This window comes from Pithys albifrons, chromosome 1 (genome assembly GCF_047495875.1).
Source record: "Pithys albifrons albifrons isolate INPA30051 chromosome 1, PitAlb_v1, whole genome shotgun sequence".
Taxonomy (NCBI): Eukaryota; Metazoa; Chordata; class Aves; order Passeriformes; family Thamnophilidae; genus Pithys; species Pithys albifrons.
Genome location: NC_092458.1, coordinates 27,803,482 through 27,875,570, shown reverse-complemented (window position 1 = coordinate 27,875,570; position 72,089 = coordinate 27,803,482). Strand labels below are relative to the sequence as shown.

At 39.8% G+C, this 72,089-nt stretch overlaps 1 protein-coding gene across 4 annotated transcripts; it reads left to right on the top strand.

Moving 5' to 3' along the window:
• Positions 1–30,610: 30,610 nt before the first annotated feature.
• On the top strand, positions 30,611–62,921 carry P2RY8 (P2Y receptor family member 8). 4 transcript variants are annotated; one of them, XM_071548205.1, is made up of 5 exons: positions 30,611–30,777; positions 31,796–31,835; positions 34,080–34,165; positions 57,995–58,115; positions 58,698–62,921. In XM_071548205.1, exon 5 carries the CDS (start codon positions 58,766–58,768, stop codon positions 59,837–59,839), a length of 1,074 nt encoding a protein of 357 aa, XP_071404306.1. In that variant the 5' UTR covers positions 30,611–30,777; positions 31,796–31,835; positions 34,080–34,165; positions 57,995–58,115; positions 58,698–58,765; the 3' UTR covers positions 59,840–62,921. The 4 variants fall into 4 exon arrangements, with proteins under 4 accessions (XP_071404306.1, XP_071404324.1, XP_071404297.1 ...); XM_071548223.1 differs by lacking the exon at positions 57,995–58,115 and adding an exon at positions 32,460–32,589; XM_071548196.1 differs by lacking the exon at positions 57,995–58,115.
• The last annotated feature ends 9,168 nt before the right edge of the window (positions 62,922–72,089 follow it).

Genomic DNA, 72,089 nt, shown 5'->3' with positions numbered 1-72,089 from the left:
GAAGCTCTTCCTGCAATTGGCAGAGAGACCCACAGGTTTGTGTAGGAAAAGTCATCAGGTGGTCTGTTGATTCTATGCTTAGAAAATGACGAGTTACCCCGGGATTAATTTGTAAGTACTCTCCTCCCTTCTCTCCCCAGATATATCAGTAGGTAAAGAGACAATTTGGATATGAAAAAAGCCTTGGTAGTCAGAATGGAATTGTAAAGTCATGTAGGTACCACATATAGCTAATATTGGACAGGAACCAGCTTCTAGCCAGAGACTGAAAGCTTCCAAAAAGATCAGGTTGTTGAATTTGCCACAAATGAGCACATCTTCAGGTCCTGTTGCCTGATGTGTTATCAGGAAGTGGCAGAAAATGTAAAAGTAGGAGAAAAAAGGCTAATAACTCTGGTTTAGTAACATCAGCTTCAGGTATAGTGTAGTTTATCTAGAGCTACACCACAGGAAAGTTGAACACATCATCTGTGTAGGATTTACTTATTCTGTGACTGTCTAGACACTCTCATAAATCCTGTGAGTTTTCAGTATTCTGGCAGCAAGATCCACAACATCACTGCAGGTGAGCTATTTTTCCTAACCCTTCAATGACTGGATGGAATAAAATTGTTTTCATTATTTTTCTATTTAATCTGCACTTCCCTATTCTATTTGAAGTAATATTATTGGCATGATGGGAAGAGAAGACAGAAGGAGAAGGAAGGCTGCCATATATTTCATATCTTTGGGCAGGAATTTAATATAATGACAGTCCTATCTCAAGGATAAAATGGATTTTTTTTTCTGCAAGTTGGGATAGAATACAATGATTCTTGTTAAGTAATTTTAATTATAAAGATAATTAATTCTAACTTAACGGTGTATTTTCAACTACTTACACTACAGTTTAATTGTTGTCTTGTTTCTAATTTTGTATGAAATAACCACATGAAGCAAGCTTTGCACCAAAGGGAGAGCAAAGTTATTTAGGTTAGTGCAAAGGATCTAATTGTGAGTCATAGAGTATGATTTAGAAAGGCAAAATATCATGACTGCAGGATCCTTTGACCTACATAAAGGGGAAGGCATCATAACAGACAGAGTGTTTTGTTTGAAAGTCTTTGTGGGAAACAAATTTGAGCAAAGCTGCAAAGCTGAAAACCTTTTTGTCTTTAGCTTCAATTGCCCACTTTGCCCGTAAACATAGGTGGTATAATAAATGGGTATGTTACTAGATTTCAGTATATTTCTCTGGCTTCACAAGCTTACGGGTATTCCAGAGCATTTGTTAGCTATTTTAGAAAGCCTTTGCTTATTGAGCAAAATGATGCCAGTTTTTAATGCTCCTTTCCTTCTGGCCTTGCACCTGGGTCAGGGCAATTCCAAGCACAAATACAGGCTGTGCAGAGAATTGACTGAGAGCAGTTCAGAGGAGATAGACTTGAGGGTGGTGGTGTATGAAAAGCTGGACCTGACCCAGAAATGTGCTCCTGCAGCCCAGAAAGCCATTTGTATCCTGGGCTGCATCAAAAGCAGTGTGGCCTGCAGGTCAAGGGAGGAGATTCTAATCCTCTACTCCGCTCTCATGAGACCCCATCCAGAGGGCTGCATCCAGCTCTGGAGCTCTCAGCACAGTAAAGACCTGGACCTATTGGAATGGGTCCAAAGGTGGGTCATGGAGATAATCAGAGGGCTGAGGCACCCCTCCTATGAAGTCAGGCTGAAAGAGTTTGGGCTGTTCAGCCTGGAGAAGCGAAGGTTCTGGGGAGACCTTACAGCACTTTCCAGTACATAAAGCAGGTACAAGAAAGCTGGAGAGGGACTTTTTACAAGAGTGTGTAGTGATAGGACAAGGGGAAATGGCTTTAAACTGAAAGAGGGGAGGTTTAGATTAGATATAAGGAAGAAATTCTTCACTGTAAGAGTAGTGAGGCACTGGAACATATTGCCCAGAGAAGCTGTGGATGCCCCATCCTTGGGAATGTTCAAGGCCAGGCTGGATGGGGCTTTGAACAACCTGGTCTAGTGGAAGGTATTCCTGTCTGTGGCAGCAGTTGGGAACTAGATGGTCTTTAAAGTCCCTTCCAACCCAAACTATTCTGTGATTCTCTGTTTAAATATTTTACATATATATGGCACAATGGCCACAATATTGTATATTGTGGATTATGGTATTATAAGAAGACAATTTAAATTCTATAACAGTGATTATCTACAACTTTATCGTGCTTCCCTACAGAACTGGGCTACTCCAATTTTCTTTACAAAGATGGATGTTTTTCTTGTGATCTCAACCAGTTTATCAGGGACCATGACTTTTTAGCAAGATCTTCTGATCATGAGGTTGCAGGGAAGTATAGTTTTAGGAAAATGTTTGCAGTTGCCCTGACTCCAATCTCAGTACTCTTTCACTGACAGTCTGGCCTGTTCTTACTAAAATAGTGAGTTTAGTGAGATGGCACACCAGTTTGAAAGCTAAGTAGCATCTTTTTAAGGATAAACTCTGGCCAAGTCTAAGTTTGTGGCAACTGATAGTAACACTACACAATATGCAGAAGAAAGAAAGCAAGTTGACCTGCTTGTTCAATAGACTGGTCTAATTTCCTTTTCCTGTTAAAACTTCTATGAAAAGACTTTCCAGCTAAAAGAATTATGCACAGTCATGCTTAAATTTTAAGTGGGTAGCTATTGCTATTGCATATGGGCATACCTGTACACGGTGCACGAAGGGAGTCAGAAAGCTTAGGTGAGGTTCTAAAAAGCCAATTGGGAGGAGCCTAAACTACTCAAGACTGAAGTCATGTATGGATTTGAGGTCTTCATCTCAACTCTCTCCAGGAGACAGGTGCTGAATTCCTGAATCTTTCCCAAGGATCAAATCAAAGTTGATTTTTTTTTCCTTAGAATCCTTTCAGTGGGAGGATTTTAGGACCTTCATGATTCATAGGCTTCTTCAGGTTAGGTGGGAAGCCTAAGCTTATTTCCCATCTCAGCCCAGAGGAAAACAAGCCCACAACCAAAATTGTTAGGGCAGATTATTACAACATAGTCAAAACAGAATATTCTTAACACACATGCAACTGTTCATTGTTATGAACCTGAAATGTTTGGTTTCCAGCAAGCTCTACCTCTCAGCCCAGATTCTAGGCAACAGAAATGTGGTAGCGTTTATTAACTGGTGAGTTTAAAAGATAAAGAAAATTTGGTTTAGCACCTAAATTGCTTGGTATGCAAAATTTGTCCTGATGCCTTTCTCAAAAGTCTTTTTTTCAGCCACCAGTTACTGACCTCAGGGCATGAATCAGTGGGTGATATTCTACATGCTGAGGTCAAAACCCACGTGATGTTACTTGTCAGAAGTACTTGGGGAGATTTTCATTTGCATGTGCAGTGTTTTGCAATTGTTTTTACATTGGCTTAAACTCTTTTACAGGTATTTTATTTTAGATTGAGTTGTGGCATCCTCTGCTGACCTCCTATGCTGCTCAATGACGTCTGCATCTACTCTGTCAGTGAAACACTTCCTAGGAGCTCTTTCCCACGCAGAAGACAAATGCCAGTCAGCCAACTCCAGCAGAGCTGACCTAATTGATTTTATCTCTGGTAATGAGGAGTCTTGTCCTCTGCCTTCTCCTTCCCCCAGCCAGAGTCAGGCAGAAGTTACTGCCTCAGGTTAAAATGTTATCAGCTGCAGTGATCTGTTTGGCCTCTCTGGTGGAGTTTAAATATCACAAGCAGAGTCAGGAAAATCAGCATTTGTTTACACCTCTGCAGCCCTCATGCACAGCCCAACTTCTTTAACTATGCAGGAGCTGGGGCACATGCCACATTTAATCTACTGCAGCCAATGGTGGTAACTCTTGACCCAAAAAGTGCACTGGAGTATATATTGAGCAATTGAGGTCAATGCTTCTGTATGTGACTTTGCACTGCTGCTAGATTCAAAATCTGATTAATTAAAGTAGATCTGAGAAACAGCAGAAAGACAAAACTTACATGGCTCTTTCTCCATCTCCCTCTCACCACTTCTCTACCAGCAAACTGGATGCAAACTTTGATGCTTCACCAAAGCAAAGAAAATGTCTTGTCTAGAGCACTGCTTTTTAGGAAGGCTTCTGTACACAAAGTATGTTGCTCTCTTTGTTGACCTCTATCTGTAATCTAAAACCCACAAGAAGTCAAGCATTATGCTCCAGAGTAACTAGGCTCTCTCAGCAACAGGTGCAAAGAGCTGTATTTGACTTAAGATAAAACAAGAATCAAGGAATCATAGAATACCCTGAGTTGGAAGGGACCCACAAGGATCATCAAAGTCCAGCTCCTTCGCAGGCCGCAGGAATCACATGTGCCTGAGAGCATTGTCCAAAGGCTTAATGAACTCTGGCAGGCTTGGTGCTGTGACCACTTCCCTGGGGAATGCGATCCTCTTCCAGTGCCCCACTGAAGAGTAATGGACTACAGGCAGTACACAAAGAATTCATAGATAACTATAGTATGAAATTTAGCTTATATATATAATGGCTAAGCAAGAAGACAAATATTAGTATTCAAAACTGAAGTTTCACCTTGAAGATCACTAACAGGAAAACGGCCTAATAGGGGAAAAATTGAATGTAACTTCAACTAAGTGACTAAACCTCAGAGGGGTGAGGAGTGCTAGGCATGAGTACTGTAGCATAGACTATAGCCCAATGAAAAAGAGGGACATATCTACAAGCAAAACACTTTTTTCAGAACTGTGTTAGTTAGAGCAAATTACTATTATTACCAGAACTATTTTTACCAACTATTTCTAAATATTATCAATAGTATTATACCTAAAACTGGCATTGAGGTCTTGATTCTATATTAAGAACTCTGAATATCTACTGATTTTAATCACCAGGTTTTCTGACTGCTGCTTCTTGGAAACCCCCAGCTTACTTCTCACTTCTGAATCTTTTCACCTCTGATGCTTTCTGATTATTGTATTTCTTACTAGCATGAACAAAGCCAAGCTGGACATGTGTTGATTTTTTTTCATTTTTAATTGTGATATGAAAGTTGCTATGTATATTACCACTCCAGTCGATTTTGCTGCTATCTTCTATTGCTTAATATGTGATGTTTCCTTAGAGGATCCCATGATAAATGGCCAATCTGCTAAAGAGGAAAAGCTAGACTTTGACAGTTACAACAGTCAGGAAGGATTTTTACCTGATCTGATTATCATGGGGCATTACTACTAGTGCAGACAAGTTCTCTGGCTTCATGAAAGACGAAAAAAAATGCAGAACCTATCATTGAGGAAGAAGCCTTCACATAGAATTGGGGTAACAGAGATCTACTAAGACCTCTGAGGTAACAGAGGGGTAACAGAGGTCTACTAAGAATCCTGTAGCCATTGTTGCCATTACCCAATATGATGTCTCTATCAGTTATCTCCAAAACAGGGTGTTTGTACCCCAAGGTGTGTAAGAAAACTCACTGGAGTACAGGAAAAATACATTTTTGTACCATTAAGAAATAAAATAAAAATAAGAGTTTTTAAAATAGCATTTATCTTTATCTCATCCTTTTTATTTTCTTTTTTTTTTTTAGGTTTTAAAATATACATAACATATTAGTACAATAGTATACTTGTATAACTTTTATAAATAAGTATACATGTACTGAGGTGTTGTGCTCAAAGATTTTTTACTTCGAGTGCCTGATCAAAGAAGTTTGGAGACCTGTGTCATACCAGAGCCATCTTGCACTGGGCATTTGTCTGACCAGCTGCAGACCACGAGTCTTGGTACAGTTTAGGACTCCTCATGTGGCTAACCTCAAGTAGCACTATTAAAACAGGTTACTTGTTTTTTCCACTATGGAAAATTAATCTTATGGGTGAATGACAGTGACAGATCAGGCTGCAAATACGAGGACAACATATTGCTTCCCTCATACTTATCTTCATCTTCTACTGGGATAGCACTTAATATTTTAAGAAATTCATTACAGCTTCCGTTTCTGTAAAGAGAAGGTGGATATACGTGGGAATTTCAGTGTTGCAAGCCATATGTCAGTTCTGGAAAATACTCCTGGTGGTAACTCCAACATTTATGATGTAAGGTGAGTGAAACAGCTGTACAGTGCTCCATGAGTAATGGGTTCATCATGCAAAAATAGGTTTCTGAATTGAGGAAAAAATATGTATCCTTTTAGGAAATATTCTAAAATAGCTTTGTCAGGGATTAAAAGAAATGAAAAGAGGAAGTGGGTGCAACAGTTTGTTTGTATTGGCATCCTACAGTGGAAGTGCAATCAGTGAGAAAAAACTGAAGGAATTCAAATGTGTGTTAAAAATTCAGGTAAGAAAATGATTTATTTAGTATTTATAAAGTCCATAGGAACAGAAGTAATTATTCCATAGTCTCTTTGACTGACAGGAGTGTTTGATTTCTGGTAGTATTTGTTCAGTCTTTGTAGTTTGAAAATATTGAGTTTATTTAGCCTGAGAGAAGGCTTGGAGGAGCTCATTCTCTGTGTTCAGGGTGGGTAAGACAGGAGTCCTATATTATAGTCCTGTTTATAGCTGGAACTTGAACAAATGCCCCAAAAAATTATACTCCCCATCATTCTTTCTAAGATGATGTTAGATAGCATTTAATGTTAGAAATTTAACTGATTCTGCCACAGGGAAGAGATATGACCAAATAAACCCATCTAGCCTTATATGCTTTGTGAAACTGTGGCTGCTATTTCTTATATTGTTTTTTGAGATATAAAAGGCTAAATCTGGGGTTTGGTTTACCTTTACTCTGTCTGTCAGTGAGACAAATTTCAGAAGACTAAACCTCTCAGGCAAATATTTGTTTTATAAATTGTCCAAAGTCCCTTGGATTGTAAGTGGTGTGCTTTTATTTTGCTAAATTGACTGTATAATAATGTAAAACTATGCTGAACTGAGTACTGTAAGAAGCCACATTTTCTTGAAAATGTCTGTATGGAACTCAGGCTTGACTATGGTTAAATAAAGGTGTGAAATATTTCCCTGTTTAAGGCAACAGCTCTTCTAAAAACAGGGTTTCAGTGTTATAACTACTGATCTAGTTTATTTATCTATGCATTTATCTCTTGCTCAGTTGTCTAATTAATTCCACTTGTGTTTTATGATGCCAAATACTTTACATACAGATATCCATCTCAGGAAAAGGCTGAAATGTTCAGATCTGCTTTTGTAATTTAAGAGCCCAAGTCAAATTTTTCTTTCTGAAGTCGCTTAGGCTTCATAAAGAAACATTTTCCTCAGCATCTCTTTCCAAAAATCTGCTATTGTAAAACTTGACCAAGGTGCCCACAACAGTAGAATTGAGTAGGATGAGGACTGTGTGACAAGAAAAAGCAAAAATCGGATACCTGTACAGTTTATTTTGCTTGTGCTTTGTGGGTTTGCTGCAGGGAGAGGGGCCTGTTCTTGTCCATCCACATGCACATGCATTCAAGGAGCTGCCAAGAGAGGAAGTGAAACTGGAGTGGTGACAGCAGGGGAAGGTGGTCAGATATGGATGCTGCAGGGACAGCGGAGTAGAGGTGGGGGACCTCTACTGGTTTTGACACACCATGGCCAGCTGGTTAATGTGGGGAGAAAATGGACTTCTCTGCGAAAAGCTTTGACTGTTCTGGACACACATCTGTGACTTTAGACATTGTAAAGAAGTGTCTGCACATTCGTGGAAAGCTGGTGAAGGCATTATTGAATTCATACTCACTACATCCAGAGCTTGTGAATATTTGGATTAAGAATACAGGTTTTTTCAAATATTTCAGATAAAGAAATCAATTATAATTAGGCAAAAGGTTCTTTCCACAGAGAAAGTCTAGTAAAGAAGTGACTTTTTGGTAACTGTTTTTCTTGTGGAAGAGTTAGTGTGGAAAAGTCTGGTTTCCGTCTTCACTGTTTTCCTCACAGGGAAATTATTTGACATAAGTAATTAGAGATATTTTATGTAAGTAATAAGATTAGGATAAACCTCAGGGAGGCACTGAAAAAGTCCAATGGCTTTTACTGGTTTTTATATGACTTTTTTGAGAAGGATAACATGTTATATAAGAAAATTGATACCATCTGAAAAAACACCCATTAAAGCAGAGCCTGAAGTTTTATAGTTTCCTCTCCACTTCTGTTTGGTATGATGCCATAGACAGGGAGTTCACATCATAGCCTGATACTTGTACCTCTCTTCTGAAATGATAAGTCCTAATGAGAAATGTCCAAAATGCTTCCTTTTCTGTTCAGCTGTGTTCTTTGGATCAAGCACTTCTATCTTCATACACAGAGTAGCTGTATTCCAACTTTTTTTTTCCTCAGCTTTGTGCCTTAACTTTTATTTAGGAAATTACTGGAACCTCTAAAACCAGGTATGTACACAGATGTCAGTAGCTGAGAAGTGAGCAAGAGAGTGTTCTTTCTGCTGTAAGGATGTCATGGGGGCTGTGAGGGTGCACTGCCCCACAGAAGCAATCCAGGAGCCAAGAGTGGCCATGAGGTTGGTGGGGCTATGCTTTCCCCTGCCACAGCCAATGCATCAGCACCTAGCAAGGGAGCAGGGAAAAGACAGGGATAGTGATCATGGCTGGCCCAGAGCCCTTACAACCATCTGGCAAAGCCACAGTGATGGGGCAGGTGCAAAGTCCAATGGATTCAGTAGGTGATGGTCAGCTGGTACAGACTGGGCACAGACTGTAGTGTAGCTCAGGCAAGGGCCCCGTTTGAGGAGCTGGTCATAGATGCTGTTCCCAAGTAAAAAGGTGATGTAAAGCTACGCCAGTGATACTCCTGGCTCTTTCTGCCTTGACTCTTTCCCAGTGGAAAGAACCCAGCAAGACTGCAGAGCCCGGAGCAGCACTTGGGGCCTGGAAGAATGGGGTTCTCAGCAGCTGAGCTGGACTGATGATTATCATTGTATTACTGAGAAATGCAGTTGTTTTACCTTAAGAGTTTTCTTGGAAGCCTATTGCATTATCAACAAACTCTCTGGGTTCCAAATGGGGTTCTTGGGGTCCTGGAGCATGGGGCCAGTAGTGTGAAAAGGGTTTAGAGTCCAGCAGGGGCCAGCGTTCCTCTGTGCAGCAGTCAATGAACATACTCAATAAGTGCCTTGAGGGTTTGCCAAAGCAAATAAAAATGAAACTTTTAGAAACATCAACCTCCTGGAGCAAGAGCAGTACCCAAGGTGTGTTTTGTCTGCAGAAACTTCATAATTTCTTGAAATCTTTGGTTTGTGACAAAGGAAGGAAAAAAAATGTGTGTATATGGTTTTGTTCTTACTCAGACCAGACCCAAATTTTAAAAGCACCTGAACTTCCCAGAAAACTCAGAACTCTTTCTGATCATCTCTGGAAGGAGGCTCACTCTGCCACTCACCTTTTTGTTCCTTAGAACAAAAAAATGTTGATTTCTAGACAAGTCCTTTTTAGGAAGCACATTGTTCTTTTGTGGCTGTGGCTGAACTTTTCAGAACAAAATGTTAAAAAAAGACTTTCACGGTAGAGAAGAGTGAGGAGTCTAAAGCTGTAATGAGGTAGCAAAAATGGGAGCAGATAAAAGCCTTGCATGTTAAGAACATCCCCCTTATTTGCATTTACTTCTTAGAGCCACAAAGATAACGACTTTTTGTATTGTGGTATGGACTTACTGCTCTCAGGAGAGGATAAAGGCAGACAGTTTTAAAATATCTCTCTCTCCATACAGTGGTTAGAGCAAGAGGAGGGGCATACACTGATCTCTTCTATGTGGTAACTAGTGATAGGACCAGAAGGAGTGGACTGAAGTTGTGTAAAGGGAGGAGGTTTAGGTTGGGTATTAGGAAAACGTTCTTTACCCAGAGGGTGGTTAGGTGCTGGAAGTGGTCACAGCACTAAGCCCATCTGAGTTCAAGAAGCATTTGGACAATGCTCTCAGGCATTTCTCATGTGCGCAGATGGTCCTGTGCAGGATTAAGTTGTTGGTCCTTTCTAACTCAGCATATTTTGTGATTCTGTGATAGCAGAAATGTTAGTTGATAACAATGGGACTTATTTATATTTCAATACAAAGTTTAAATTTGCTACTTGATTCTTCAGCGCACAAAAATATTGCTGACATGAGCATGCAAATGAGTTTCATATCACTTCTTGTAGATATCAAAGTCTCTTTCCAGGCAGTGATGTAGCTCTAAGTACACACAGGTAAAAGATCTAATATGAATTATGTACAGGTTTTCAATTTCTCATCAGGGAAGCTTTTTTATTTTTTATTTATCACTACCTCACCATACATAGATAAGTGGAGGGATGTGACTTGGATAAAATTTTTTGTGGAGTAACAGCTGCATTGCCAAAACCATCTCAATATTGAAGTCTTAATGGATTCTAGGAACTGGTCTGTATAGTCTGACTAATCCCCTCTAAGTGGCTTTTACTTTGGGCAATTTCACACATATGGTACAGGGAGAAAGCGGAGCTTTGTTGACAGTGTAAGTGCTGTTTCATTTATACATTAAAGATTGTGACCCAGACATGCAATAAATTTGGCTTTCTATGGCCTCATGTATGTATATGTGGTGGAAACTACCTTTTCTATGTACAAAGTGGGAAATAAGTCTTGCCTTAAATACACTAATTGAACATTGAGCTTGTTAAATTGTGATGTGTTCTTGTTTAAAACAGCTTGAAACTGGTTCTGTGCCAGTGAAGCTGCTCAGGCATGAGGATAGCTTGACATTTTTAATTGTAGACTGGTAAACTGACTTGGCAGTAAATCAGTGTCCTGGCTGTCATTTATAGACTTGAGCTAGTTGTGCATGTCAAGAACCCCACAAGGAGGGAACAGGGAAGAGATGAATAATTTGCAATCCACGGCTTCTTTTATTCTTACCTTCTCATTTTTCAAAATCTGTGAAACAGCAGAAAAACCACTCATAATCCTTATTAGTGAGGAACACCTAGCAAAAGGAAATACAAAAGCTATTTTTTGAGTTTAAAGGTCAGCATAAGCACAGCATGAATTGATGGCATTAATAAGAAAAGACTGTCACGGCAAAAAAGTCCTTTTCTTCAGAGGTGTTTCAGGCTACTAGAACAGTAATGGGAATGAGCTTTCAGTTACAACCCTCCACTTGGGGGTCAGAAAACCAGCAATTCAGTCATACGTCAAAGCTATGGCATTAAACATGTTCTTCCTACCCTGTCTTGGCAGCAACTCCCTGGAAATTAACAACAGAGGTTTTCAGTAGGTGCCACTTTCTCAACCTTAGGGATCCAAAATTGACTCAGCAACTCTTGCTATGACTCTGCTCAACCTAAGGCAGCGCTCTGACTAGCTGAGATGAGGACACTGTCCTCAAGTCTCAGGCACTTTCATCCAAGGATCTCCCCTGACATGAAGCCAAGCCATCTGCAGTGAGCCCCATGTCTGGTACTGTGTCCCAAGAGTTCTGAGGTAGGTCCAAGTGTTTTGCTTACAACATCTGGAAACTCTGTCACCCCCTAGCTGGATATTTAGGATCCTACTTTGAAATGGCTATATTCATGTTATTGCAATGCCTTGCATGAGTTCTGACTCCTTGCAGCATTTGTCAGTTGGACTGAATCCCTTTGAAGTTGTTCATTGGCAGGGTTATGGAGCAGTTCATCCTGAGTGCAATCACACAGCACCTTCAGGGTGGACAAGGGATTAGACCCAGCCAGCATGGGTTTAGGAGGGGCAGGTCCTGTCTGACCAACCTGATCTCTTTCTACGATCAGGTGACCCACCTGGTGGATGAGGGGAAGGCTGTGGATGTGGTCTGTCTGGACTTCAGCAAGGCCTTTGATACTGTCTCCCATAATATACTCCTGAAAAAGCTGGTAGCCCATGGCCTGGACAAGTGTACCCTCTCCTGGATTAAGAGCTGGCTGGAGGGTTGGGCCCAGAGAGTGCTGGTGAACGGAGCTGCATCCAGCTGGCGGCCAGTCAGCAGTGGTGTTCCCCAGGGGTCTGTGTTGGGTCCAGTCCTGTTTAACATCTTTATTGATGATTTAGATGAGGGGATTGAGTCCATCATCAGCAAATTTGCTGATGACACCAAGTGTCGACCTGCTGGAAGGCAGGAGGGCTCTGCAGAGGGATCTGGATAGACTTGAGAGATGGGCTGATTCCAATGGGATGAAGTTCAATAAGGCCAAGTGCCGGGTCCTGCACTTTGGCCACAACAATGCCCTGCAGCGCTACAGGCTGGGCACAGAGTGGCTGGAGAGCAGCCAGGCAGAAAGGGACCTTGGAGTACTAATTGACAGGAAGCTCAACAAGAGTCAACAGTGTGCCCAGGTGGCCAAGAAGGCCAATGGGATCCTGTCCTGTATCAAAAATAGCGTGACAAGCAGGACCAGGGAAGTGATCCTTCCCCTGTACTCTGCATTGGTGAGGCCAGACCTTGAGTACTGTGTTCAGTTCTGGGCCCCTCAGTTCAGAAAGGATATTGAGGTGCTGGAGCAGGTCCAGAGAAGAGCAACAAGGCTGGTGAAAGGAATGGAGCACAAGCCCTGTGGGGAGAGGCTGAGGGAGCTGGGGTTGTTTAGCCTGGAGAAGAGGAGGCTTAGAGGTGACCTCATCACTGTCTGGAATTACCTGAAGGGAAGTTATAGCCAGGTGGGGACTGGTCTCTTCTCCCAGGCACTCAGCAATAGGACAAGGGGGCACGGGCTTAAGCTCTGCCAGGGGAAATTTAAGTTGGATATCAGAAAAAAATTCTTTCCAGAGAGAGTAATCAGGCATTGGAATGGGCTGCCCGGAGAGGTGGTGGATTCACCATCCCTAGAGATTTTTAAACACAGATTGGACATGGCGCTGAGTGCCATGATCTAGTAAATGGTCTAGAGTTGGACCAAGGGTTGGACTCGATGATCTTGGAGGTCTTTTCCAACCCAATCGATTCTATGATTCTATGATTCTATGATTGGACAGTACTGAACTTCAAGAGGTATATTGTAGGCCATTGCTTCTTGCGCTTTGAGATTTTTCACATAGTTTTGTAAAGCTTTCTGAGTTATACTTCAGGGCTATACGGGTGAAACTATCAGGACTCAGCATTTTTCCCCAACTCACTTCCCCTCATTTGCATCAAATCTCCAAACAACCCAAGAGTGAGATGTATTGAGAATCCCTTCTCACCTTCTGCCTCTACTTCACTATTTATCTCCTGTCTCCAAAAGTGCCAGATTTTCCTGCTGCTTGTGGCTCCTTAGCCCTAAGGATCAGCTGTATCCAGAATGAGAAGTCAGACACAGTAACATGCTGGTTTAAAGGTAAACAATGGGGAGAAACAACTCAAGAGAGATTACAAATCAGAGTTACAGTTTACTAAAAAACTTGCAATAAAATACCATGATACAGAGAAAACCTGATTTTAACCCATAAAAACCAGATGTATAGCCCAGCACCCTGGGGCATGAACAGAATGGTGTTTGTTAGCCCCTGTGCTGAGTGCCACATGGTCCTATGAGTATAAAGTAAAAAAAAAAAAGAAACCTATTGGTGAGGATGACAGTTGCAGTCCTGTTGAGGTTGTGGTCCTCCTCTGGATCTGACAAGTGGTATCAGAAGTCTCAAAACCCGAAGATTATATATGCTCAGGTTCAGGTGGGAATGCCCAGTACCTCCTCCAGGGTGAGGAGTTTCACAATGGGTGATTTACTCTGTGAGTCAGAAGGTATTTTTGGAATCTTTGATGGTCTAGGTCATTGCAGCTGCTTATTATGCCAGTCCCATTAACAGACATGACACCTCAGTCTGGGTATGGAGGTGTTAATGCCTCCCAGAGGGATAGTTATCATAGCTGAGTCACTGGTGTGAAGACAGAAATGCTGCCCTGTCTCACAGCATTCTTTAACACCCAGCTTGTAGCCTGAGGTTTCAGGTGTGCCCTGGGCAGCTGCTGTAAATGATCCATTATTAACAGTTCATCAGAAATTTTTGTAGAGGGTGTAGAATACACAGTTCTGGTTATACCCACAGTGATAAACTTGTCCCAGCCTCTGCAGCTAGGACAAGTAGAGACCTTGGGAAGAATGAGTCAAAAGGAACACATGGGACAAAAGGAAGTCAAATACTTGGTGTAGATGAGTAAACAGTTCTCCTTGAGGAATTAAAGAAGGAGATAGAAGGCCAAGGACTGAAGAAAACCTTTTTGGTTTCTAAAAAAATTGTTAAGATGGGGGAGGGGGAAGGGGAGAGGAAGAAGGGTAAGGCATGCTAGTAAAAGCACTTGTGAGGACAAGTAGAAGAAAGAGAGAGTATTACTGGATGTCAGAGGTCACTTCCCACTCTGGTATAGCAGTTATATATATTTCCATCCCAGGCTGTGTTCTGTCAGTCTTGATATCTGCTTACTGTTTATTATGGTAACACCAGTTTTCTTACTCATGGCTGATAAGCTCAAGCTTTTCTACTCTGAAACATAACTGAAACTTTTATCTCAGGACTCAATACATGCTCTTCAAAGCTGAAAGAAAGAAAAGTACACAGAGTACTAAAATTATTAATTATGTGAATGATTTGTTTCTTGTTCTTTCCTTCATGCTTATTTTATATAGTTTCTTGAAAAAATATAATGAAGCTCCAAAAGGCAGGGTAGAAAGAGAGTCTCAAGTCTGGTTTAAAAAAAAATCAAAAGAAAAAGAAAAAAAAAAAAGAAGGCTACTGATCGGTGGAATAACTCATATTTCTAAAGTTTGAAGGAGCACCAGGTCCTGGTCCTGGCTAGAGGTATGGCTGTAAACCAGTGACTGTAATTCTTATGGTTCCATGGCACTACCTGGTGGGTAGCTGCTCATCACTACATGTTCCAAACCCTACATGTGTGATTGCAGTTCCTGGGCAAGTTTTTGCATTTTGTCTACTGCTGGATTTAACTCGAGCCCACACGCACTCACACCTCAGTCCATGGTCAGCCACAGGTGTAGCTCAGTCCCCAAACCTTTATCCCAGTGCCCCTCCCTTCTCGAGGTTTCAGAAGAATGGGGCACAGGTGAGGTTAAGTGTACCCCAGGCTTGTACCCTTGCAAATGTTTGAGTCTGGTTATCCATAGATACTGACCCAGAACTGTGCCTAGTTTTCTGGACAGATACAAAAGGAATGGAGTTGTGGGCCTGAGAGTGCATAAAATGTAGCCCCTGCTTCAATGAACATTATCAACAAAACTTGGTTTTATAGCATGTATGATTGGCATTAGTAGCCCTTTACATCCATACTGGCAGGTAGAGCAGAGGTAGCGTAGCAATACCACCCTCTGACTGAGGCAGATGGAGAAATGAAAAATAGAGAATATGGATATGTACTGACAGAGCAAACCTTCTCACAGTGTTTGTGCAGGGGAAGAAGGATTTTCATGCTATTATCTCCTAGTTTTCATAATGTGACATTCCAATCTACTTTTTAAAATGTCATTTTACATTTAATGAATGCTCAGTTTCTTTTGTCTTTTCCTGGAAACATTTAGCTAGCAGCCTATATTTCCATGCTGCAGCTGCAATACCCTTCAGAGACTAATTCACCTCTATCTTGCACCAGCAGTGTAATGTGTGAGTGCCTGAGATTCTTCCACCTGGTCATGTTCAAAATGGCTGATGATGTTGGATTTTTCTCTTTTCTCTGGAGGAATTGTTTGGGTTTTTTTTTTTCTGTGGATAAATGAAGCTGGTTTAGGTTCAACTCCAGATCACCTCAGATCCTGTTCTTTCAATTGCATTATTTGCTTACTTTTAATTATAACTTGAAATTTCTTTTTCACCTTTTCTTGCTCTTATGGGAAAGTTATAATCCCCATAGTAGCAGAAAAAGGTTTGAAGTGAATGTCAACCCATAAAGTTATTATTTAAGACATAACCTGTTGTTTAAAACTTTTTCTTAGTACTTATCACATTTAGGACTTCAAGATACATGAGACTGGCAGTAGGACCTCCAGACGTGAAGCAATAAAAGTACAGTGTTAGTTTCTGTTTCCATTCTCTAATTTTCCCACATTTAATTTGAAAGATTTGTCTGCATAGCTAGCAGTATTCTAGACTTAATCTGCTAGATCATCATTTGCACCAACTCATACTAACTCAGACTCATGTTTCAGCTGTTCTAACCTGTGTACCCACAGTGACGTAGTAGCTATATCACTTTATGAGAAATGGGGGAGGGGAGAAAAGCACTTTTATACTCATATATTATCAGATTTCTTCTAAGCTTCACTCTAAAATAGTTTAGTTTCATATACTGAGTACACCCAGGCCTATTTTGGAACGCTACATGCTCAGCAATGGCAGTAGTAAGTTTATCTCATTAAAATATCTATGAGTAAAGACTTGCCTTTCTGGAGAAAGTCAGATATGGGATTCAGCTCATGTAAATAGTCCAAAATGTAAGTGTCTGGGTTTATCTTGACAACTGGGGAGGCACTTCTAGAGAAGAGATTTAATTTTTTGCCGAGGGAAAGACAGGTCCCAGCTGATGATCAAGGCTTTCTAGTTTCTGTTCCATCTGACAGTCAAAGCAGGGTCCAGACAGGTGCTTGAAGGCTTCCCAAGTTGCAGTCTCAGCTGCCCCAAGAGAGACATTGGGTCCATGGGGCCGTGTGTGCCCTGCAGCAATTTGAAACTATATATCGAGGGACAGAACACCACACTGCATCCAGTCTGAGCCTGCTGAAAGGAAGGAAGCTGGGGAGAGGGGGGATAAAATCAAAGACTTTGAAGTAATCTTATTTGATTTCCCTGAAGCTGATCAACAACAGAGGAGCATTTCAGACACTTGGAATAGTGTCTGGGCTGATCGTCCCTCCTGCTGTGTCTCTTCCCTTCCCTGGGACAGCAATTGTTTTCTCCTGCCTTGTTCTGGCAGGAGCTGGAGGATGTTTGTGGTGCCAGATCTTGCAGTAGGGAAGGGATAGCACAGCTCTTCTCAGAAGTGGAGAGCAGGGGAGATTTGCTTGGAAGGAGGATCTTGCTGCAAGTGGGAGGAAGGTTTCAGGGTTTCACGCTCCTGAAGGTACATATGGGCATAGGAAGGTATTGTCAATAGAGTCTTATACATGTGTGATGAAGAAAATTAGCCTACCAAACAATTAAATTTACATATATTCAGTGTAGCTCAATGAGCTACAATTATGATGTACTAACCTTATTTTTTTATCCTATTTGTTCATATCCTTTCTTCTTTATAGGTTTTGTTATTTTCAAATGCTTCCTCATTAGGAAATGCAAACTAAATGTCATAAAATTGATGATTTCAAAAACACATTTCATTTTCCTTCATTGTTACAAAAAAAAAATACAGGGAGCTGACACCTGCAGGAAGTATTCCTTATCATCCACAGCCATGGGTTCATTAAAGACTCAGCCTCTCACATTTGCAGCTAAAATCAGAAATTACAAAGAGCTTGCTGCATATTAATAAAAGCTTAGACAACCCCTCAACTCTGTGTGTGGAAGTTGAGAAGGAAGGTGAATAATATCCCCCACTATGTGAGGTGGAGCAGGACGGATCTGCAGGATAGAATACCAGTACAAACTAGTTCATGCTGTAGAAACTGGGGAAACACAAAATATTTTGGTCTTCTGGAAGCTTACATGTCCTGAGAGACTTGAAAATCTACCTGCTGTTTAGCTTCTACTGTAAGTTCAAAAATCAAAATCCTTACATTTCCTATCAAGGTCTTAAATTAAGGTTAAAGGCACTTCAACATTAGATGTGGAAAAGAAATCAAACCAAGAGAAATGTTTACTTCAGGTCCTAGAAGGAACCTTGTCTTTTCACAAAGCCATAGTGCCTGACTAAATATGAAACAAAAAATTCCTGGAAAATATTATTTTTTCCCCTTTTTCTCATTTGGCTTCTAGCTGCTTCTTAGGAGTTTATTCAGTGCTGAATTGGTCAGTGAGGACCAAGGAAAATGCTACTGCCAATGCTTTTGGACTAAATTTTTGCTCCTAGTCAGCCAAGCAAGCTTGTTCCTCTGCTACTGGATCTAGAATCCTCAAAGAAGTCCTTGACATGTAGGAGAAGGAATGGCTTAGAGAGGACCAGAAGTTTGGCCACCTAAGTGGGAGAGCTGTTGCTGCTTTCCACATCTCCATTAGAGCTACAAAAAGTATGCTAGGGCCTTCCTGCAAGATTCATGTTTTCCCTCACATGTATTTTACTGCAGCTATAGTAAAAGCCTCCACACTTCCTGCTGCTCAAGGAGCTATGAGTTCCACTCAGTGATCTGCTTCCTCACCTTCAGTGGAGGGAGAAAGGATTTCAAGCTGGTATTACCTGTTGTCATCAGGCCAGTAATGTTTGCATGTGACAGCACAAGGCATGCAGGAGAGTTTTTTTGCCCATCAAATCACAGAATCACAGAAGATCCTGAGTTGGAAAGGACCCACAAGGATCATTGAAGTTCAACTTCTGGTCTTTCACAGAACAGGCCCCTGGAATCACACCATGTGCCTGAGATTGTTGTTGAAGCTCTTCCTGAACTCTGGCAGATTTGGTGCTGTGACCACTTCCCTGGGGATCCTGTTCTAGTGCCCAACCACCCTCTGGGTGCAGAACCTTTTCTTAATATCTAACACAATCTCCCCTGACACAGCTTCATGCAGTTCCCTTGGTTTCTATCACTGGTGACCAGAGAAAAGAGATCATTGTCTGCCCCTCCACTTAACCCTCTGTGAGGAAGTTGTAGACTTCAATGAGGTTCCTCCTGAGTCTTCTCCAGGCTGAGCAAGCTACGTGACCCCAGCTGCTTCTCATATAGCTTCCCCTCAAGGCCCTTCACCAACTTCATAGCCCTCCACTGGATGCTTTATAATAGTTTTATACCTTTCTTGGACTGTGGTGCCCAATAATTAGTTGAAGACACCTGCATTCATGGCTTCAGGAGCTCCGCATAATGGCAGAAGTCACCAGGGGGCACAATTACCTGTCTCCTCTCATGCTGGCCCAAGACTTGCTCCACATCTCAATAACTTTGCAGCAGTGGGAGCTGTGGCTCGTGCAGATTAGAATTTCTGAGGTGGAGCGTGGGTCCTCTTTGGAGGACAGATGAAAAAAGTGAAATGCCACATAATGTACAGGGAGGAAACCCAGTGAGGGATGAAGGGATCTTCACTGAATTCACATAGGGATGATGGTTTTCAATTTCCAAATTCCTCTCACCTCTCTCCTCCAGTTGCTGTTGTGGCAAAGTGTGAGGTGAGGAACAGCAAGCAGTGAGCCCCATACACCTTCATGGTAATAGGAATCACAGGAAATGAGCAGCTGGATGGTGGAAAAGCAGAGGTCATCCTGAGGCTAATTGCCCATCTCTGATCTTGCAAATGACACTTCTAGAACAGAGCAAGTCAGGTGCTGCAAAGGTGTTCCCAGTACCTGTGTTAGCACTTCCCCACCAGAGAGAGAAATAACATTCGAATGAGTGTAAAAATGTATATTACTGGAAACATTTATTTCATGTAACAGCTATTCAGGGTTCCTAAGAGAACACCCTGTCATGATTCATTATGTACAAATACCTAAATTGCTATTACAACTAGGAGACATATTAAATACTGTAGACAATAACAGAAAAGAATTGTTTATGGATGAAAATGCGTATTATTTTCTGAGAAAATAAAGAAGTTAAAAGGTTTCTGACCTGCGAGGGAAGTTGCTCCTTAAAATATATAAATTTTTAAAAGAAATAAAATGATATTATTCTTTACTTATTTAACCTTCTTTCATATATAAAAAAGACCTTCTAATTTTACCTAGAAAAGTACTTTGAGTAGAGATTGCCAAATCCCTCCTACCTCTGTGGAAGCATCAGCTACCAAAACAGGGGAGATTCCCAACAGCAAAAGCTGCACACTGCCCTGTCAGCCTTCTGCTTGCTTGTTCACCTGTCAGCTCAGGCTGCCAGCAGGTTCCCTGTAGCTCCTGGATACCTTGGGCTCCTTCTGAGAAACTTCCCCTTAAACTGACCAGCAGCCCTTCACTGTATAGTATGAGATCCTACAGAGCCTGCTGTTCCCAGGAAAGAGCTGGCTCTATGGTCCTTCTGTCTGTGCCCTGCAGGTGTTGCCTTCTGCAGAAGGAGGTGATGCTCCAGCTCAGACCACACACAGCAGCCTCAGGTTCTTCCCAGGAACTGGTCACTTGATGTTGCAACCATTTGAGATGTTCAGAACTGCTCCTCCAATGTGCATCTTCTCCAACTCTTTTCTTTCATTTGGGAAGACACATCACACTTTTCAGTGCAGGCATGATGGACAGCAGCTCAGTTTGATGTGTTTGTTGCCCTGAACTATGTTTTTCTTAAAAAACCACTGTTTATATTAGAGATGGTGCTTTGACTCACAGGTCTCTTAGCTCTCTGCCTGCTCACTAGGAATGGCAGCACAATTTTTCTTAAACTGCTTACTGAAAAGTTTTCACTTCCCCTCGTACACAATTTGAGGAAAACAAGGAGCACACTGGTGCTTTCAACTTTGTTTTGTGTAAGATTGTTATGATGTGCTATATGACTGAAACAGTGATAACAGCAATCCAGTTAGCACATATTGCCAAACTGGAGTTTGTTTGGAGTTATATAAGCTTTTTCTGGCATTAAACAATCTCCAATCACATTGTTGCTATTATTGTGCTGCAAAGAGTTTCAACAAAAGGCACAAATGAAGATCTACAGATACATTCCTGAGACATGCAATGGAAATAAAGATATGCCAAGAACTTCCTGAGAGAACTGCAGAACTGAAAATATGTTTAATCTAGAATAGTACACATTACAGTTGTATTTGGGACCTGAAAACACTGCTATTTTAGAACTCAGATTTCAAAAACCACAGCAGAGTGCAAGCTGCTCTCTGCCAGAACATGATTGTGACTTCTTTGGGAGACAATAATCTGCACTAAATACAGCTCAGTGTGAATAGTAAGAAAGGAACTGATCTTCCTTGGCATCAGCATACTCCAGCATATGAATGTCCCTGAATTAGAAATGCAGGGTATACATTAGCGAAGGGGCCCAGTACCCTGCTAGACTACATGTCTTGGGCTTAAAACGATTCCTCTAAATCTTCTTTCTCTTTTGCATTGTTAAAGGAAATGACTGAAGACAAAACAATAAACATTCAGTTTGTTGTTGCCTGGGTCAAGGGCAAGTGCAGATGAGTTGACAGAGCCTGCAGCTAAAAACTGAATGGCAAAAAAATCCACAGATTAACTTTTATCTGTCTACCTAAATTTAGGTTCCTTTTTGCAACAGTATTTGCATTGTTGATACAGTCAATGTTACCGCATTGTAATGGTCTCAGTGCTTTTATCAGCCATTTCTGGGCATGGTCTGTCATGTTATACAGTCCCCCAGTATCTGAAGTATATGGCAAAATGTGACATAGTAGAAAATCAACCTGATGCTTTGCATCTCTCCTTCCACCAGGCACTGGCCTTATAGCCTCACCTGCTGCTCAAAGCTTGGTCCCAGGCCCATGTCTGCTGCCAGGGAGTATCAGCCATAAAAACAACTCCATGGGCCTCAGCTGTGCCATGTGGGAGCCTGAGTTGAGCCACATCTGGAGCACTGTGGGTGTCCAAGCCTGCAGGTGTGCGTGTCAGGCTGCCACTCCACTGGAATCTGCAGCCAACAGGACACCTGTCACAACAAGCGCCCTGAACGACTCTTCCTCAGCTGCCGGGGCATTCCAAGCCAGGCTTCCCAAACCATGCTGCTTACTTCTTTGCTTCATTCCCCTCCCCACCACCCTTTCACCCCAAAGGACCACATGTGAACTTGTTTCAGCCTGAGTCACCTCGAAGTACATGCCCTGCCCTGAGCCGGAGCATTCTGCATGCACAGCTTTGAAAGCAAAGGCAATGAGGACATCAGGAGCAAAGCTGTAGCCCTGTGAGGATCTCAGGAAGAATGGACTCATACTAGGAGCTGTCATGGTTTTACTTGCACCTTAGGAGAGCTGGGAACACAATTTGACCCTCACTCTTTCTACCTGATGGTTCACATGGATAATTACAAGACTAAAAGCACTGACTGATGCTCATATGACAGGAATAGAATCCAGGTTCCTGATTTGAGCTGCAATACAGAGCCCTTTGGAAATATGCACCACTCAACCTCTCTCTTACACACCCTATTCCCTTTCTGCAAGAAATACCACTAAATGTTTTTGTATCTTGCTGAAAAGACTTCTTAGCAAATGTGTGTCTGGAAAAATCAAGAGCTTTTCTGGGTGTAACAGCCACACAATAAATAATGAATGAACAGCAAGGTCATCTGCTTTTTTATTTTCCTCTTTTCTTTTTCTTAAAAAGAAGGGGTAAAAACAGGTTTCTGTTGAGACACAGATGACACCTTTAAGCAATGGTGCATGATTAAGAAACTGGGTGGAGTGCTTCCTTCCTGTAATCCGTTTGTAATCAGAAAAAAGTTAGAGACAAATAGGATGTCTTATACAATGTCTGAAAAACAACCTTTTAACAGTCACCAAAAAAAAAAAGGAAAAAAAAGAAGAAGGAAAGAAAAAAAAGAAAAGGTTCTCCCACCTCTCTGGTGGGCCTAATCCTGAGTCCTCTTAAAGTCCTGGATGACAAAACCTTCTCTTAAAAGCCTGAATGACAAACCCTCTGTCTCAGTAGGTCGAATGGCTGGTGCTGGCCAGCTGGCAACTCTTCCACCTGTTGTTTTCCTTTCTTGTTCAGTAGGTAGGCTCATATCTTGCACATTTTCTCTTGGGGGTAGAAGTAAATGTGTCTTCAGCTGATTTTTGGTGGAGGCTGAGACTTGACAGCATCTACTTACCCAAACGTAGGGGAATACATTTTCCCAGCAGCTGTGTGATATAAGAAGGGAACAGAGGGGGGAAAAAATCCAAAGAAAACCTACAGGGGTCCCACTGTCTTTTATGAGACAGCCACAGCCCCAATTATCAGCACCCTTTCTAGAGCAGATGTCTGCTCTGGAGCATCTACCAGGCATATTGTCACGTCCTGCATCTGGGCTACAAACTCCCAAAACCTCCACCTTTCAAACAGCTTCAAAACAAAACTGAAAAACTTTAGTTGATAGAAGAAAAAGCCAAAAGGAACCTAAAGCATTAAAAAGGGGGTTTTTTCAACTACAGAAAATAATTTGCCTCCCTAAGTACTGACTTTTGCAAGAGCTCACCATTTTCCTGTGTATTTTCTTCAAGAGCTAGACAGAGTAGTTAAAAGGACCTAGGAAGCTGGGCAGCTTCAAGGAAAGCTTTCCCACTGTCCTTCATTTACGGTTGGACTAGGTGATCTTTAAAGGTCCTTTCCAACCCAAACAATTCTGTGTTCTATCCATGAGCTTGTTTAACCAGGGAACAGGAAGACAGGAAGCACTGGTTTCCTGCCAGTCTGTCCACCAGCCACTGAAGTGTCTGGGTTGACTATTGAGGTGCGGAGGGAAACAAGTCTTGTGACTAAGGTACCCAAATAACCTTGATGACTGAGAACTAGGGGAGAAAAGTGCTCCCCACTGTAAGAGATCAGGTTTGTGACCACTTGAGGAATCTGATTGTGCATAAGTCTATGGAAACTGATGAGATGCATTCCACAGTCCTGAGAGAATTAGCACATGTAGTTACCAACCCACTTTCCATGATTTATCAAAAGTCATGACAGTCAGAATTTCCTGGTAACTGTAAAAAGAGAAAACATTGTACCTATCTTTAAAAAGGCTAGAAAGAGGACCCTGGGAACTACCAACCTGTCAACTTCACCTCTGTGCCCAGGAAGATCATGGAACAGATCTTCCTAGAAGCTATGTTAAGGAACATAGAGGACAGGGAGGTGATTCAGGACAGCCAGCACGGCTCCACCAAGGACAAGTTCTGCCTGACTAAACCAATGGAGTGACTATATCAATGGACAAGGGACTTCTGTAAGGTCTTTGACATGGTGCCTCCTGACATCCTTTCTCTCTAGGTTGGAGAGTCAATGGGTTGACTGCTTGTTAGAAGAGAAACTAGTTGGATGGTCACATCCAGAGGGTAGTGATCAATGTCTCCAAGTCCCAGTGGACATCAGTGAGAAGTGTCTGTACTGGGACCCTATTTATTATCTTCATTAATGACATTGACAAAAGGATTGAGTGCTGAGTGCTGCAGTTGCCACACCTGAAGGATAGGATGCTATCCAGAGGGGCCTGGACAAGCTCAAGAAGTGGGCCCATGGGAACCTTATCAGGTTCAACAAGGCCCAGTTCAAGGTGCTGCACCTGTGTAAAGGCTATGAATACAGGCTGGAGGATGAAGGAATTGAGAGCAGCCTTGCTGAGAAGGACTTGGGGGTACTGACAGATGACAAGCTGGACATGAGCTGGCAATGTGCACTTCCAGCTGAGCAAGCCAGTTGTATCCTGGGCTACATCAAAAGCAGTGTGGCCAGCAGGTCAAGGGAGGTGATTCTGGCCCTCTACTCTGCTCTCATGAAATCCCATCTAGAGTACTGCTTCCACCTCTGGAGCCCTCAGCACAAGGAAAGACATGGGCTATTGGAATGGGTCCAAAGGTGAGCCATAAAAAGGATCACAGAGCTGAAGCATCTCTCCTACAGAGACAGGCTGAGAGAGTGGGGGTTGCTCAGCCTGGAGAAGAGAAGGTTTTGGGGAGAGCTTATAGCAGCCTTCCAGTAGCTGAGAGGGGCTTATAAGAAAGATGGGGGCAGACTTTTTATCAGGGTCTGTTGTGATAGGGCAAAGAGTAATGGTTTTAAACTAAAAGAAGGTCAATTTAGATTACATATAAGGTAATTTTTTTTTTTTACAATGAGAGTGGTGAAGCACTAGAATAGGTTGCCCAGAGAGGTGGTAGATTCCTCCTCCCTGGAATCAATCAACATCAGATTGGAGGGGGGTCTGAGCAACCTGATCTAGTTAAAGATGTCCCTGATCATTGCAGGGAAGCTGAAACTAGATGATCTTTAAAGATGCCTTCCAACCCAAACCATTGTAATATTCAATGATGACTCTGACCACCAGCAGAAGTTTTCCTGGGACCTTTATCTCCCTACTAACACATTAACAAAAACCTTGCCCATACTGATTTCAGTAGGTCAGTCCCTCGGTATTTCAAAGTACCCTCCTGGAAACTGAGACCAAATATGTCTACATTGGGAAAACTGATTGAAGTGGTTGTACTAGTATCTCCTAGGACTAGGAGGCAGAGTACCAAGCAAGAGTTCAGTTCTGGGGTAACACTCATTGTTTCAACCATAAGAGTGTTGAGGGACCACTGCTTTCTGCAGAACCACAGAGATTTCTCGAGCTCATCCACTCCTTGTGAGGGCTTCAGAGAAATGGGTGTTTGGCCATGTTTGTCTATTCTTGCGGCCCCAGCTCAAGCAGGTGCCTGAGAATGGCAACAACAGAGAGCATTTTCTCCCAGCCTAAATTGCCTGAGTTTCTGGTCGCTCTGCTTGTCTCTGTCTGGGACAAAATTTCCCCTACAAAATGCAGTAACCTGGTAAACTGAGCTCCTCCCACCACTTCTCCCACAGAAATTCTGATCCCTGCACCATTTTTGGTTTTGTTTTGTTTTGTTTTTCCTACTAAATAGCCACTTTACACTGACTAAAAAATTAGGGGAGGCACATTTACGTGGGGATCATATCCTGAAATAAAAATAGCAAGCAGAAGTCACTCTTAATGTCTGAGTATTAGGATTATCAAACTGAAATCTGCCTTGTAGGGGTTAGTCAGACCAGCAATGAGCCAACAAACATGCAGTTTTCCAAACAGTTTCACAAGTAGTTATTGGTTTTCTCAAAGCTGAGTCAATTCAGCTAAGTCATTGGCTGTTTCATGCTGTGCAGGTGGATTTATTCAGAGTGAGCTTGTGAACTGCTGCAATGGAGGCAGCGATCAAAATAGCAATAACAAAGTGATTAAAAGCTTAAAAACCCCAATATGCTGAGGATCAGGAATACAAATTTTAATAATTTCCAGTGAATAAAGAAATATGTACTTTATTTTGTGACAATGATATTTTTAGTTTCAGCCAAAATGCATGGGATTTACTTTTTCTAAAAATGTCAGTACTAGGTTCACAGGGGATGCCATATGTGACATCCACAGACCTGGAAACAGAGCTCTGGTTCTTCACAATGTGGATTTCAGTTTCAGCTACAGGAAACTGAGGCACCTCTTTGTTCTCAATCCAAGCATCGCCTCCCTCTCAGGAACAGTCACCAGTCACCAGACCACAGATTCATTCTGCACAGAGGACAGTTCAATATTTTGTCTAACAGAGAACAGGAAAGATAAATGCTGCATCTGAACTTGCACTGTGATGTATGCCACAGTGTATCTGATGAGCCCTGTTACTCCTAATTTGCAGGTTGTGCCCCTTGCTTCCTCCTACCTAAGGGCTCTTTCCCCTTTTCCCTGCTCCCCTGTTTCTCCATCCCCATTGCACATCAAGAGTATTAACTCCCCTCTGTCACCTGCCATCACTCTCCCTCTCTTCCTTCCCAGACTATTTCTTACCCCTTACTTGCAATAAGGTCTCACCTGTTCCTACTTTGCCTCCACACAGCACAGGCTACAGGAAAAACACATGCTAGAAGTCTGTTTTGCAGAATACCTCCAGTTTTACATAGAAACCAAGCGGCATGTGTGAGCATATTTGGAGGAAGAGATGTTAAAAGGCTGAAAGTCTTGAGACAGTTCAGTTCTGGGACGTAACCAAGACACATACCTCAATGTAAAAATTAGGAATTTTCTCTGAATATGGTAGAACAAATCTAGCTGGAGAAATCCTGACCCCCAACTACACTGCAGTCCAATGATTGAAATACTCCCCCAGGAGATGGAAGGCAGATCTCAAGAAAAGCAAAGACCCATATCATGTACAACTATCATTGCCACCAAATTAGACAGCAGCATTCCTTTCCTGTGACAGAAATTTCCTATGCTGAAATTAAAATTCATGTCAGTTTGAAAACTCTGGGGTGAATCTTTATGTCTTTGAGGTTTTTTTCCCTTCATTTGCTTTTGAACAAAACTTGATGAGCTGCATTTTAGAGGATAAATAACTACCAATCAAAATGTTTTGACCCTTAGAGGTTGTGACATTGGATAAGGAATCAGGCCACACCTTCCGTGCAAGAAAAAACTGTTAAGTAGGTTTTCTTTCTCACCATGTCACCCCTTCATGGGTCTAGAACATCTGGATAATGAATCTGACTTTAGAAGTAATTGGCCAAGATCATCTCCTTATTCCCGGGAGAGTTAACAGGACTGTCTTATTTCTAGAGAGCACCACAGATGATTGCATTTTAGCACTGAAATGGAAAGTCATTCATAACTGATGGCTGGGATTTCTTCAGATATGTTATGGTATCATAGTACACAGATCAATGGCATCAGGCAAAAAATAGTTTTACCACCTGGATGATGAACACCAAAGTAATGCACTCTGTCTGTCATATATTGTGTCTGTCCTGTCACTGATGTCATCACAACCCAGTTCTGAGATCTGGAGGAGAGTGAGTGTTAGAGAGCATGGAGATTATCAGGTTGATCGTGAGGCAGGGGTCTCCTCTTTCTTTTCACTGGTGCCTGCCTTCCATTCATCCCTTGAAAAAGCTCACCTTGCTGTGGAACACTTCATGCCATGGTGATCTTGAATGAATGAATGAATGAACCTAGAAGACCTGCAGACCTGCTCAAGACCTTCCTGGTGCTGGATGACAGAGATGTGACAGTCTCTCAGAATACTCTTCTCCCTTTCTTTCCCTTTGCTATGGGTATAGGAGGGATGTCAGCAGAGCCTCTTTCCTCCTACTCTGTTCTGCTTGCCCTTCTCCTTGCACAGTTCAGAGACTCTTTTAGCCTCCCTTGCTCCTGCCACCTTCCCTCACTTCCATACAGATTTACCCTTCCATCTTCTCGATCCCAAAGCATGGGACTTTCACCACCCTGTTCACACTCCCCTATCACTGTGCTTACAGACTGCTCCACCACCACCTGTGCAAACTCTCTGTCTCCCAGTTCATCTCAAGTTGAGATGAAGAACCCCTTTGGGAAGGTGCAATGACAGCTTTCCTCTCACTCGTTTTCATGTTACAGCTAACATTGTGTCATGCCCTCCTGTGGTTAGACCTTCCTCTGTTCATGGACTGCCAGGTGGGGTTTGTCACAGGGGCCTAAAGCAGGTTCTGCATTTAAGTAACTGTGTGTTACCCCAGACTCTCCTTAGCTGCAGAAGAGAAACTAGTGTTTGCTTCTCTGGGATTAAAATTGCTGTTAATGAATAACCACATTTACCCTTAGTGCAGCTCCCCAAGACTCTATTTTTTTCTCTGTTTTTATGCAAAGTTTTGGTATGACCTGAGGCTGGGGAGCCCTTGGGGCCTTGTGCAAATCAAATCCTCATCTGCATTGGCTTCCTCTGAGCTCCAGGAACCAGAGGCACATTCAGTTCACTCTCAGTGCTGGTGTAGACTGACCCTAGAGGAAGATCTCTGCACTGGAGAGATACTGAGGAGCTTTCTATCACTTACAGAAAAAAAAAAAAAAAAAAAAAGAAGAAAAAAAACGTCTAACGCAGTCATGCAGATTCTTATAAAAGAAGGCAGGAACCCAAATACTCAGACTGCTTGAGGCAGCTCCAGGGAAGACTCTAAAGGTGAACTTCTGTCCCTACTGAGCTCAGTAAGAAGCCAAGTATGGACTTACAGAGAGCTAGAACTTCACACACAAGAAACTCACCTGCAAAATTTCACACCAATGCTCATAGTCATTCTGAAAGACATGACCAGCCTTCAGGGAGATGTTTTCTTAGCACCTGATTTCTTTCTCAGAAAATTTCGACATGAACAAATGAGTGCCATCAAATTGATTACCATGTAATAGTAGTAATTATTATTTTTAATTATTAAATAATTTTCCTTTCATTATGTTATATACAATAGCATATTGTACAACAGCATTAATTACTGTATATAATCATATCATGTAATACTCCAAGACTGTAAAATTTAATGAGTTTTTAAATGTAAATTCTGATTTTTTTCAATCTGAAAGTTTCTTTCCACCAGTTTTAAAGGGAAAAGCCAACTTTTAAAATGGTAGTGAAATTTTAAAAGTAGGATTATGGATCAAAAAGTGGGGGAAAAAGCATTCTATTTCTAACCTGCCATGTTTGAACTGAAAAAAATTGTTTTTTAAAAAAATTATAAACTAGGAAGCAGACAAAATCTCACTAGTTTTTAGGACATCTATTTCAATATATTTTACACTCTTTGAGTCTGTGAGACTGAAACTTCTTCCTGTTTACCTGTGGGCTCATGGTGAGAAGCTGACAGTTGGTTCAATTTTTGTATGTGGAAGTGAGAGGAGTCAAAGCAAGAACTTCATTCTTTGTCCTGCAACCATGTTTAACATAAAATGCCCTGATGTTTCTGCATATGAAGCTATATAATAAATAGCCATAGCTTGAAGAATCACCACAATGTTTTGGCCTCTATTGCAAAAACGCAACTAAGCATCTGCTTAAACCAAAGATCTTGAGTGTCCTCATTATTTTTATGGTAGATTGTGAAAGGATGAACTTCAAGTGCAGACTACTCTCATCAGTGTCTCACAGGAGTATGCCTCCAAAGTCATTATTGTCGGAATTGATCACTAGGAAGTCAATGGAAAAACTTAACTTTAAGAGAATAAGGATTTTAATTCTAGTTTTGATAAAATCCTGATTACATGAGAAAAAAATATGCAAGCATATATCTATATAGCAAAAGGAACTCTTACTTGGATGTTAAAACTCCCAGATGAACATTGCAAAGGTCTGTTTCTCTCCACCGTCTGTATTCAAGAGTGCCTTGAAAGAGTAGTTCCGATGTAGACATCTGCACTGCAAATGCCTAGAGCTAGGTGAGACAATCCCATTGCTGTCTCAGAAAACCCAAACACAAGGTCTCAGGCTCAGAAGCCCTGGTGCCATCTTGGGCTCAGTGTAGAGGTGCCCACTCCCCAAAGGCAGTCTGTGCTCCTGCCTGTGCTCTTGTGGGAAACTGGCCTTTAACAGTTTGCAGGCAAGTGATTTTATATAATAATCAGTCCCATAAGTGTCTTTTCTTTGAACATGTACATTCAGGCAAGAGGAAACAGGTTTTTAGGTACATAAGAGTTTTTATGCACAGAGGACCAAACTCTTGATGCTCCAGGGTGCCTGAGTTTCACCTGGAGACCTGCTGTGTATAAAAGTATCATATACCATATGTATGTCAAATGCTCATCCAGATTGCAACGGATGCCACTCCTTCAAATAGCCTTGTTTTTTTACCTTGCTCTGTTGAGCACTACAACACTGAAATCAAATTGACAATATTGGTCTAACCCTCTTCTATGAATGAGAGTTGGGAGCTCTACCCATTACTCAGTCATTTCTACACTTCATTACATAAGCGTCACTCAACAGTAAAATGTACTTGGTCACAGTTATGCAGAAGACAGCAATTTTTCTCTTTCATGGAGGTGATCAGAGTGATTTCCTCTGGCCACCTGCATATTCTCAGTGTGAAACAGAAATCATGTGTAGGGCATGGCATTAGTTACCAAACGGTAAGTGGAAGAGTAAGACAGATTTTTTTTTTTACTGTACTTGAAAAAGCAAAGACTTAGAAGTGAGGAAGGAGTTAATCGTTGCAAAATACACAGTCATTTCCTGAGCTCTCTGGTTGGATGAGTACTAACTTTCAACTATTTCTAATTCTCCTCTGTCATTTAAGAGGCTTTCAAGCTGAACTGTACATCCCAGATGAGGTAAGGAGTATAGCTTTTCACTTCTTCATTGTTTATTCAAAATTGTTTTTCAGCGGAGTCAGATTCAGTCAAGAGTGGGTTTTTTCTCCCTCCTATTATTTGCATCTGAAGGGAGAACAAAGCTCATTGCAATCCAAGAAATATATGTATGTCTTTGCACCAGATGACTGTGAGCAGTAGGAATTAAGAACTGTTGGGCTTAATAATAGAGCAATGATAATAAATTCTAAATATGATGTACATATTTAGAAGTCAGAATTATAACAGCAAATACTGCAGTAAAAGAGAAAGAAAACTCTTACCACCACTTCACTGCACAAACCATTATCAAAATAAAAGGTTTTCAGGTGCTCAATTTGCCTTAGTGAAGGGGGTACTAAAAATCATAGTGCGTCTTCAACCATGTTTTTAAAAGGAGGAAGAATGATCTTTTATGTACTAGGGGAGGAAAAAGAAGTAGAACCCATCGGGGTCTTTTGATGCAAAACAACCAAACTCAGACAGAAAGGCACCAGAAAAAAGTCTTGTAACACGGTGCACTCTTGCATACTGTATTGTCATCTCTTTATAGACAGGGAAAGAGATTATTTGTGTGAAGGTTATATTTTTTTAATAGTTCAGAAACAAGCATAAAACAGCCATTGTAGGCAGTTATTCTAATAATGTGCTGTGACTACATCACCATACAGAAAGTGCAATTGTATGTGCCGTGGGGGTCCCTGCTTGAAGTCAAACACTGAATACTCAGGCTTTTGGCATTTGTGTTTTTTTAAGTCTTTGCTTCTAACTAGTTTTAATGTTTAGACATTGGCTTCTTGAATGTTTGGTATAAACACTTTCTGGGTTTTATATATAGTGGTCATGAGAATCTAGTTAGGATTTTTAAATGCATTTGCTTGATTCAGATACGTAATTTCCATCCATTTTTGAACTTAATTTCTAAATCACTTCCACCATACTTGTGAGATTGCTGGTATGGTAGCACTTGAATCTCTGTAATGAATTTCACTCTTAACAGGTTCAATGAGCCACTGGAAGCTATGTCACTGCTTCTACAGGTGAGGAACTCAGATGAATCATAGTTGACCCTGGATTTTTGCCCTGGTATTCACAGCTCCCCAGTGCAGGCACTCTGATTAAGAATTCCAGGTCTTTGCTTGCAACCAGCTCTGTGTCAGCTTAGACATAACCATAAAGCATTCACAATTCTGCTAGGGAAGAAGCTATGACATGGGTACAAGCATTTGCATCAGCCTTAGTCTTCTCAGTTTGAACATCGATGCTAAGCAATTAGCTTTTCCTTACAGGCCTGTATGGCGCTAGCTGCTAAATACCTGCATCCTATGCTATAGCTTGCTAGAGGAAAGCTGGCTGAGGTGTGCCTACCCATCCTGCAGTCACATTTTCCAGTGTTGAGCATAGGCATGGCTCAACAGCTTTGTGTGGGAAGAGCAAACTGAACGAAGGCATACCCTGTCACCAAGCAGCAGCTTACCCACTGCTTCTGCCTTCAGTTTTTAGCATTCCTTCAGGTATGTTTTTTGACTGTCCTTCATTGTGGGTTTGGGCTAAACTCAGATGTATCTGTCTGTGCAGAGAATTTTGCTCTTACTGATGACTGCAAGCACAGAAAAGGGCAGCTTAGGTGATTTAAAATGTTTGCTCTTGGTGTTCTTTTTCAGCATCGCTATCTTTGATGTGGGAAAAGGGTGCACTGCTCATCTCTCTGTCAGAGGGAGGCACGTGTTATGTAGCAGTTATGTGTAACAGGATTGAAAATAAACAAACAGTAGAAAGGTCATTCTTTGTATGGTAAGTTTGGTCTCCCACAGTAAGTGCTGTATCTGGTCAAGTGGCTAGAGGGGAGAAACCCAGTACACAAAACCCAGCCTCAGGAAGTTATCTTGTGGTAGACTCCTCTGTCCTGCTCAAAAATAGACACATCAAGACTATGTCACAGTGCATTTAAAAGATGTGCTGGTGTTTTGCACACATTGTTTCCTAAAGAATTTACTTCATATTTGCATAGTTTCCCGATAAAAAGTTGTTTTCACGCAGAAGTTCAGAGGGCTTCACTGCTGAAAACTAATGTTTGCAAAGACTTCAAATGGACAGAAGGATGGCTTTCTTAACAGGCAGATTTATTGATACTGCTCTCATGTTCTTCATATTGTGCAAAAGGAACTTGAAATGTAGGTTTACCCAAAAAATTACTTCACAAAAATGGGAGTGTTTGGTCCTTGACTACTGCCTCCAAAATTGCTGGATGAAATGAGCTTATTTCATAAGTAAACATCCTTGGGATTGTTATTTGGGCTTGATTATTCTTATTGTCAGCTGTCAAATGGGAAGGTCAAGTTGATATTCTTCCTAGGCTTACTATTTACACATAGGAAACATGAGCGAGACTTAGTCTTAGAGTTAGGATTGTTATTATAAAATAGGTTTAAAGTGGATAATATAATCCAATTTTTGTCTAAATTTAGGTGCTAAGCAATCAGAAATATCCCATAGGATTAATTTTTTACATCTTTTAATCTGATAATGTCAGTTTGATCCAGTCTCTTTTCATATATTTTTTTATTGGAAGCTTTCTGTCCTTATGGAAATTTTCCATCAGAAGTTTTATTTTTCAGTGTGTGCTATTTAACTAAAGATATATACTCAGACAGAGAAAGAGAGAGAAAACTGTGTATGCTTCATGCAACAACTCAGTTCTTTAAACACTGGAGTTTAGGTCTCACTGATATCCTAAAGGAGGGATTCTGCCTTTTTGCATACAAACCAGTGAAGGTGCAAGTGTTGTTCAGGCTGAGGCAAGAGATCTATAAGCTTGGTCATCAAGAGGCGCACATTTTTGTCATGTTTTCACACTACTGCATGAGGAATTCAGGCTGAGAAACTGGTGAATTGGAAATCCTTGCTCTCCCAACTGCTGGTTAAGTCTTGAAAGCAGAACAGAAATTACACATTGCTATGGTCATAAGGAAACAGCTACGGTTACTTACTACCAGATACACTGCACCTGGTTCACATCGGTGAAAATAAGAAGGGAAAATACCAAGCCAATAAAAAGTATGCGCTCTTTTATCTTCATCTTCAGATCAGCATATTCTGCAGTTTTAGTACTCCCACTCAGGTATGTTTTACAGCTAGTAAACTATGTATCTAAAGCTATGAAAGACAGTGTTATCAGTGCTTCACTATTCATAATTATCTTAGATGTGTTCCTTTTAATATTTCTTTTCTTTTTTCTTTTTTTTAACAACTGGTTCTTAGAAGATTTCTTTTCCTTTCTGCAGCTCTTACTCATAGAGGAAATCTGATCTGCTGCAGCACGGAAACATCAGTGGTGACACGGCGAGACAAATTCCTTAGGGAGCTGCCTGTAAGTCTGATCAACATTTAAGATGAAAAGTTTTGCATTCTCTTTGGCAGGATGTTGCACACAGAGTTTAGTTGTATAACGTAATTGCTGTGGCAATAATGGAATATCCAGGAACACAAGGCTTTGCTTTGAGTAGGTGAGTAAGGACAAAGAAAGCAATAATCTTGTTAAGACATTTTTCTTTTTGTTCCTTCGTCCCCCACTCCTCCAACTTCTCAAAAACATGATTGGTCTTTGAGACCCTCTAAATCAGGACTGATTGAAATCCTGTTCTCTTAGGATCCTGGATGCACTGAGTAGACCTCATTTCAGCATCTGAAAGCTGTGAGAATAAGCCTTTTTTGTACTTTTGTCACTTCACCTCGTGACAGTTAAGTAGTGCAGAGATCAAATGGAAATCGTCCTGGAACACTTGTGGTGGTGAGAGATAGGGTAGGAAACTGTGGATAAGTAGGCACAGAAATGATGAGGGAAAGACAAAATAAAAGAGAAAAACTGGTAGTACAAACTTGAGTAGAGGAAGACAAAAGGTAGTGCCTGGACAGCAGTTAACAGGAGGAAGATCGAGTTTGGGTTACGTACTACTGATGATGAAAGCAGGATTGTAGAGGACAGCAGAACATAATCCTTTCATCTCTTTCCTTCAAATACTCAGAAGAAAACCCTGAAATACTCTGTTCTCTGTAAACTAAAAAAATAATTCTTGAAGGCAGAGCAGGTGTGTCTGCACCCTCTAGTGGTCTGGACAGAAAATATTTTTAACCAGCAGTAATTTTGTACTCCATCCATTTACTGGGACCAGTCATAACTGGATCTTTAGCTTATTTGACACATTTTTAATAACTATTTTCAGCCTCTGAAACTCGATGGCTGCATCCAAACTCCTTTTTGGGAATGGTCTTGTCTGTCATAACTCCTAAACTATACAAGAGAGGTTGTGTGTGGCCCAGTCTTTTGAGGGAGCATTAGCTGGTGCAAGACAAAACTGTGCCAGCACTGTAACAGCCCAAGCAATTGAATTTCATGGCCTAAGCCCTTGTTCTGATAGTGTTTAATTTAGTAATATTGACATACTATTGATGTAGTAAAATCTCACTTTTGCATGTGGTACATTCCTCAGAGTCCTAAGTGTAAATATTCCAGAATAATACTTCAGCACAAAATATAAATGAACAGTCCATTTAGAGGGAGACCATTGCCAGTCTCCTTGTTCAGCTCTCACCTACTTACTGCTGGAGAACATATGCTGACTGAGATGTAGGACTACAGGAAAAAGTAACCTTGTGATTGTAGTAACTGAGTGATGTTCCAGGAAATAAGATCCTGCCACTGACTGTACCTGAAAGTAGATGCTGAGAAAAGTGTGTGAGATGCTGAGAAAAGATCACCTCCATAAGAAAAGAATACATGGGACATACCTGAAATGGAGCTGGAATGGAACTTCAGAGCTTCAGCTACAAACAGCGAAAATTCTAATTCATCCTCTGACTACTAGGGAGTTATACTATAATAGTTGCTTCTTATAATGTAACATAGCAGTACTTAATATACTTAAGGAAAAGTATAGAGCAGATATCCATTTACAGTAATAGAACAACTAGATTTTGGCAGGGCTGAGTGGGCCAGCCTGGTGCCAATAAGAAGCATGCTTAAAGCACATCACTGAGACTGTGTTTCTTCTTTACTAATAAAAATACTTTCTTTTCAAGACATCAAGGAATGGGGAACAGTGTAATTCCTCCTCTAGAGCACTCTCTCAGGAGAAAGAACATGCACACTCAAGACTGTCTTTGAAAAGTATTTAAAGGCTAATCCACCTCCTTCCTTGCTAGCTAGATAGTATGCTAGAAAGTATGGTCTGGGCTGAATTGCACCTGGCCAGTAGAAGCTGAAAGAGCAAGCAGAAGAGGACAAAAAAGAAGCAGAGGCTTGAAATACCATTCAGCTAGAAGGACAAAGACCTCATGTCTAGTCTAGTCCTCAAAGATATGATTTCACAGTAGTCACTGGATAACTCCAAGCATCAATCTAAAGAGCAAATTCCAGGCCACGTCCACTATCCAACACTTGATGACTGTCTCTGTCACTAGACTAGAGAATCTCTTGTCCTCCTACATGACATTTTCATCTTTTCTTTAGTTTTGTATTGATAATTTTTTATTGCACATCTCTGATGTGAAATATGGCAGTACCCAGAAGCCTTGTGGTTAATCTCCTGCTCTGATAGTAAAGCCCATTGTCAGACTTGGGAGGCAGCTTAGGGCATCTATTTCCTGACATTAACTGCTACTTATCATTTAGAGAGGGAAGGGAAGTGTTTGTCTTGGATCAATCACCTTAAAACTTTGGAGCAAAGAAAATTTGGTCCCCAGAAAGAAAAGGCAACATGAGATTTTAATAAAAGGAAGTTTGACAAAGAGATTTAAGGCTCAAGTCCTCCAGTAGTTTTTTCTGTGTGAGAGAGGGTGTTCTATGAGACTCTTTAAGATTTTTTTGTTTTAGTCAAGTTTTCATGTTTTTAAGGCTCATCCATCACCTGCTCTGGATGACCTATGTTTGCAGCATGCGAGCTGACTTCACACTGTTCTTTGTCATTTTGCTGACTTTTTCAGACCTCATTCTGAGACACCTAAGCCTTCATTGGTGCCTTAATCCTTCCACTGATGTGATGCTCATCTTGCAGAGCTTGAAATTCTGTTTCAGATTTGGCTTCAAGGGATTAAATTCTTATAAACAGGCATCAGCTCTGAGTTCCTAATTTTCAAATGCTTATTCAATGACACCTGGATCTAACTTTCACAGGTATTGAGTACTCACAAATCCAGATATGCTCAATGGAAATTTGGCTTTGAATCAGTTACATTTTATGTAAAGCCAAATGTGCTTAGAAATCAGGTCCTAGGCAACTCATGGTCTTCATTCCTCACTTTTTCTAATATAAAGCTAAATAGTCTTCATATTAGAGGAAGGCTGCAAAGTAGAATTTTGCAGGTCTTTTCAAAGCACTTTGATGCTACAACACTGGGTACCACAAAAATGTCCATAAATCAGATATTTATTTAGTATTTAGGACAAGCGCTTGAACAGTGTACTGTACATGGGGCACAGTGTCGCTCATTGAACAATGAGGAGAAAAAACCCTAAATCTTACTGATGGGGTATTTTGTCTTTGGAAAATTGCTGAGAGGGTATTGGTTCCAACAAAGACTAAGTGGAAATGTTTAAACTTGTCCATTTTCCAACCTGAAACTTGTAGAGTTTCTTGGCAGCTGGCCTTATCTGTTGTCTTCAGCTTATTGACTTTCACCATTTCACTAGTAGGATCGTAAAACTGCAAAGCAACCAGGGGAATCTGCTGAAGAAGATCTGGATCCCAGGTTGTTCAGCTGTTTATTTGTTCAGGCTGCTAGAACAGTAACCTTGCTGAGGTATATGAGCATTGCGAGTATTTCAACAAGGAAGGGAAAGATATTTTCATAAGGGACACCTTCCCCTCCCATGAATCCCAAGTCTCTGTGCAGCTGGTGATCTCAGTTGCATAGTGCTTAAATATTCAGTGCACTGATCAGAACTGTTGGGGTCTTTAGAAATACTTAGTTATTCAAAACGTTTGCAGCCTATCCATGATTGCAACTAACAGAAGTTGACTGCTAGCACATAAATGTGAGACCGAGTTAAGCAGAAGCAAGATAACCCCTTAAGCTAAGCTAAACACTGCTTCATGCATTGCATAAAACATCTCTTTATCAGCCCAATTAGTGACCTAAATCTGCAAACCCTTGTCATAGAAAATATCTGGAACCCACTCTTTCACATGAAGATGTGCCTTCTTAGTCATACATTTCTCCTGTGGGGTATAGAGTTATTTTAAACATCTCTAAGAGGATGAAGAATGAAGTTTCCTGCTACATGTCTGGCTTTTGTGACCTCAGCAATTCTCAGCTGTGCAGATACATAATCTTAAAATCTGGTCTTGGTGGATAAAATAGCCTCACACACTCATCACTTAGGTGTTTCAGGTTCAGTGTGTGTTAAGCATTTGAGATTTATAATCATTATACGAAATCTGATTTTGCAGCTTTTAAGATGAAAATTCTCCACCAGCAGCACTTTGAGAAACTAACAGGCTATGGCAGTTTTACATGTTATAGTAGTCTGACAGGTTTGCTCAACTCACATGTCAATTCCTCCTAATGTTTGTGGGCTAAGTACATGATTACTTCCACACAAGAGGGGCAGAGATCATAACTAATATGGGTATCAGTATCAATAATATAGATGGTTGGTCTGCTCTGGGCTTGTAAATGTTTACACTGAATGGAGTGAATTCTCGGCACCTCCAAGTTTTTGCTGCTGCAGTACTGTGAAAACAAAGTCTGAAGTCTCTCACAGCAGTGACTGGGAGTCACTAGGTTATATGGGGAACACCAACATGTGGAAAGATGATTCCTACGCCATTTAGCAGTAGGAAAGCAGAGAGAGACAAATTGTACTACAGAAATATCAGCTCCTTTGGTTGTACCTGCTTTTCTGACTGCTCTAACTTGTCCTTAGGACTAGTGTAGTCATGAGTGTAGAGGAAAAAATAAATAGAAACATAGAATCATGTAATTGTTTTGGTTGGAAAAGACCCTTGAGATCATCGAGTCCAACCCTTAACCCAGCACTGCCAAGTCTGCCACTAAACCCTGTCCCCCAAGTACCACATCTACATGTCTTTTAATTACCTCCGAGGATGGTGAATCCACCACTTCCCTGGACAGCCTGTTCCAATGCCTGACAACCCTTTCAGTATCCAATTTAAACCTACCCTGGCACAACTTGAGGTCATTTCCTCTTGTCCTAACACTTGCTACTTGAGAAGAGAGACTGGCTCCCACTTCATTACAACCTCACTTCAGCTAGTTGTAGAGAGTGATAAGGTGGTCCCTGACCTTCCTTTTCTCCAGAGTCAACACTCCACCACTCCTAGTGAGACTTGTGCTCCAGACTCCTCCTTAACTCTATTGCCCTTCTCTGGTCACTCTTCAGCACCTCAATGTCTTTATTGTAGTAAGGGGCCGAAAACTGGGCACATGCTTACTTCAAAAGAGCATGTGCACACATGGAGATTTGACTTCCTCAAGTTTGAAATAAAAATCATAATGTTGCAATAAAATCATAATGTTTGCAATAAAAATTATAATGTTGCAACTTGCCATTGCCAAGCATTTCACTGTTTGCACTAATATGCTACAGAAACTATAAATGCTCACCTACCCACACCTGCCTCAACAAAGGAAAACATTTGTCACCTTCCATATATCACCAGCTTAAACTTCTAGTAAATCTGAAGAAATAAGTAGGGCTTTGTGTACAAAGGAATGGCCAGAAATTTAAAGTGTGCCAGGTGTTAGAAATTAAGGCATGCTTCTATATCGAAGATATTTTGTGTCCACCTGTGCACCCAAGAGAGTTGAATGTTAAATATTCTCACTTCCTCTTCCCTTCAATGGGAGATAAATGTATTCACAGTGTCTTGGTCCACTTATAGGTCTGTCATATATTGAGTCAAGCAGGATTTGGTGTAGGATTTGCAAATTGATATTTGACACAGAATGAAATACTCTACCTTCCATTCTGAGCTACATCTCCATTGCTTTGATCCCAGGATGAAAAAAGGAAGATTGAAAAGCATTTTGAACAGTTAGGATGAGACTCACAGTGTCGCTTTCCCATAAGGGGAAATCACACCAACAAGTGGGGCTCCAGTGGCACTGTGGGCAGTAGAAAACACTATTTTCTTACTACAGATCTGTGACTTACAATAGATTACTGCATAATGAAGATTGTCATTATTGTCGTTGTACTTATCTATAGCCTTCTCCTGAGTTACAACCATGACGCACAAAAAACCATATGCAGTTGCAGTAATCAGGGAAAGGAATTAAAAAACATTAGGTAGAATTACAAATTTCTGAATGCCAGGCTTTCATCCAGCCAGCCAAATAATTTATGCAATGCCCAGAAACATAGGTTATCTTGTGATCATCCTTTATCAACTCATTCGCATTTATTGAGGAAGAGAGGGAAAATACAGACCCATGAATATAGACCAAAGATACTTTTCAAACAAAGCTCAGCAGCAGCTGGACTCAGTAGTTCTTTGGGTTTTGTTTATATTCTTACTTCTAAATTAATGACAAAGTGAACAAGTGGAATTGTTTCATACCTGATCTGGATGACAATCACCCAGGATTCCCACACTCCCTTCTGGATTCTCCCGTATCACATCCTTCCTCTACAGATGAGGTCACATGCTCACCCACAGACGTAATTTGTCAGGTAAGAAGGTGTACTGAAATACCAGAGTCTTTCACTTTTAAGTCCAAGCAGCCTACCTTGTTTCTGTGAAAAGTATTTATTGACTGGCTCCTAGAAACCATTGCGTCGCCCAGCACCTCAATGCATGTTGTCCCCACTATGCTCCACCAAGTCCTGGTCGTTGCCTTTCATTTCTGCAGCCCAGTGACATTACTTTCTTCTGGGAAGAAGACAAACAAGTCTTCCCTGAAATAGATTCAGGCTGTGCTTTCTATGTCAACATTAATTCCTCAGTGCTCTCCTCCTCCAGAGAAATGCTCTGTAGAGACTGGTAGGTGCTTATTTCCCTTTTTGAGATCTGGGTTGAAGCTTAAGTCTTTTGATGTGTAATGATCAACGGCATTCAAAATAGATAGCTAATAGATGCTGGTAAATAAAAATATTACAGACTGTTACTTGCTGTCTTATTGCTTCATGCACAAGTGTTAAATGGGATTATACAGAAGCAGAAAGTTAAGCTTGCAGCAATTAAACTACTAAAGCTCTGAAGATCAAGATGAAATGTTTTTAATTTTATCAATGTATTTATTTTATATTAATTTTATTCACATATATTTCACTTATTAAATAAACTTCTATTAAACTGTCTAATCTAAATCCTTTCCACAACCACTCATGCGGGTGAAAAATGATACCATAGATTTTGGCAATGTTCTAAGTATGGACAGTTATGAATGACAGCACTTTTTTTAACACATTTGCAAGACACATTGACTTTAGCATTAGTGGTGTGTGGGGGGGTTTGTTTTGTTTTGTTTTTTGGGGTTTTTTTTTGTATCTTAGGGCTACAAAGATTGTACTGCTGCTGAATCACTAATGTCAATGATGAAAAATGGCAAGAGTATTTCCTCAGTGAAGAAACAGCCTAATATATTATAACTTATTAAAAGCCACCATAGGATTCTCAGATCAAAACTACATAGTATGTAAATGTTCTTTGCAAACCATTTTGTGCTTATCTCTTTAACACTGACAGTTCAGCTGTCTTTCATGGCAAAACCCAAGGGAAATTACTTTAATGTTCTTGCTGTGTTTTATATACTTTTGAACTAATCAATCTCAAATTAAATAAGTGGGTAGAAAAAATGGTGCTATCCTGCACTTTAAAGTTTTGGAAACCTATCCCTTCTCTCATTATTACAAATAATCCCTTCATGTTTCATTCTGGATGGGTGAGAAAACTGCTTTTTTTTTTTTTTCTGAAAGTGCAGTATTTCCATTTCCGAAGTTCTCATTATGGTTTCCACTAGTTCTGAACACCTCCACCCCAAAGAAAAAAAATCAAACACCTAGTTTGGGGCTCTTCTGTGTTGTTTATATACTCTGTCTAAAATCTTATCAAGTTTTTTAACTTCTTTCGGTGCTTAAAAGCAGATTGTTTTAACCACTACTTCCTCATTTCTCCTCCCTTCCTCTTAACTCTTTAATATAGAATCTCTACTTATGCTTTTCTACTTTGTTTACAGTCTGTGCATAGTTGGATCTATGCATCTTCCCAACCAACTGGAAGTATGAAAGTCAAGCAAAATTCCAGGCAGCTTTTAATCAGAAAAGCACAACAGGGTTAGAGTTGCCAACAATTTGGTAGGAGGGACAGCAGGGAGAGAGTGTTAGGCTGTTACCACTGAGAATTCTATGGTCTTCTCATTCATCCTTCTGATAGAGTTTTATTTTGACAAGCCTACATCACAGATTGCATCACACTTCCACCAAATAACACTAAAAATGACCTAATCATCTGCTGCAAAAACAACACAAGAAGTCAAGCATGGCTGTGCAACAAGACATAGCCCTATTTCACTCCTTCCTGCCTGTCAGGAGGGAAAGATACATGGGCACTCAGAGAGGTGATGTGCAGTGAAGGCATCACACCCATCTGCCAGACTCAGCCTCAATCATTCCTGCAGGTTCCTTATATCCAGACAACTCTGTCTGGGAGAATGGTACAAAAATGCAGATTTGAGCTGTGTAGCTTTTCTCTGCTGAATGCCTTTCGTAGTCTGCTGGGACAGGATATTTTTTCTCAAGGAGTTTAGCAAGGAAAGAGTTAAAATGTCAGCAGACATTTTCACTCCATGATCTGGAAGACTGATTAGCTGATTGAGTGGCAGTACATTATGAAAGACTTGCCAGGACTTTTGACCCAGAGAAAAATCATTGGGATTGCTGTAAAGGCAGGAAAGCAAGTACTTTTGCTTGACTGTCATTGAGTCCCACAACGCAGGCAATCCATCCAAGGAAGAACTACACTCAACAAGGGATGATTTATCTAGGAGAAAAGGAGATTCTTCATTCCAGCCTCACACTAAAGAGAAAAGTTTTCGTCACAGGCAGAATTTCAATATCAGACCTTATTTCTAACATTTAAAAAGGCCTTTAGGAGCCTAAAAACTCTCTTGTCATCACTGTAAGTGCCGAAACTCAAGGCTGAGGTCTTCAACCACCCAGTTTTTGCTGAGTGCCCAATATCAAAACTATGAATCCCAGTCTCTTAAGTGTTCAGAAGCCCATGTATCCTAATACCCAGCTCACAGCTGTTGAGTGGAAGGGCGACTGGGGGAAGACTGTTCCTTGTGCTGTATCCGCTTGCAGACCAAGTACACCATAAACAGTCAAAACACTTTTTGGAGACTGTATCCTGCATGGGATACAGCCAGAAGAAAGGCAGCAATGGCATGTGCCCTTTAATCCTGTGGATAATTAGGGCACTCTTTATAGACTAAGGATGTTTACCTAACCTGATTGGAACCAATCACTCTTGCAGAAACGCATTAACCACCATGTTAAATCTATTTCTATACAACTCATTTTTACTCTTGCGCCTGAATTTGTTCCAGTTTTCATGGTGCAACTCGGACATGAAGTCCATAGATGAGAAACACAAACTGCAGTGTTTTTTGTTCAGTACCTGAGAGGAGAAGACATCCAATCTGCGGTTCCTATTTCTATGCAATTTATGTTTTAAATGAAGTGACTAACAGAGGCAGGAGGTGTAGATTTAAAATTCATTATTCTGAAGATAGTAATAAATGCATATCTCCCACAACCCCATTGAATATTATTCGGGAAAAGCGAACAATACTGTTGTTGCTGGTTCAGATTAATCCATTTTTTATGAGGTAACACTGGTGCAAGCATCTCACTGCAGGAGAAATTTCAGTTGAAATACATGGTTGTATCTAGAGGTCTCCTTTAATCCCTTAGCAAAGTGTTAAAAGCTGAAGCTTTCTCACTGATCAAGGCATTTCCTGTTGACTAGTTTGCTTGCTTCTCAGAGTTATGGTGTTCTGGATGTCATGATAAAATATCTAATTGTGAGCCAAAGAGGTATGGGGATACGATTGCATTATTGTGATTCATGTAGGAAAATAAAATCCACTACCTATAAAGAAACACTTTTCAATTTTGATAATCCATTTGCAAAGTTTCATTATTTGGGTAACAGAATTTAAGGTACAAGAAAGTGTTCAATTTGAAAAGAAAAATATCTGAACATAATTTTGACATATGCAATCCCTTCATAATCAACATTTAAAAATTTGGCACAAAAATTCATTAAATAACTTTCTGTCATAGCTTTTGGTCAATTTCATCAAGTTTACTGCATTGTTTTAAGAAGTTATAGAAATTTTTGCAGAAATTGTGGCATAAGAGATCTTGATACCTTGTCTGGAAAAAATGTAGTTATAAACCATGAGAACAAGTCCATTGATTTCAGAGATTTAATATTAGTTAATCGGATGAATAATTTCTGTAAAACTGGATACAGAAGATATCTAACTTCTTGAAGCATTCTAGAAAAGAATGGAAAAAATCTTCTAACTAAATGGGTAGTGAATTACAGAAAGTTTTAATCTCAGAATAAGCCTGCAAGTATGTTTTTTACAGATTGCTTCTTCAGTTTAATAAAAGCAGGTCCTGTGCACGCAATTTCAAAAGCCACTTACAGTGTTTTCTGTATAACTCTTGCAGTATACAAAGCAAGACACTAATATTTCTTGAATCATCAGCAGAAAGGTAACTAATCAGTGCAAAGATACTGGTATTATTTAAAAAAAAAACTAGAGTAGGAAAGTGACTGTTCAAAAGGCATCAAGCAAGTGAAAGAGAGAGCACTGGCATTGAAGACCATCTGCTTATCATCCTCAAGAACATGCCTACAGTCTTATCAACTCTCAGAAGAGTCCTGATTCTTAATCATCTACCTCTTGTAATTGCAAGGTGGGTTTTTCACAAAGAGAAACAAAGAAGTTGATAACATTTTCATCTTCTTATTGACATGGCTTTCAGCAGGAGTGATAATGAGGAAGCTCGTTATGTTTTCCTCAGTCCACTTCAACTGTCACTTTAGAAGTACCCTTGGAGTGCCAGAGCCATCCTTTTATGCAGGCATGTTCAATAATGTGACTTCTTACTTTAGTATAGAAAATCATAGTGCCTTGGATATCTGCTATTGCAGCAAGGTCACTGCCATACAGATCTCCTGGTCAAAATATCATTGCATCCTTTCCATCTACAGTTTTGGCAGCAGGAGACAAGCTTCCTTTTGCTTTTGCAGAAGGATGCATGGAAACCAGACAGAAATGCTACTGCTAAAGACTGAGTCCTCAAAAATATTTGGATGCCTACTTCCTTTTGGGGACTTAAGCTAAAATCTTCATATTTTCCAAATATACCAGGTGTGTAAAGAAACTAGAAAAAAAGAGCAATAACTACTATTAATACAAATGGTAATGTAAGGAGTTGGCATGTGATAAGACCTAAAAATAGGAGACTAGTATAAATACTTATTCATCTAACAAGTAGTCTGTCTTGTGACTAGTGTGACCATTTCAAAATATTTCCTGTTGTGATCATAAAACCCTTAAAAAGAAAGGATATGTTTAAGCTGGTGAATTTCTAGATGTCTTTTAATAGTCTTGGTAAAAAAAAAAAAGCATAGATTTCTTTTACATTAAAGAAACATGTAAACAAAACTAAATAACAAACCTTGAGGGTTTTGTGTAGGTTAGCTCATATCATGCTGTAACAGAATGCTCTAAAAACTATCAGCCTAGGCAGTACAAACACAAGAAACTTTTACGTGCAGTTTATACTACATCTTAGAAGCATCTACAGAGATGGTGTGGGAAGGAGGGAGGTTTGAACTGAGGAAATTGCTTTAGAAATTTGGTTTTTTTGTGTGTAATTTTTTTAAGAGTTTCCGAGAATTGAAAGAGGAACCTGCACTGAGCAGCTAGTCCTTACTTGTACAAAACTTTCCCCACATCATGTGATGAAACATATTTTATCACTGCAGCCTTATCTTTAGTATCTGAGATGTTAGGGCACTACGGTTTGCTCATATGTATTGATGGATGGGACTAGAAGTGATTTTCAGAATTTATTTTGCCTTTCCAGACTCTTTTACGAAGTCTTTATTAAATCACAATCCCCAAGAAAATGGATTTATTTTTAAGTTTAAAACTCAGCTTTCCTTTTCTTCATCCCTCTCTTTGTATGTGTGTATGACGATCTGGCAAAGTGAGTGACAGAAATACACGGAGAAAAAGGAAGGATACTAAAGCTGCTCTCCTGAAATGTACATTGCCTTTATGTTTTTATAAAAGTCTTCCTGGGATATCAAAATAAAAAAGACTCAGTTCTGGTTCCTTCATATCCCTGAACGAGTTTCAAAACACTGGCCTTTTCCATCATTTGCTTGCCAAACCCCATTACAACCCCTATGAGATGTAAATGCTAAGTGACTGTCACAGACATGGGTGACTCTGTCTCACCTGCCCCAGTTGGCCTCTCCACTGCCAAGCTGATGCCACATGGAGACACTAGCTGGCCACCATGTGTATGTGAAGAAAGTGTGTCCAGGTTTCAGGTGATTTCAGCAGGGATGGGGAGAGCATAGTCTTGACAGCCTTGTGGGAAAACCCCAAGATGGTCCTGATTCCCTGAACTTTCCTAAGAACAAGAACAAGCAATGAGTGCCAAAACAGAGCTGGGAACTAAGTAATAGCAAAAATTAAATAACCACTGCTATTTTCAGAAAGAGAAGTGAGAAAGTAGTTGGTGCTGATCTTCCTTCACAACAGGCAGAGGAGAAGGTCGCATTTTTAAAAGCACCATCCCATCCTTACTCCCATGAAGCTGAGGGTATCCTTGGGATTTCAGAAGAGAAGGTCACTGCTGTGGTGACTGCAACCATATTTCAGCCACTTCCAAAGCATCATGTGCCTGCCAGTGGAGGAGCTCCCAGCAGCATTTCTCCTTTGAGATCTATGGCACTCCAAGGGAGTGAAAAAGGGAACCAAAGCCTTTCAATAGGGAAGTCATTGTGATAGCCCAGTATTGAAGCTTGACATTTTCTTCCAAGTCTCATTTCTCATAAGATATTTTAATGTATTGTGCATTTGCATGGGGCCAACTAGTTGTATTTTAATGTTATATTGATGCTAATAGATAAATCAGCTCCACAGAAAGTTTTTGATCACTGGAACAGGCTTCTCTACGCTGTTAACTCACACAAAGGTTCCCTGGTGATGATTTGGTTTGTGCTACCTGATTTCTCCCCATGAGTTTCCAAGAATGGTTCAGGGTTTTTTCAGCTAAGCAGCTGAAGTTGTAGAAATTTATTTGTTACAGGCTATGATCCAAAGTTCTTCCCTTTCCTAATGGAGAAGCAGGAGACCCCAGGTCGGTGGTCCTGCCACTGCAGAGACTCAGGATGACAAGGATCTTAGTCAAGAGATGCTAAAATTCATTTTTCAAGGAGCTCCCCACTGGATCTCAAATGTTTGGCTTCTCCAATGAATGACATTTGCGATGCCTGACCACATCCACAACTCCACAGTGCACTTTCCCAGTTTGTTTAGGGGTACTTGAAGGGTTTTGTTATTTCTGTCTTGTTTGCTCTCACAGCTGATTTTTCTATCACAAGAACATTGCTGCCACATTTACCATCCTCATTATGTGATTGATGATGCAGTCCTCCAGTCAGAGCCTTCAGCCTATGGAAATTCCATTTCATGTGTTGATGCAGCTGAATTGTTTACTGGATGTGAGACAGCTTCCTGTAATGCAACAGCACTGATCCTCCAGTGACACGGCCTGTTTTGGCAGGGCTGTATCAACGTGTGCCATGGCCATACCATTCTTAACAGTCACTTTCTTTCATCAGACTTCTCAGACACCCGAACTAGGTCAGATTTCCAGCTGAAAACCATGGCAATCAGCCTCATCATTTTTATCCTTTTTATGTAACTGGGTTTTTATGTACCTGGGCTTTTTTGTGGCTGACTGTTTTACGTAATGTGCTTCATACACTTCAGATGTAGAAACTGTTTGTCCAGTTCCTTCCTTTGTTAGTACCTTTTCCTAGCACTGTAGAGGATTTAATAACATTCCCACCACTAAATATGTGTTATCCTAATCTATATACTTTCCTGTGCCAGTTAGATCTCTGTACTTTTTAGTTTAAAAACTATATCTTTAATTTTTGGCAATAGAAGCCTTGCTTATTTTATTTTAGGTCACACCATATTTTGCTGAATAGGTGCCATTTGCACAAAAAATAACTTTCCTTTATTCTTAAGTATATTTATGTCATTTTCCTTTGCATCTATTGTCAGGTTACACACTAAAACTGCAAGCATGTGGTAATAATTCAGAGCACGTCACTTAAAGAACTCTAGAGCTTGTAACAACCCAAATTTTGTCTCCAAAGAACTGTCTCCTACTACTCTATTGTTATTCATATCTTAACAGAGCATAACTGTACCAGTCATCAAAATTGCCTTAGACCAGAATCTGGTTGGAGGTCTGTAACCAGGAGTGTTCCCCAGGGATCAGTACTGGACACAGTGCTTGTTCAATTTCAAGCTGCCATGTGCACATCAGTTTAGCTCCTACAGAGCCCCTGGCCTTGTATTTTTCAGCCAAGATTGTTTTCACTAGTTCTGATGTTAGAATCCTTGCTGTACAAATGATTTTATGATCAGATAAAACTGACTGTAGGTTTTGACACACAGGTGAAAGAAGATGGGTACAGGCAAAACAATGCATTTGGTCCTATTCTGTGCCAATTCATTCTCACACAGAAGCTGACCCAGTCATGTCCAAGTAGCAGCTGACTGGTCCAAGTATGAAAGGGGTCAATTATGTTTTAGTGGAGTAGTTCAGATTTCGACAGAATCCAGGCAATTATGGGCCTCCAGGAAACCAGGATGTGAATCAACAGGATGTTTAAAAAGGGCTGGAATTAGCTTCAAACACCTGCATTTACTGTGGAAGTGACTACGTATGAGAATGTTACAGTCACTGGAGATCTGCCTAGTGGCAGATCTGTCAGTGGCATCCACACTTTCCAACTCACCCTAAAACAGACACTTAGATTTCTATGGATGATAAATCCATATCTGTAGAAAAGACCAGGCAGGAAAAGTGCCAGCTATACCCAAATTCTGCTACTTGGTACTACTGCTGAGGAAATAGCTTTGCATATTCATATAGATCTCACTTAACAAGAGAAACAGTACCTCATCCTGTGTTTACAAGTCATCAGTTGTTATGGATCTAGCACAGGCTTTTTGGGACATGTCTATTTATTTAGGAGGTAGAGGAGATTTTGAACGTACTGAGGCCTACTAGTGAAAGTAGTGGAAGAAGGCTCATCTGAAGACAACTTACATGCTCAACCAAGTTGTTTGATACACCCCTAACAATACTGTTTCAAGTTTCTGGCCACAGTACATTATACAGAATTACCCTACATCCTTTACTCAAAACGTTTCCCAAATACCACACCAGATTATCCTTTTAACTACACCTACAAAACTTACTTGGTGGCCTGTTCTGTTTATGGACTCCATTATATGCTAATCAAAAAACTGCTACAAACCATCACATCCTTAGTGCAAATACGAGAAAAAGCAACCAGTTTGTGAGGTCTTTATTTTTCTTCTTCTTTTTTTTTTCTTTTAATGTCTAAAGATACTCTTAAGAGCACACATGCAGATCTACCTCAATTTCTCTGTGGACTGAACAGGAGAGGAAACATTCAAAAAGAGTTTCAAAAAGAGACATGAAAAGGTAGAAAGTACAGATTTCAAATAGAACATATATATACACATATGCTTATACATGTGTGTTGTTTAAATATATTTGTTTCCTGTAAAATGCCTGTTGGACCATACAGATTCAATGTAAGACCACCAGGTTTTCCGAAGATTGAGGATTCTCTCTTGGGAATCTGTCATACTGTCTACTGCAAACACCTTGTACCAATAAACCTCAATTCGTTTCCTGAAGTTTGAGGTCAGAAATGATCAACTATGCGTTTTCCTCTGACTTTCACAACAGCTATGTGAGGCAATTACTTGTAGTGGGAAGTAATTGCTGACAAGAAGCCATTGTCTGTCAATCCTGGATATTGGCAACATCAAAAATTTAAAGTGATAAAGCAGATCAGTTCATGTGTTACTTAAATTTCAACTTGATCTGGCACTTTCTGTGGTCACAGTTCTATAAAATATAAATCTTCACCATCTTGACATAACTTAAGGGAAAGGTACCTGTAGAAGGACCCTCTGGCACAGAGTAATTCCACATCACACTAGATGTCTGCCAGAGTAGTTAAAAGGAGTGTTGCAAGATGATGGTCCTTGACCATGCACCATCTGACAAACCTGTGGTCCACTAAAGGGAAGGTTCCCTGCCAGACATCAATAATATTTCAGGAACTGCTTGCATGATGCTCTTCCTCCATGATATGTGAAAGATAGCATTGTTTCATCAAGAAGGAAGCCAAGCTGTGCTGCTGGGAAACAAGAGTGTGCACATGGGCATTGATCAGAGAGGACTGTAAGTCCTACAGAATGAATTCCCGAGCTCTTATGTTGAACACCTATGTTGCCTTAGCTTTGCTAATCCTTTCTAAAACATCTGCCTTGAAAAAAAAGTTAAACTTTCAAAGTATGTAGGATATGTAGGAAAGACCAATACATACATAATATTTTAGCTATTAGCCCATAAATTAGAACCTCTTTAAATCCAGTTTAGGGCGCTTACTCTGAAATTTAAACAAGCTTACAAAACCTATCAGTGAAGTTATTTCAGTTTGGTTTCAATTGACCTAAGGGTTTGCTCACAGAATTTTTAAAAACCGTCTTGGGAACTGATAAAGAAAAGTGCAAACTATTTCACTTTGTAATAATTAGCTCTTGAATTGTAAAACCACACTTCAGATACAAAGGTGTTTTTGTCAATACTGGCCCAGAGACTTACTATTTTCAAAAACCTGACTCCTGCAGAAATGAATATTTTATAGACCACATTGACACGTTTCACTCTGAAGTGGCTTATTAATACAGATGATAGCAGTGTATTTATGCAGAACTTACCTAAATTAGGGTGAATGTTGCTAACACCAGCATAGAATCCTGACTTTGCTGATTTATGTTTAGAAAAGGTGAAGGTTCAAGTGAACAAAAATTCAACTATCAGCAAAACTGCACAGTCCAGGTAGCTATGTAAGTTAATTTTACTATTTAACTAGTTTTGAAGATTTGGTACAGTATTTCCCTGTGGAGTTTCTTTGCCTCTCATTTATTTATTTAGACTTTATACTTAATAAGACTCTTTTGATTCAATCTTGGAAACTGTTAATTTGCACTCTCTCAAGCTGGAGAACAGAAGCACTCTATAGTAGGCAGAAGTGCTGGGATTATTTTTCTTCACTTTTGAATAAAGTTTCTTTTGTCTAGATTGATACAGCAAACAAGCTCTCACAGGTGGAGGCATGTGCCTCTCCACTACATGAAAGCTGGCAATGCCTTCTATATTTTCTTGTCGAAAAAAATAGAGGGCTTTTTACCTCTCAATGTGAAATCTTTGGGGAGAGAAGACGCTTTTATTTTACCTTGTCCTGACTATTTGAGGTCAGAGCTATAACCACCACAAGGTTTATTTTGACTGGATATATTAAGATAAAGACTGAAGTTTGTCTCCACAAGTATTTTTGATTAATACAGTGGTTATAATGTAACTCTTTCACTGTAAAAATATGCTATCTTTTGCGCTGAAGGCATACGTATGGTTTTCTTATATATTTTATCTAAATAATCTTTGTTGAAAAATAAGGGATTGAGAATAGTTTTGTTTTTCTAAAGCTAAATGGCGTAGAAGGTCAGGAATATTGTAGCTAGTCAGATATTTTCAGATTAATTTTTCTTGCTTAGAAATACTTGCACACACAAGTGTACAGAGGGTAGAAGACTTACTTCCAAATGTAAATATTTTTAAAAGAAGATAAGGTAAAGCCTAGCATCAAATCATGCCTTTGTGACAATATAATTGAGTGTTCTGCAACAGTTTCTGATCTTAGCAATAATGTCACTCAGAACAAAACAAAAGGAAGAAAATAAATCAGTAAAAAGGACAGGAAAGCCCAAATATAAAGATTCTTAGAAGATTTAGGTTCACATCTTGACTGAGTGAACCAACTCATGGCTTCTAGAGATGTAACCCTACAAGGTTAAATTTGCATGAAAGTTTATTGCAAGGATGAGAAAGAATCATCAAGACAAAACCTGCAACCTCTTTCGGTATGGCTCATGTTCAGTTTAAGAAACACACAGCCGGAGATAACTCATTTACATTCCTCAGTTTGGTGAACTTGAACATTTGCAGAAGTGTTTTTCTGAAAAGAACCAACAATGCTTTAGGAAAATTAACAGAGATATGTTACAGAAGGGTGCTTTTTCTTCTTGTTCCTCATGTTAAAACCCCTTATTCTATCTAAGTATCAAAGTGTTTTTCACTTTTTCCACAGCTCAAGATGACTGGCTCCTGGCTCCTTGCCTTCCTGACTCCTTCTCATATTCAGTCTATAATAGAAATTAAGCTTTTGTTTTCTGTGCTTGTCTAATAATGTCATGTCACTAGTAATGCAGACAGCCCAGGAAGGCTTGAATACCCAGCAGGAACATTGCATACTGAGAATCCCTAAGCTTTAAACACTTTTAACTACAGTTAGGTAGTCATAAACTATCTGAATCCTTCAATCCTTCTTATTGCTTTGTAATAATATTAAACTAAAAAAAGAAAAATAAATTTTAAAAATCTAAAAAGAGGTCTTATGAGAAAAAAATAAAATACATTCTTCATCCACATTTGCATTGATTAAAAACTATTAATTTGATTTTCTAAGTGCTTACAGTAAAATCTGTGCTTTCACTTTGCTTCACTCTGAATCTGTTTTCAATTGAACTGAAATTTCATTTCAGCTTGCTTTTCCTGTAATTTGAAACATGCCATCCTACACTGTTCAGCTTGAACGTGTCTTTCTAGAACTGTAACAATATCAAAGAATTTGTGAAATAAAACCCTTTTTTCCCCTATGTAATAGTGCTTTGACAGATAGTGAACCAAAAATTATGAAACAGAGTAAGTTTTGTAACGCTTTCTGCCGCGTGATATATTTCGAGATTTATTTTTCCATTTCAAATCACAGCACAAATCACAAAACTTTTTATAAATCGACAATTCTTGTTTTCATTTGGCTTAAGAACTTTTCAGTCTTTATCACAGGTGCACTTGACATTGAAAACAGGAAGATAATAGATGTAAGAGAGAAAACACATCAGTTTTATTTAGTAATTCTCTAAAAAGAAAGTAGATACATCTCTATTTTACTCTTTCATAGCAAAGAAATAGCACAGCTCGCTTGCAGTTCTTAACTGTTTGATTTTCAGTACATTCTTTAATGTTTTATTTGCCATCTTTTTCAATTGAAGGGAAAGGAATCACTATTCCTGTAAAAAAAGCACTAAGCAGCTGTCACCTTTGCTTACAATTACAATTTGGATGAAAATCTGGTGGTACTGAAATTCCAAGTGAGGTTTCTGTACAGAGGGCCATGACAACGAGTATAAAGGGTAGCAAAAACATCCTATGTGGATTTAGTGCATATTACTCCAGAGCCAGTAGGTGCTTAGTACCTCATATGAAATGAAAATAACATCCATCTGCAAAACATTTCAGAAATGAAGCAAGCAGAAAATCTTAAGATTTGTCTTTCTATGTCAGAAGCTTGAGGACTGATGTAACTGTCAATTAGACTGGATCATATCACTTGAAGAATCCTTATTGAGTTTTTACTTCAGTCTACCTGTATGTTTATTTGTCTGTTGTAGTTTAAATATAGCTCTCCCCCCAAAATAAAAGCAAAACCATGTATTTCTAACAGGGATATTTATGTATCAGAATTATATTTTTGCAGATTATTCATATGAAACCTTAGCTGAGGGTAGATATTTTAAAATTATCTTGCAGCAAAGTTGCTCTTGCAGAAAATCCATGCAAGCTTCACTGATTTGAATTGTATTGGAAACTTGAAACTTAAAGGGAACAACTCATAAAACATAAGGGGATTCTAAACCTCTAAAGTGACATTCTTTTCTGTCTATTTATGACATTTTCAAATGAAACCACAAGAGACAGACGGACTGTGGCTGCAGTGAGGAAAAGACAAGGTTACCCTGAACAAAATGTAAATACAGTGTTAACTAAACCATAAGAGACACAATAATGTGAGAGGTAAAGTATGCTGAAAAGGTATATTGTGGTACCAGCAGCTTAACCTGGTATCGTGGTTTAACACCGGCCAGCAACTGAGCCCCACTCAGCGGCTCAGTGGCTCCCCCACCTGCAGGATTGGGGAGAGAATCAGAAGGGGAAAAAAGAGAAAACTCATGGGTTGAGATAAATCCAGTTTAACAGGGAAATCAGAAGTCATGTAAAGAAAACTAAGTAATTAATTCACTACTTCCCCTGGACAGGCAGGTGTACAGCCATCCCCAGGAGAGTTTTAATGGTGACTTGGGAAGACAAACGCTATCACTCCAAATGACCCCCTTTCCTCCTTTCTCCTCCCAGCTTTATATACTGAGCATGATGCCATATGGTACGGGACATCTCTTTGGTCAGTTTGGGTCCCCTGTGCCAGTTGTGACTCCTCCTAACCTCACATGCACCCTCAGCCTCCTTACCATCGTACAAAAAGCAGAAAAGGTCTTGGCTCCATGTGAGCGCTGCTCAGCAATAACAAAGGCATCTCTGTATTATCAACCTTATGTTTAGCACAAATCCAAAACATAGTCCCACACCAGTCGCTGTGAAAAAAATTAACTCTCCACCAACCAAAACCAGCACATCTGGGGATTTGAAGAGCAAATCATCACACATAAGGGTGAATCAGAGCAGGAATTTCTTCTAGCCCAGGAATTCAGGATTAGAGCCTGAGAGAATACAGCAAAAGGAAAGACAAAGTTGGAAGGAGTATTTTTTGTACCTCACATTTCCTGAAGTTGCTATTTGCCCTCAAGAATGATTTTGCAACATCAGTCTTGTCTGCTTTGCATGTCCTCTTCTCCTCTGCAGAGACTATAGAGGAATTGTCACATCCTTCTTTTGCTACTTGTGATGGGTATCTTTGTTAGTGAAGACCATGCTAAGGGAACCTACCTTTTTTGAAGAGCTCTTGTAGGCACCTAACCACAAAGTCTTGTGCCTTTTAACTCCAATTCAAGAGGTGCCTACATTTGGAGGTACCTATGTTTTACAAACAGTAGCATTTCACAAGTGCATGAAATTTGCCTTTAGCCAGGATGTGAATGCTGGCACTGTTTTGTGTCAGCATCTATGACTGCATTTTTTATCTGCTGCTTATCAAGATGTACTCTCAGAAAAAGCAAGTATGGAAGAAAATACATTTGTGATTAGGCCTAACATAAAACAAAATGTAAGATATTCAATAGCTTTAAATTAATTAAATCAGTGAGACAGACTTAATGGAAATTTTCACCTATACTCCTACTTCCCCAAGTACTAGAATTTCTATAGTAGTTTCTAGGGGCCTGTGATAGCAAGTATCTTTTATTTGCAAATGCATACTATCAGAGGTCTGTAGATAGTCTGATACAGATTAAAAAAATCTGTTTGTTTCAAGAAGATTAGGGTTCTTAGGTACAAAGGGGTGCCACTTGAGAAGGATTTTTCAGGCAACAGAGTTCATGAATAAATAAATAAATGAGAGACAAGTTAAAATAGAGAGTATTAACGTTTTTTTCCTAAGAGTTATATGGCAGACAGCGTTTTTTCAAGTTCTGAAAAATGAAGAATTAGTATCTCTTGATATAACTCCCCTGACAAGAACTGAATTTCATTTGCAATGAATCTGGTTCAAAGGCCTTTTTGCAGTTGTGAACATCTGATGATCACTTCATTACTAGGAACAAGTTTGCTCTGTATAATTTGCACGATATACTAGTAGTACATCTCTGACTTCTTTGCAATCCTATTTTCACATTCATTTTTCTAGGCTTCCAACAGCTCATCTAGAAGCTCCTGAAAGACTGGAAACATTAGTATCACTTTCTTGATACTGACTCTCACCATGTCTGAATATTTTTAGCTGACATTTGAAGCCCTATGTCAAATTGATCAGATCCAGCAAGAACCCAAATTAGCCCTCGTGGAGCTGCTTGCTGCCATAGCTGTGATTTTTGGGATCTGTGCATAAGTGTTTTTGAGTTGAGTATCTCTCTACAGCACTACAGCCTTCAGCAGAAACTTCACACTTGCCAGGCCTCAGGAATCATCAACAATTCTTTTGTAAAACATTTGAAGTTTATTCAGTAAGAACTTTTGTCAGAAAAAAAAAGATTTTATCAGAAGTGTTATTTCCAAATATAGCGTTCACCAGCATCAAGGGATAACCTCTTTGAGGACTGATGAGTTACACTACTGATGACCTATGACCACATACAATTTTTAACTAGATCTGAGGTTAAGTGGCACCAACTATCCGGCAACAATGGTTTTTTTAATCTTACCTCCAACAGCAGGTATGTCTTGCAATCAGATACTTGGATTAAACAGTGCAGGTGATCAGGGTCCAGAAGCAGGAATGTGTGCCTGAACCCTCTCTCTGTTATTAAAAATCATAGATTTTTCAGTTTCCAGCTGACTTGGCCTGGCACTTCTTTAGGCCCCAATGACACTATTCACAAAACTTACTCTAGGTCTGTCCTCTGCCCTTCTGGACATTCATTGCCATTTCTTCACTTTTTCAGTCTTGTAGTTTTGTGAAACTGCATCCCTGTACTTGCAGCTTCATGAAAGTAGGCACACATGTAGCACATTGAGGCATGGGGTTTTGCCTACAGCTTCTGAATGCTGCTTAAAATAAATAAGCTAAACCATAAGCTTTTACGTCTGCCAAGAAAGATCTATATAAGCCAGACAGTGAAAGCATGGGTTTGCTTTGCAGGCTGCAAAACTGAAACTAATTTTGCAGAATTACAGGTGGTGCAAATGAGACAGCTGCAAGCAAAACATTTTTAAATAACTTAGATCTTGCAGAAACTTAAAGTCAATAGCTTTTCTTTTTATTAGAAGAGGGTTTGTTAACTACTTTAGCCTGGTCCCCTCAGGCTGTAAACCAGTCCAGGCAACTGCAATCTGTCCCTTTTTCTCATGTTGTTTTTTCTTTATATTTTATATGTATTAGAAATATTGCAAAAATAATTGATTGCATCTTCTTATCATGGGAAAAGGAGAGATTCCCTTGACCCTTAGTGTGAGGAGATTTCCTCCACCCTTAGTATTTGATTTGTTTGAGAGTGGCCCAGGAAAGCAGAGATCCTTGTGCCCAACCAGTGTTCTGTTATGGGGACCCTTCACTGATCAGTGCTGCTGGATCAGAGGGTGGGCCTTAACTTACTCAGGGACATACGACTCAGTGAGTCTTCCCACTTTATTCAAGTGTGTTACCTGCTGCTGGCAACTGCTGGCGCCCGTGAAGGGCTCACACTAACAGTTCATGGAATAACACTATTTATTAGTATAAAATTGTGACAGGCTAAGGTTCAAAGACTGCTGGTAATAGTATCTGGCTGCAAAAATGCATTGAAAGCAATATACAAACAAGCTCTAATCCCCAACAGATGTATTCAGCACATGCAGAGTATGGCTCTTACCTAATAAGTGTCCCTACAGTGAGAAGATAGGTCCAGCCTGTTGACTGATCCCAGCAGTTACAATGGAGTCTTCCTTAACTTTTCACCCATTCTTGGCTTACTTTTATACTATTTCTTTATTTTTAGGTGGAGCTTGAGTGACTTTAGTTGTAAATACCTTTGCTGGTGATTGATGCAAAATTCTCTTGCTTTGCTTTCAAAAATAAGTAAAAGAAATAGAGAGGGCATGTCCAGTGGGGGTGGTTGTACCTTGGAGGTGGGTAACTTTGGGATGGAGGTGTGTGTTAATATTTCAGTTAGGCTTTAATGAACCAAGTTCATCTGGGGAGAGAGATTTTGCCGCAGTTGTTGGCTCAGCAGCAGGACAGAATCATAGAATCAACTGGGTTGGAAGAGACCTCCAAGATCATCTTTTCCCTTCTCCCTTGGTTGACAGGTGCTATGTGGTTTTATCATCTGCAAAATACCATCAAGTTCAGTTCCCTGTGAGGATTTCTACAGAGCCTGACCGTGGTGTCTGCACTCCACACCACCATCCATTCCATCCACCTTAGCAGGTGTTTACTGTTCTATGGGGAACCATCATGGAGCTGCCAACCATGTTCCATCCAGGGTGTAGCAGCTGCATTTTACCCTATAATTTCTGTACTGTTTTAATTTCAGTTAGAATGTGAATATAACTTCTCACTTCTCTTTAAATTTTACCCCCAGACATTTTCCCACAGTTCTCTTTTCCCTAAGCTGAAAACAAAGAAAAGAAATAAAAATCTTGCACTTACTTGGAATTGATAACTGTTTAGCTAGGGGGAAAAAAATCAGAAAATATTTTACACTACAAAAATCGAGGTCATAACATCTTGAGTATATAGGATGAACTTAGCTCATTGAGAATCCTTGGCCTAGTGTTCTTATGCAGACAGAAATTTAATTTCATTTTGTGAAAGTGATTTTTTTTGTTACAGTAACATAAAAGTTGTGATAACGAATAGACTGCAAAGGGGTCTGGACAGGAGGGATTGATGGGCTGAGATCAATGGTATGAGGTTCAATAGGGTGAAGTACAAAGTCTTGATAGAGGGACTATGTTCTTAATTTCCATTTTGATGTATTGCTTTTCTCAACTGACATTTCTCCTTTAGGTTTTGAAGCCAAGTATTCATGATATGATTCAGCTGACTTATAGGGATCAACAACCCCCTTGTGAATAATGGTTAAAAACGGATCCCATCTGGACGCTTTGACACTGGCAATGCTCCAAAATAAAACTGTCTCCATCACCCTCCCAATTGTGTATACAGTGGTGGCTCTGATCAGCATCCCTGGCAACTTGTTCTCCCTTTGGGTGCTCTTCTGGCACATCAAACCCAAAACACCTTCTGTTATCTTCATGATCAACCTAAGCATCACGGATCTCATGCTGGCCAGCTGCTTTCCCTTCCAGATTTCCTATCACTTCCAAAGCAATCACTGGACCTTTGGCAAGACTCTTTGCAGCCTTGTGACTGTGATGTTCTACTCCAACATGTATTCTTCCATATTGACCATGACCTTTATCAGCATTGAACGGTACATGGGTGTGGTATACCCCATGAAGTTGATCAAGTGGAGAAGAAAAAGATATGCCTTGGCTGCCTGCCTAGCTATGTGGTTTTTCTTGCTACTGGCCTTGTACCCACTAGAAAGCACAGATCTGACCTATGAAGTGAAAGAGTTGGGGATTGTAACCTGTTTTGATGTCCTAAAATGGGATATGCTGCCCAACTTTGTAGCCTGGGTAGCTTTTCTCCTCACCCTATTTGTCGTGCTCTTCCTGATCCCTTTTGTTGTAACAGTTGGATGCTACATTGGCATCATTCGGAAGCTAATTCAGACATCGAGCAGATATGGTAATAGGCAGAAGACTAGATCCATATACCTGGCAACAATTGTCCTTCTGGTATTCATCACTTGCTTTGCACCCAATAACTTCATCCTACTTGCACATATGATCATCCGCTTATTTTATGGCAGTAGTTTGTACCCTGCCTACAAGCTCACCTTGTGCCTCAGTTGCTTCAACAACTGCCTAGATCCCTTCATTTATTATTTTGCATCCAAAGAATTTTACCAGAAATTCATGCAATTGTTTCGCCCTAAGGTACTGCTCAGTGACAGCTTAGAAAACAGAAGAGAAAGTTTATTCTCTGGCAGGACCATGTCAGCCAGGTCAATGTCAAGTGGACCTATGGAAGGGTTAGAGGGAGTAAAGGTCTATTTGCAAAGGCAAGAAAGTGTTTTTTAGCTTTAAACATCCCCAGAAGAAAGACACCATGAGATTCATGAGTAGACACAGAAGACATTTCCTTTTGAATGGTTACTCTCAAAATACCTGGCTTTTGTGACAACTCAAGCTGTACTTATATTGCACATTGTACTTCAGTATTTTCTGGTAAGAAATGGAAGCGTTAAAGGAACTTAGTTTATTCAAGAAGGCACTGAAGAAACCCAACTTTAATGATTAGCGGTTGGATTGGAAATATCCCTGCTGCATGAGACCAAGGGATATGTTTAGAACAAAGGTTACTTTCAGGTTGTGTAATAGTATTTAACCAAAGACTTGTGACTCTCAATGAATGTGAAATATTACTTAAAGCATACACTGAAGCTGGGTTTAGGGAGTTGTTTTTCTGAACAACATGCTTGGTTTTTGATTTGTTTTTTTTGTTTGTTTTGGTTTGGTTTTGTTTGTTTGTTTTTTCTTTTAAAGGAGTTGCTTTCTCTCTTGTTGTATTTCTGAAAAAGAATGAATAAAAGTAGCATGTCATTTTACCATTAATTCATAATGTACAGCCACTGTGAATTCACCACAACACTCACTGAATGGTCTATCAGAACCAAACCTCACTGACCTTTGACAGGTTAGGTTGACTCATTATTTATTTAAATTTTACACAGCAAAATATCTCATACAATGAAAGGAAAGGTAGAACTAAATGTTTGCAACTACTTCAGCTGCTGAGTGGATTATATTTTAATTTCTTGAAGTTATTAATTTCTCAGCACTGCAGGAAGCAGGTTTTTTTTTTTTTAAAACCAGATTTTCTCACATTAACCTGTTACAATATGAATGCTGCCTGTATGTGGTTAGCATCAACATGTCATTTTCACCAGTTGACTCTAAGCTATACATAGAAGAACCATCCCTCTCAGCAGAAAATTTAGCTTTATATAGTGCATTGGCCATTATCTTACTTACAGCAATGGTGTGGATTATGAGCCAGATTTTCAGCTGGATAAATAAGAATTCAACCACAGACTGGAGAGGCATTCTGTGCCTGCAGAAACCAGCTGAAAACCCATCCCTATGGCCAGATGTCAGAAGTGGACTTCTTTCAGGTAGGCAAACAGAAAGAAGACAAAAATGAAAGACATGAGAATAGGAACTGTACGAAATATCTGATAACAGGTTATGGCAGGTGGATTGTGCAGTTCTGTGTTTGGAATACTTCTGTGAAATATCCTTTGCCACCTTGTTTGCATGTACCATGCCATGTTTTAATTCTTTTCATATCTCAACAACTGCCTTTGAGCTTCGAAAGACAAATGCTACACTGGAGAAAGACGAAGTTTTCCCTGCAGTATTTAAATCTTTTTACCTCCCTTTGGCCCTCATTGATAGTGGAGAGCCAAAAATATACCTGAGAGTGCTAGACAGGTTTCCCTCACAAGCAAGACAAAGTTACACAGTATTTTATGCTGCACTTCAACTCCATCCAATGCTGACTAGGAGACTGTCTCCAGCATCATGAATACTTGGTTCAGATACCACATGCTATAGTGATTTCTCAGCTCCTGTGCCTAAGTAATATACAACACCCAAGATCCTTAAAATCTGTCATTTTTCTTTGAGTATGACATGATTAAAACACAAGTTTCCACCACTAACTGCCACAAATGTCTTCACAATAGATGTTGGAAAACCATAAAATGCACTGTGACATATTTGTATGTCCTACCTTCTTCTAAAGTATCATCTGTTTTTGGAGAAGAATAAACATTAGTGGACCTAGTACAACTTTACTAGACCTAGTACAAGCCAATGGGAACATTCAGTGTTTTGTGGAGGGCATTTCAAGTGTTATTTTTAATTGATCTTCACATTTTCTTCCTACAAGGCCAACCTTAATGATATGTAAGCCCAAACCTTCCCATAAATCTGCCTGGAAGATACCCTTCACCATTCACTTTCACAGAATTCCAGCTTTCTCACTGCCAAAATTCTGAAATTATTTTCTGGTTTTTTGCTGTGGCAGAAACCTTTTGGAGGTTATACTGAAATCTCTTTCCTTTTTTGCTTTTTTTTTTAAATTTTGTCATGCAAATATTTTTACAATGAAAACCATTACTTCTGCTACCTCTAGTGCAGACTTTAGCTCTGTTTTATCTTGAACCTGATCCTTGAGTCCCTTCTAAAATGTCCTGCAATGTGCTTGAATTGCAACTGACACCTCACAGAACCAAGAGAGAGAAACCTTGCACTTTGGACCACAACTGTTGTATTATGGAAAATACTGAATTGCTCCTTTTGTGAGAGAAAAAAGATGCTCACAACTGACTGAAAATGTTCTTCTCTCCAACCTCACACAGCTCATCACAGCCCTTCATCTCTCTTCTGACAAAGTTTGAAAAGGAACAGGGAGGATGCCTCATTCAGGTACATATTCATGCCATTTCACTAAGTAGCCTCTAGTTAGCTCAGATTAGGCAAAATTCATGTTTGGGTCAATGGGATTATTCCTTGAGAAAAGAATATAAAAATGAACAAAATGACAGAAATCTTTTGACTCTGGTGGTGTATACCATGAAGTCTTGGAGGGTTTTTATTAGAAAGGAGGAGAATAAATTAGTTTTAAAAGTAGCCGAATATACTGTTCTTTGATCTTGGAAACATGTTCTTCGGGGGCATCATAATAATAATTACTTCTACCTTCCCTGGACAGTGGGTGTGAGTTGGCATATATATATATATATATATATATATATATATATATATATATATATATATGTATATATGTATGTATGTATGTATGTATGTGTGTATGTATACACATAAATGTAGATTGTAATTTTTGAGGTTATTGAGAAATTCATGTCTATGTTAGCTTCACTTTGGAGAATATGGACCTTGGGCTTACTTGTTTGCCTCTGTAGTTAATGTAATTTTACTGAGAACTCAAAAGTGCTTCTGTTTGTTTTGGGGGCTGGAGGGGTTTTTGTGGTAGTTTTTTTTTAATTATTGTCTAGAAATTTGATCTATGAATGTGCTTAAACTTTTTTGTATATACATAAATAAAAATAATAATAAAAAAACTAAAAGGACATGATTTAAGATTCATTCCCTTGTTTTCACTTGCCACGTACTTCCAAACATAGAGGAGGGCAGGGAAATCAAGTTATGAAATAAAATTAATCCATTTCACATTGTTATTGTGCTATTTTTCAGATTTCTATATAATTTTAAGTCTTTTATTTTTTCCCATGCATCTTGAAAATTGATTTTTTCTTTGCATTTTTCATTTTTTTTCTATTTTTTTTTTTTTTTTTTTTTACATATACCTTATAACTTGATATTGTCATAGATCCTTCATACAAATTTTAAAACCATCAATACTTGAATGAGGTGTTGGCTAACTTGAATCATTCTCCTTGCCCAATAGCTGCACCAAGTACATATGTTTTTAAATTTCAATGCATTTGTGAAGTGGCCTGGCAGTCAGAGCCCATTATACCCCCAGCCCAGAGCAGGGTGCTGGAGGAAATTGGGCAGGGAAAGTCAGCTTTGGTAGTCACAGAGAACATATAAGGCTGGAAAAGGCGCACAAGGATCAGGGAGTCCAACTTCTGGCCCTATATAGAACAGTCCCTAGAACCACACTATATGCCTCAATGTTGTCCAAACACTTCTTGAACTCCGTCAGGCATGGTACCATGACTGCTTCCCTGGGGAGCTTGTTCCAGTGCCCAACCACCCTCTGGGTGAACAACCTTTTCCTAATATCCAACCTAAATCTCCCCTGACTCAACTCTATGCTATTCCCTCAGATCCTGTCACTAGTCACCATGGAGAAGAGATCAGTGTCTGTCCCTCTGCTTTGCCTCATGCAGAAGTTGTAGACTGCAATTATATCTCCCCTCAGTCTCCTCTTCTCCAGGCTGAACACACCAAATGACATCAGCTATTCCTCATACAGCTTCCCCTCAAGGCCCTTCACCATGTTTTAGCTCTCCTCTGGATGCTCTCTAGTATCTTTTTATCTTTCTTGTATTGTGGTGCCCAAAACTGCACACAGAATTTCAAGTGAGGCTGCACCAGCGCAGAGCAAATTGGGACAACCACCTCCTTTGACCAGTTGGTGATGCTGTGCTTTGGTAAATGCTCCCTAGACTATGTTCCATCTCGTGTTCAGGGTCTGTTTGGCTACACCCTATGCTGATACCTGAGAGGGCCAGAGATCATCCTAAAGCCAACTGATCACATTTTGTCACTTTTTCAGTTTGAAGTGTTTAAAATTACATGAGGTCTACATTGATCCCCACGGTGATGTTTCTCTAAGCATCACTTTAAGGTGATGCTTAAAGTGGGCAGAATAGCACAAATGTATTTGAAATTCAGCACTGGTAAGTGTGAAATAATGCAAACAGGGAAATCCAGTCAGAGCTTGGTGTAAGGGAGGTAGGAAAGAGATCTACAAAATCCTCGATGGAGTGGAAAACCTGATTTGAATGTGTTTCACTGCCTTTGCCCAAGCAATAACTTAGAAATGACATATCAACTAATTCTCATTCTCCAGGCTCAAAACCAGGTGAAGTTATTAACTCTTCTTCCAACACATGGTATAATTAAGAAACACTTTGCCAAGGGTGTTGCGGACACACATAATACACCAGTCCAAACGGACTGGAAACAAACATGAGAAAGAATTCCACTGTAGCTTACTAAACAGGTAAACCACCACAGACTCTTAGGAAAACCCCTAAGATTAACATGTTCAGAGGCTAGAGGAGTACTAAGAGGAATTGGTGTTATGTGATTGTCCTGTTCTTGAGGCAGGACATCATGAGCAAGACAGTCCCTTGGCTCCACTCTAGTCAATCCCATCCTACCAGGTAAGGCCCGCTAGCTTGGAGCTTGGAGCCTGGCCTCTTCCACCCCATCTGCTGAAGTGCTGCCAGCGAGGATTCAGTGGGGAACTCTGCCTGTTACTGTCTTGGAAGAGGCTATCCCAGAGTCAGGGGACCCTGATGCACAAACTTGGCTCTCTGTCACTTAGCCCTGTTGACAAGTCACAGAATCACAGGATGGCTGAGGCTGGAAAAGACCTCTGGAGGTAACCTTGTCCAGCTCCTGACCAAGCAGTTTCTCACATTCGGGTAAAGATGAACTCACATTCTGCCCTTTAATAACTCCTCCAGCTGCTGGTAACAGTTAAATCATTTTTCTTCAAAGCACATAATTATTAATTCAATTTCTGATATATTTTCTCACCTCTGGTCTCATTTTTTCCATGATCCCTGTCAGCAGCAGCCTACGCTACTCCTAAAAGCCCACAGATGTATTAATGAAGATTATGGTTCTCTGGTCTGAATTGTCACAAATACATTGGCAAATACACTCTAGCATGCATTTGCTGAAAAAAACAGGTAATGAGGTATTTTTAAATGACCTGACAACTTTCTATAGAGAATATAATTTAAGGTGCTCTCATAGTATCTTGTTCTGGCAAATCCCATTAAGAGAATCAGTTTTTATTGGCAAAACTTTTAGATGTATCTAAAGTCAGAGTTCTTTAAGTGCCCCAAGTGAAAATTCTAATATAAAATGACTCTCACAAGAATGATTAGAGTATTAACTTTGATTACTGTATTTAGTACTTAAATCCATCCTAAAAAAAAGGGGAACTTACTATAGAAATAAATGTTGTCCTGCCTTTCCTCATTTATGTTGCAGTTCAGAGTCTTAAAAGGAGTCATAGAGAGCAAAATTTCAATCATACTATTCATCTTGATATGTTTGGATTATTACTTTCATTATGGATTAAGTTTTCACATGTAAGTGTTCTCTCAAACCTACGAAGTGTAATTATGGAGTGTATAATACAGTACAGCATAATGCTTCATTTTAAAAGACATGCTTTTTTATTTTACAAGAAAAAAAAAACACAAACCCTGCCTGTCTGAAATCTGGACTGCTACAGAACTCTAGGCCTTTCATGACTTGGCTGCAAGTTTTCTAGTATTCTTCCTTAAAGTCTAAGCAGATGGAATATGTTATCAAATGAAGAGACTCTCAAGTTTCTTTTAATTATAAAACAAGAAGTTCAGAACTTCCAGACAGAATACCTTTCTAGCTTTTAGCATAAATACCTCAACTCCCCTCTTCACTGTCTTACCTCATTATGATATTCTACAGTGTCTTTTCCTTTTCTTTCTGCAGAAATTTTCAGCATATGGACACTAATCATTCTCTTTCCCCAGTTTTTGCACCACTGTCCACATAACCTGGTTCTGGCATGACACAATTACTTAGATGCAGAAAGTCAAGTGCACATGTTGTCCTGCTGGGAGCTACCAGGCTAAATTGTCCTTTCAAGCTTTTCCCAGTGTGTTCCAAAACCTTAACTGCTGTTGTTGGATATGGTGAAGTACCAGAAAAATGGAGAAGTGTTTTGTTGAGTCCCTTTAATCTGTAGAAATGTAGAAGTTTTCCTCCTTTGCGGTATATATATACTTCTTAGCTTTGTCAAAGGAGAAACACAACACACTTAAGGGAGGTATAAACAGATTCAAGCAAGATATGGGACAGTGGTTGCAGAAGTAACCTCTGTGGCAGCTGGGCAAAGAAATACTGTAAGTAAAGGTGTGCAAAGAGACACAGAAAGTTAGTCTCTGCAATAGGCTATCTGCAGTTAGAGAATTTCTGTAAATCTTTTTCTTCATAAACAGCCAGCTCCGTTTTAGAAACATGGAACCTTTTCAGCATAAAAGCTGGAAGCAGCATCAAATCTCCAGATCTCTGTTGTAAGGAAAGGAATGTGATTAACAGATAAATTAACCACCACCCAGATACAGAGTAAACATTTCACAGAGGCACTCAGACCTCTGGAAATGTGGTCTTGCCATGCACAAAAGGTGCAACTTATCTGATCAAAATAGTTTTCAAGTGTTGCCCTAAGCATCTTATTGCTTGGCAGCATTCATGTTGACTTCCTCCTCCATTTCCTATGATATCTTCTTTTGTTATTGGTTGCATTCAGAGATCCAGATGTTGGTAAGTCTTTGTGCTATCATGAACCCAAATCACAAAAACAATGTTTGTATCCCAGGACTATCATCACCTTCTTGACAGCTGTCTTGTATTTTGCCATTTTCATGCTTGTAACAGCAGGTTGCTTGTCTGATGTAGGCTCATGACCTGGTAAATAACATTCCTAGGAATGGCAGCAAGCAAATAGGCTGCAGGTCTTTTTCACATCTCCAGATTCATATGGCTTCAGAAAATAAAGAAAAATACATAAGTTAAATGACTGGAAGCCTCCCTCTCTCATTTACCTCTACAAAGAGCCTGTTCTCCATCTCAGTTAGAAGCTCTCTATGGAGTACAATGGCTTTTTCTCCCTCAAAAAGTTTCAGCACTGCAACACTGATGGTTTGGTTTCCCCAGTTCCTCATTCTTGTCAACCAGCTGAATTTTTAATCTTTCCCTATTTCACCATGTATTCCACAGTACATGCAGAATGCATCAGTATCTCACTCCATCTGCATGGGCTAATGCAAACTTCTCTGTACACTTACACACAAAATGTCCATATATTTGAGCTTTTTTTTAATGAGGAAAGCGTTCCCACATATTGATGCTAAAACTAAACCTTTAAACAAGTACAAAAATAAGTTAAAATACAGTATATAATTTTTCTTAAATTAATAAATCTTATCAGACTAAGAGAAGATAAAAATAAAGCCTTTATTCTGACACTATCTAAGTTTTTATTTCCACATTCAATAAAGGTATTTGCGTCATTGGATAGAATTATTCCTGTTCTTACAACCATGAAAATTCACTGGAGTAGCCTTAACTTGTGTGGCAAACATCTTAGCATCTATTAGCATGCTTATGATATCTCTTTATAGCTCCAATATCAGTGTAGTCCTGTCATTAACATCATTAACGTCAGCTCTGATTGTCCCTAAATGTACACACGTGCACGCATACACAGTTATATTATGCAATCTTTATAATTAAAACTAGGAATTTGAGCGTTTGTGGTGTGTGGCCTTTAGTTCCGAAAAGTGAGAGCGTTTTAGAGCTACTTGAAAGTTTGTGTTCAAATAGGAAGTAAAATGACGGGACTTACTGCCCTCTGGTGGAGATTTAGATAATAAACATAAGAGCGCCACAAATGTTCTTTCCTTGGAGCCTCCGAAGTAATTTTCGGGAAGAGCTGGGATTCCAGTTAAGCCAATAAATATTCTCTTCTCTGTATCTTATTTTCACTTTCCACCGTTATCTTTGCAGTTATCATTATACTGTACAAGCAAAAGGAAGTCTTGTTTTTCATACTTAGGTAACTATATATTTGAATTTTACATCATATGTGTGTATATGTATTTTTTGCAAACACACAAACATATATAGCATGTACATGTTGTGTGTATAATATACACATTATGTACATGCACATTTTTCCCAAAATATTTTATGAACTTTTAAATATGTTTTTCAAATACAAACAATTCATCAACAGTGGTCTTTATAGTGTGCTACACTATTTCTTTTTGTCTAGAGATTATGCAAGTGTTAATGTGAGTGAGACTAGGGCAATGCTGAGATTAGTGGTGAAATTACCACAACCAGCCATGTGACTTTAAGAGAGGCTCATGGATTCAGTATAATCCACTGCCTCTCAAACACACAGATACCCAGGGATGTTGTCAGCAAACACTTACCCTCCTGTCCCAGTGATTACAAGGTTATTAGGCACTGCCCGATCTTTCCCTCTGAGGCTGCTCCTTTGTCTCAAGCTAACAGCACAGGGAAAATGAGCTGCAGATCAGAAGTTGCTCTCAGCAGCAGACATTGGCTGTGGCAACAGCTGGGAAAGTCAGTACTGGAGCACATGTAATGTATTTCATGCTTCTTCTGTGTCTTGTAAACGGGATGTGCTTGCAGCACACCATTTAATCCTGGAAAAGGCTATAGCATACATTTGATATCAGGTGGAAACTGGCAGGAAGGAAGCATTCTTTTCGTTTTTTCTACCCTATGTTGCTGCTGTGGACCTGGTAGCTCGTCCTCTTGGACAACACAGGGGAAAAAACCTGTCATTCTGAGCTCCTCTCACTGGGATTTAGTTGTCTTCACAGAGATTTTTTTCAAGGCTCCAGGCTTCTCCACTTTGCAATAACCTTTCTGTGACAGAGGCCTAAAGCAAAGCAGTTAGTCTGAATTCCTGACATCCCTTCTTCAATTATTCTTGCAAGGAAACACTTTACACTATTTAAATATCCCGGCCAAGGATGCTTCACTGAGGCTTAGATAATGAGTTCTGTATTGCTAAAAGATGCTTTATGAGTGGCCATGTTCTCCTGGGCATCCATGTTTGATGTTGCTGCTTCTCCTTGTCCCAGGAGATGGATATGGAGCTTCCTGATGAACAGGCTGGTATTCTTCTGGTACTAGTTATACTGCACTCTCTCAGCAGTTGTGACATTTCTTCCCAGGCAAGGTATCATGTCATTTGGTAACTATGAAGAGTAAAGATCTTCAAATTAAGTATATGTAAGAACATTTACAGGGACATTACATACACTACAGCCCATGTACGTAACTTAAAATCTTATTTCATTCGAGTTCCTGTGGTTTCCCCAAATACCTCTACATGATTGTAATACTACTCTAACTCAGATAAAAAGGAAATTCTGGGAAGTGGTGAAATAGAGACATCAAGATATTGCAGGACTTCCAAGTTCGATAGGTGGAAACAACATCTAGACCTGACCTGAAGAAAACTGAATTGATAGGTGTTCTTCAAAATGGTCTATGAGAATATAAATCTAAGCAATAAGACTGGTGAAATAAAACTAGGGTATCAGCTCTGAAAGCACTCTCTGAGCCTGGAAAAATTTAGAATGCCCCTTTATAAACCACTGTCCTGGGCTGAGCTGGCAAAATGCCAACTGTCCAGGACAGAGTGAAAGGGTTCCTCCTCCCCCCAGCCAGCCAAGGGAAAAAGAAGAGAGAGAGAAAAGAAAAACCCTCAAAACCAGGTTTATGCTGGAACTAACTACATGTATTTATACAGAAAGGAGAAAATTAAGAGGAAACTACAATATAACACACACTTACACAAGTTACATATATATAACAAGGAATAACTTCCCACTCCCCAATTAATACAAAGCAAAGTCTATTACACTAGATTTGTAAGTACTCTGAGAGACACATAGCAAGAAACAGAAAAAGTAACAACAAAAATGTTTCTACTTCCCTGAATGCAAACAAAATGCAAGCAGAGGCAACAGAAGCAGGGCCTAGCATAGTAGAGAAGCTGCTCGATGTCTTCCTCTTAGTGCAGTCATGATGGAACTAACTAAGCCACTCCCACACCCTGGATTTTACACCCTTTGAGATGATGTAGTATGGTATGGAATACAATACTATTGGCTGGAAGAAGTCAGCTGTTAGCTAGCTCAGCCCAGCTTAAATCAGCTGACAATCCTAGGCCTAGCTGAACTTTAACACCTAAGTTTAGGCCCACCTGGCTAAACCCATAACAACCACAAATCTAGTTGAACATGTAAAGCATTTTAAAACATCAAGTTGACAGAGTGTTACATGAATCAGGCAACTGCTAAGAAGGCTGCTAGCTAAATATCAGCTGTCCATAAAAAGACAAAAATAAAACATAGGCAGGAAATATTAAATGACACAATGATGTCTTTAAACATAGAGTTATTGATGATTAGCTGGTGAAATAGAATCCATCTGTAAACAACTCATGATCTTTTCTTGATAGTAATAGAAACAAAGGATATTAATTACTTCATGAACTGGGTAGACACATTGGACCATGGAAAGGATTTAATTGGCAGAAAAAGGCTTCTTGAAAAACCTAAGTCTGAGCTCTTTGAATTAATGAGGTTGTCCTAGAAAAGCCACAATGCTCAGTGAAAGGTGAAAGGCTCATCTCATTACTGCATAACAATTTTGTAGCTAAGTCCCTAGGATCCACTAACTTCTTCACAATGGAAATGCATTATTCCCCAAACATGTTGATCCTATGCTTGCACAGGTAGCTCAGACAAATAATATCCTCTGATTGAAATACATAAACTCATTGCAATACACATAAAAATAGGCCCATGTGTTTTTTACACGCTTGAAGGTGTTACTGTGATGGCCACAGACTAAATGTGTAGACAGAAAAGCAGAGAAGTCCAGAACAAAAATATTAAGAAAAGGTCTCTGCAGTTCAGAGCTCTAACTGCTCTTTGCTTTTGTTCAAAATACCTTGGATATTTGAAAAAGTCAACAATTTCATAACCAACCTTGGACAAGCTAATCTTTGACTAGCACAGTCACACATGACAGAAACTTTTCTGATAACTGCTGGTGTCATTGATCTTCACCTCGGTCAGTTTGCTGCAGCCTCACACTTGCTGTGCCTGACTCTTGCAAAGCTGCTATGGAGCAGTGGTTACACTGCTTGTCAAAGCTCTGCTAACCGTGGCAGCTTATGTGATGTGGTTTAGCTTTTAGCACAAGGTTCTTTGGTGTGACATTTAGACCAGAATAAGTGAGATATAAATAACAGAAATGAAAACATGTATTTCAGTAAGTTTGTGGGTTTGTCTTTTAAATAAACAAAATCACTATTTGTCATGAAAGTTTAACGGAATAACAAATTTTGTAATTGCTACTCCTTAAAAATAATAATCAGTCACATCTCATTTTGTTCACATGAAAAAGAACTCTTTTAGTGTTTTTTATTTTCAGGCACTGACTGAACTTTCATGGAAAATTGTTGATGAATTGTTTGTATTTTAAAAACTTATAAAAAATTTCAAAAAATATTTTCAGGGAAATGTGCATGTGTATATTTCCCTTTCATTTGTTTATTGATTTGTTTATTTTTTATTTTATTTTCAGAAAGTCTCTTGTGCAAAGCAAAGGTGCAGTATACAAGGAGAATTCAACCAAGAGAAAAAAATCTTGCTTGTCTTACTCTTCAGTTAACAGGATGACAGACCTAAGACAAAGTTGTTATGTTGCATCTCTAAAGGTTCTAGAGGTGACTAGAGACAGATCTATGTTTGTTCTTGTCTATCAAAACAAGCTGGCAAGAAGAGAAGGTATTCTTTCATGTCAAAGCTCTTCTTTATATATTTACATGGATTGGGATGGAGTCACAATTTTGTTGCTTTGTTGCAGCTTCATGCCAGCAAACTTATATTGGAAGACTGAGTAAAATGAGGAAAACAATAAAATTGGATTT

What these genes read in the sequence shown, in the direction of transcription:
- P2RY8 (XM_071548213.1), top strand. Translation starts at nt 58,766, where the DNA reads ATGGTTAAAAACGGATCCCATCTGGACGCTTTGACACTGGCAATGCTC.